Below are 72089 nucleotides of genomic sequence, written 5' to 3'. Positions count from 1 at the left end.
GGCACAGCCTCAAAATATGGAGGAGCCAATTAAAAATCGAGTTGAGAAGGAATTTCACTCGCAGAGGGTTGTGAATCTGTGGAATTTTCTGCTCAAGGAAGCAGTTGAGGCTAGCTCGTTGAATATATTCAAATCACAGATCGGGAGATTTTTTAACTAATAAGGGAATTAAGAGTTATGTTGAACGGGCGGGTATGTGGAGCTGAGTCCACGGCGAGATCAGCCGTGATCTTGTTGGCTGTCGGAGCAGGCTGGAGGGGCAAGATGGCCTACTCCTGTTCTTAATGCTGATGTTCTTATGTTCTTTTGCATGTTGGGGAAGTCCAGAATCAGGGGTCACAGTCTCAGGATAAGGGGTAAGCCATTTAGAACCGAGATGAGGTGAAACTTCTTCACCCAGAGAGTGGTGAACCTGTGGAATTCTCTACCACAGAAGTTGTTGAGGCCAATTCACTAAATACATTCAAAGAAGAGTTAGTTGTAGTCCTTACTACTCGCGGGATCAAGGCATATGGCGAGAAACGAGGAATGGGGTACTGAAGTTACATGTTCAGCTATGAACTCATTGAATGGCGGTGCAGGGTCGAAGGGCCGAATGTCCTAATCCTGCACTTGTTTTCTATGTTTCGATGTTTCTATATCTTTCTCTTCCTGACTCTGTCACTCTCTCTCTCTATCTTTCCTTCTCTCTCTGTCTCTCTCTTTTTCTCTCTCTGTCTCTCTCTATGTGTCTCTCTCTCCCTCTCTATACATATCTATCTCACTCTATATCTCTCTATCTATCTCTATCTCTCTGTATCTCTCTTTATCTCTCTATTTCTTAGTCGTCCACCGTCTCACTCTCTCTCTGTCTCTCTCTCTTTCTATATCTGTATCTGTCTCTCTTTCTCACTCTCTGTTTTTCTGTCTTTGCCTCTCTCCATCTCTCACTCTCTCTGACTCTTTCTGTCTCTCTCCTTCTCTCTCTGTCTCTCCCTCTGTCTCTCCCTCTGTCTGTCTGACTGTTTCTATTTCTGTCTCTCAATCACTCTGGCTCTCTCTCTCTCGATCTCTGTCTCTATCTCTCTCTATTCCTCTCTCTTACTCTGTCTCTCTCTGTCTCCGTCTCTGTCTGTCTCTCGCGCTCTCTGTCTCAATCTCTCTCGCTCTCTGTCTCTGTCTCTCTGGTTGTCTGTCTCCCTCTCTGTGTTTCTCTCTCTCTGTCTCTCACGTTCTGTTTCTCTATATCTCTGTTTTCTCTCTCTCTCTGTCTGTCTCTCTCTCTCTCTCTGTGTCTGTTTCTCTCTCTCTCGGTCTCTGCAATATGAATCCTGGTATAAAATGGCCAACACACATCTCATGTAAAATGGCTGCTCAATCTCACCCAAACTAAGCCCACTGCCCCGCTCTCTCCCCATAGCCCTGTATCAATGCCAAACTAATCCCACTGTCCTGCTCTCTCCCGATAACCCTGTATCAATCCCAAACTAATTCCACTGACCCACCCTCTCTCCGTAGACCTCTATCAATCCCCAAACTAATCCCACAGCCCCGCTCTCTCCCCTTCGCCCTGTATCAATCCCCAAACTAATCCCACTGCCCCGCTCTCTCCCCTTAGCGCTTTATTAATCCGCAAACTCATCCCAATGCTCAGCTTGCTCCCCACAGCCCTGTATCAATCGCAAACTAATCCCACTGTCCTACTCTCTCCTCATAGCCCTATTTCAATCCTCAAACTAATCCCACTACCCTGATTTCTCCCCATAGCCCTGTATTCATCCTCAAACTAATACCACTACCCCGCTCTCTCCACATGCCCTCGTATCAATCTCAATTTAATCACACTGCCGCCCCACACTCTCCCAATAGCCCTGTCTCAATCCCCCAAAAATCCCACTGCTCCGCTCTCCCCGTAGCATTGTGTCAATACCATAAACTACGTAGAAAGAGAAACCGAAGAGAGAGACTCAAACAAATACACTCTCTCTCCCTCTCTGTCTCTAACTTTCTGTCTTTCTCTCTCTCTCGCTCTCTGTCTGTCTCCCTCTCTCAGTCTCTCCCTCTCACGATCAGTCTCACTTTATCACTCTGTCTCTCTCTATCTCGCTCTCTCTCTGTCTCTCACTCTCTCTCTCTCTCTTTCTCTCTCTCTCTCTCTCTCTCTGTCTCTCTCTCTCTCACTCTCTCTGTGTCACTCTGCCTGTCTGTCTCCCTCTCTGTCTCTCTATATCTCTCTCTCTCTCTGTTCTCACTCGCTCGCTCTCTGTCTCGCTCTCTCTCTATCTCTCTATCTGTCTTTCTCTCTGTCTCACTGTTTCTCTTTCTGTCTCTGTCTCTCTCTCACTGTCAATCTCTATCCATCTCTCTGTCTTCTCCATCTGTGTATCTCTCTCTCTCTATCTCCCCTTGTCTACCTACCTCTGACTCTCTCTCTCCATCTCACATTCTCTCTTTCTCGCTCTCTGTCTCATTCTCTCTGTCTCTTACTCTGTGTGTCTCTCTCTCTATCTCGCTACCTCTCTCTCTGTCTCTCTCCCTCTCTGTCTCTCACTCTCTATCGCTCTCTCTGTCTCTCTCTCTCTCTGACTCACTCTCTGTTTCCCTCTCTCTCTCTATCTATCTCTCTGTTTCTCTCTATCTCTCTGTCTCACTAGCTCTCTGACTTTCTCTCTTTCTGTCTCTTACTCATTCTATCTCTCTGTCTGTCTGTCGCTCTATTTCTTTCCCTTTCTCTTTCTACCTGTCTCTCTCTCTCTCACTCTCTCTCTTTTTCTCTCACTCTGTCCGTCTGTCTGTCTCCCTCTGTCTCTCTCTCTGTCTCTCAATCTATCTCTATCTCCATCTATCTCTATCTCTCTGTCTCTCTCTCTCTATCTCTCTCTCTCTCTCTATCTGTGTCTCTCTGTCCCTCTGTCTCTGTCTCTTTCGATCTCTCACTCTCTGCCTATCTAGCGCTTATGTCTTTCTCTTTCTCTCTCTATCTCTGTCTCTCTCCCTCTCTATCTCTGACAGTCTCTCTCTCTTCTCTCTCTCTCGCTATGTCTGTCTGTCTCTGTGTGTGCGTGTGTGTCTTTGTTGTCTGTCTCCATCTCTGTCTCTCTATGTCTCTCTCCCTCCCTATCTCTCTCTCTCTCTCTCTCTCTCTCTATCTGTGTGTATCTCTCTCTATCTTTGTCTCGTGTCTCTCTGTTTTTCTCTCTCTGACTTTCTCTCTCTGCCTCTCTAACTGTCTTTCCCTCTGTCTCTCTCTCTGTCTCTCTGTCTGTCTCGCTGTCTTTCTCTCTATCTCTGTGTGTCTCTCTCTCTCAGTTTGTTTCTCTCTCTCGCTATGCCTATCTCACTCTCGATGTCTCTCGGTCTCTATCTCTCTCTCTCTCTCTCTCTAACTCTTTCTCTCTCTCTCTCTCTCTCTCTCTCTGTCTCTGTCTCTGTCTCACTCTCATTCCCTCTGTACCTCTCTCACTCTTTCTGATTCTCTCACAGCCAGCCTCTCTCTCTCTCTCTCTCTCTGCCTCTCTCTCTCTCTCTCTTTCTCTGCCTCTCTCCATATCCGTCATTCCCTCATTCTCTCTGTCTCCCGCTGTCTCGGTATCACTCTGTCATTCTCTCTCTGGCTCTCGCTCTCCCTCTCTCTGTCCCTCTATGTCTGTATGTCTCTCCCTCTCGCTCTGCTTGTCAGCCTGTGTCTGTCTCTCTCTATCTGTCTATTGATCTCTCTCTCAGTCTCTCTCTCTTTATCTTTCTCTCTATCTCTCTCTCTGCATTTCTCTCTCGCTGTTTCTCTGTCTTGCTTTCTCTCTCTCGATCTCAGTCTATCTATTTCTCGATCTGTCTCTCATTTTCTCTGTCTCTCTCTCTCGCTTTATATTTTTCTCTGTCGCTCTGTCTCTCTCTATCTCTCGCACTGCCTATCTCTCTCTGTCTCGCTCTCTGTTTCTGCTTCTATCTTTCTCTCTCACTCTCTGTCTCTCACTATCTCTATCTCTCTCTCTCTCTCGCTATCTTACGCTCTGTCGCTCACTCTCTCTCATTCTCTATCTCTCTCTCTCTCTCTCTCTCTCTCTCTCTCTCTCTCTCTCTCTCTCTCTCTTTGTCTGTCTCTCTCACTTTATCTACGTGACTCTGTCTGTCTGTCTCCCTCACTGCCTCTCTCTCTCTGTCTCTCGTGCACTTTCTGTCTTCTCTGTCTCACTCGCTTTGTCTATCTCTCCCTCTGTTTTTTCTCTCTGACTCCCTCTCTGTCTCTCTCTTTGTCTTTTCCTCTCTCTCTCTGTCACTCTCTGTCTCTCGTATGTCTCTCTCGATCTGTGTGTCTCTTTCTCTATCTCTCCCTGTCTGCCTACCTCTGAATCTCTGTCTCCGTCTCTCATTCTCTCTTTCTCGCTCTCTGTCTCGCTCTCTGTCTCTCTCTGTCTCTTTATTTCTCTTTCTGTCTCTCTCTCTGTCTCTCTCTCTCTCTGTTTCTTACTCTGTGTATCTCTCTCTTTCGCTCTCTCTCTCTCTTTCTCTCCCTCTCTGACTCTCACTCGCTATCGCTCTCTCTGTCACTGTCTCTATTTCTCTCTCTCTCTCTGTCACTCTCTCTCTGTCTCTCTCGCTCTCTGTTGCTCTCTCTCTGTCTCTCTTTCAGTCTCTCTCTCTCTCTCTCTGTCCCTCTCTCTCTGTGTCTCTATCTCTATCTCTCGCTATCTGCCTATCTCTGAATCTCTTTCGCTCTGTCTCTCTCTCTGTCTCTCTCTCTCACTCTCCTGTCTCTCTCTCTCTCTCTTTTTCACTCTCTCTGTCTGTCTCTCTCTCGCTCTGTCTCTCTCTCACTGTTTTTCACTCTCACTCTATCTCCATCTGTCTCTATCACTCAGTCTCTCTCTCTCTACCTGTCTCTCGCTCTCTATCTGTATCAATCGATCTCTATCTCTCTCCATCGCTCTGTCTCTGTCTCGCTCTACCTCTCTCGCTCTCTGTCTATCTGTCGCTCTATCTCATTCTCTTTCTCTCCAACTGTGTCTGTCTCCCTCTCTATCTCTGTCTCTCTCTCCTGCAGCCTTCTGATTGGAGTCAGACACGCTACCGTTGTATCACGAAGTCTACAATGCTGGCAGCGGATATTTGTTCACATGAAGGTTACTCAAACACAGATTTATTTATCCTGCATCGGTGGAATAAAAATAGGTTACAATCTCCGCCCACTCCCACCGGGAATCACACAGCATCAGAAGCAGCGCTCACCTATCAGTCTCCCTCACACGTCCGCTTTCATCACCTGCTTCCAGCAGACTGCAGCAAATCGAGAAAGTTAGAGATGTGGAGAGGTTTAGGGACATAATTCCAGATCTTCTGAACCAGGAAGCTGAAGTCACGTCCATTAATTGTTGAGAAGTTATATTCAGGGAAGCTCAAGAGCGCAGAATATGTGGAGCACAGATATTTCCGGGGCTTGTGAGGCTGAAGCAGTCGACGATTATATTCAAATGAAAGAATGACTATCACATTGAAGTCAATGGGAATCAGGGGCTAGATTTTTCACTGGCTGGAGAGATACTAGCACAGAAGAAGATGGTTGCGGTTGTTGGAAATCAATCATCGCATCCCCAATGCATCGCAGAAAGATTTCCTTCGGCCAGTGTCCTAGCCGGAACCCTCTTGAGCCCCTTCATCAATGATCTTCACTGCCAAAAGAAGTCAGAAGTGGCTATGTTCACTGAAGATTGCACAGAGCTCAGTACCACTCATATCTCCGCTGATAATGAAGCAGCCCATTCCCACATGCAGCATAACCTGAACGATATTTCGGCTTCAGCTGATAAGTGGCATGTTACATTCGCACCATACAGTTGACAGACAATGCCTATCGACAAGAAGCAAGGGTTTGACAACCGCTCCTTGGTATTCAACTGCATTACCATCACCGAATTCCCCACTATCAACATCCGATGGCACACCATTGGACAGAAACATGACTGGACCAGCCACATAATTGTGCGGCAGCAAGAGCAGGTCACAGGCTGGGTATTCTGGGGCGAGTGTCTCACCTCCTGACCATCCAAAGACTTCCCACCAGCAACAAGGCACAAGACAGCATCTTGGCGGAACACTCTCCACTTGCCTGGATGAGTGCAGCTTCAATTCCACTCCAGCAGCTCGACAACACTTAGGGCAAAGCAGCAGCGTGATGGGTACACCACCCACCACCTTAAACTTTCATTCACACTATCACCGACGTAACGTGGCTGCAGTGTTTGCTTTTGACAACTTGCACTGCGACAGCTCATGGAGGTTTGTTCTGATGCAACTCCAAAACCCGCGACCTCTACCCATTAGAAGGACAAGTTCAGCAGGTTCCTGTTAATACCATGAAGTAGAAGGCCCCCCGCCCCCTTCCGCAAGTAACACGCGATCCTGACTTGGAAGTATATCACCATTCCTTCATCATGAATGCCTCATAAATCCTGGAAATCAGTCCCTAACAGCACTGCAGGAGCACATTCACCACACAAACTTCAGCGGTTCAAGCAGGCAGCCAATCACCACCTCCTCAAGGGCAATACGGGATGGGCAATAAATGTTGGATTTGTCAGCGACGCCCACATCCCATCAACTAATATTTAAAAAGCACTGTATTTTATGAGTATAGCTCAAAATGTTTCATCTCTGGTGACACAAAAATCTGGGCAATTTTTACAAATTTAACAGGACAAGTTACTGCTGCCATGCACAGAATTAGAATCAGTAATGAAGACAAAATCCCATGGTCCCCATTTAAAGATTCAACCCAGTAAGATTTTAAATAACGTGGAAAAATATTACTGCCTGGCGTTTTTATTGTCATTTCCAATCCTCTTCTTTGACACCGAAACAAATTGCTCTTAACATTGCAGTGCGAGATTTTTAAAACACACCTATATTGAGTGACACAACCATTCATATCACAACAGCTACCCGAGTTCCATTCCCGGTTTGGCAAGTAACGTTGATGTCACCTTTTTTAATTAGAGTCAATTGATTTTATTAAATTACATGGAAGAAATGTTGCATTTCACAATGGTGTCAAAGGAATTTTTTGCAGAAAGTGTGAAGCAGCATTTAAGCTGCAGCGGGGTAAATTCCTATTCTTCCCAAATTGATATTTTCTTTGCTGCCTCACAATAGGCTTGCTGTAAAGTCTGGCTCATTTTTTCTCCATGGTCTGATTGAACAGAGCCAGATAGACAGGCTGAATGGGGAAAGAGCTGGACATAGACAAGAGATACTGACAAGTAATAAAAGCACTCTGCGATAAGAAAATTGCCTGATTCCTTATGGTTAGTGAAAGGGCTTTTAATGGTTGATTTCCTTGCACACCTTGGAATTCATTCGAAACTGCGTCATGCTCTGAAGAACACGTTACTCCCCTGGGACGGAGCCAAAGGGCGCCTGGTTGTAATCAGGGACATCAACCTGCAGTTTATGCAGGCATGGCTTGCACAGTCGGTAGAACACGCGATTCTTAATTGCAAGGTCTTGTATTCGGAGCCTTCATTGAACGATTAATTTTTGTTGAACATTCTGATGCCTCCGATTCAGATGATTGGGAATGGTCGCGGAATTTGAGAATTTAATGACTTGGAAAAGAACATTTTTGTTTGAAAAAGCTCCAGTCAGAGAAAAGTTTGTCAAAGGAATTTTTTGCAGAAATCGGGAAGCAGCATTTCAGCCGCTCGCTGAACATTTCTCTCTGTTGTTGAGCTATGTTGCATTAGCAATGAACATGTTAAACCCGTCTACTGAAAGACAGACGGTGCAATGTCAGATAATCGATAACATTTCCTCCATGAGTGAAGTTTCAAAAATTTTTAAGGTTCAGTTGTGGAACTTTTGACCGTCCTCAGTGACCATTTTAGCATTTCTTTCATTCTGCTAAGCAACGCTTATAACAGTAGAATTAAGCCATATTTCAAAACCGGAAACAACTCATTCATTATTTGCTCTTTTCCAGTTCCAGAGCACAGAAGGTATTTCTCCATCCCTCGGATGCAAGCTAGCATTTTTCATGGAATCCTCCCCATACACCAAACACCGGCTCAGAAAAACCCCGGGGGCGATGTTATGCGGGTCACTGAGCCTCTAGCAGCATTGCAAAGCTTTTAGACTAAACCGTTCTCGAATAATAAGTTTAGACAGGGGCATTCAATAGTCAAGATGGCCAAGCGATGGCTTTTGTAGCTGTGGATTCAAATCCCGCTTCTGACATCCTTTTTTTCTAACTACGAACTCATTTCTTTTCACACCACTCTGAAGTGCGTTGGGTCATCTATGTCATTTAATTAAAATTACGTCATTTAAATTAAAAACTGTAGTATCACTGAGTGACATTCAAAACTTCCCTATCCCGTAATCGCTGTGGGTGGCAGTATCATTAGAAAGTGTTTTGTTCGTTATTTAAAGGAGCCTTCGAAAAATCTCACACTGCTAATATATAAGCACGTGTATAAAAAGAAGAATTAAAATAACAATACAATCACTGCGCCAAATACGAAGTGAGAGAGAGCCGAACATTCTGATGAAGTTGACGCTGTGACGTAATCACTGAGCTACACCTGACGCTCAGAAACAAGGTCGAAACAACTCAATGTAATGCATGATCTCACAAATATCAAGAGCCGTGCAGTCTGGTCAACGTCCAATCCCGTCCTTGTTATTTAAGAGAGGAAGAAGAGACATGAACGGGATTTGACGCCAAAAGTTAATTAGAACGAAATACAACTTACACATAATTTCCAAAGCATTTCACTAACAATTGTTTAACCTTCTTTCAAATCGTAATGCGTTGAATATGAAAATGAGCATCACGAGATAGTATCGTCAATAATCATTCTATTACTCCTTGCACGGTAGGATTTACCTGTCCAGTTAAATTTGATAAAAGTTTTCCCAGTTTCCTGGTGTCTTCAGCAATGAACATTATCAATCAGACTTCTAAAATGTATTGTATTTTATAAAGTGTGTTAAAAATTACAAGCCTGATGGCTCCGTGCCTCAATGCGAGAGTATTCGTAATAATGTGGATTAATTAACTTCACAAGCAGCAATTGATGAATATGACATGAATGGCATCACGGAGACATGGCTCCAGGGTGACCAAGGCTTGGAACTCAACATTGAGGCGTATTCCACATTCAGGAAGGATGGACAGAAAGGAAAAGGAGGTGGGGTAGCGTTTCTGGTTAAAGAGGAAACGAACGCAATAGTAAGGAAGGAGATTAGCTTGGATGATGTGGAATCTGTGTGGGTGGAGCTGCGGAATACGAAAGTGCAGAAAACACTAGAGGGATCTGTGTACAGACAACCAAACTGTATTAGTGCGGTTGGGGACAGCATCAAAAATGAAATTAGGGATGCGTGCAATAAAGTTAGATCAGTTATCATGGGCGAACTTAATCTACATGTAGATTGGGCTAACCAAACTGGTAGCAATATGATGGAGGAAGATTTCCTGGAGTGTTCTAGGGATGGTTTTCGGGACCAATATGTCGTGGAAACAATTAGAGGGCAGGCCATTCTCGACTGGATGATGTGTAATGAGAAAGGACTAATTCGCAGTCATGCTCTGGGAGGCCCCTTGGGGAAGAGTGACAATAATATGATAGAATTTCTTTTTAAGGTGGAGAGATACACAGTTCATTCAGAGACTAGGATCCTGAACGTAAGGAAAGGTAACTTCGATGTTATGAGACGTGAATTGGCTAGAATAGACTGGGAAATCTTACTTAGAGTATTGATGGTGAATAGATAATTGCAAACATTTAAAGAAATCATGGATGAACTTCAACAATTTTACATCCCTCTCTGAAGAGAAGGGCTAACCAGCCATGGATAACAAAGTAAATAAAGGAGAGTATCAAATTAAAAACCAATGCGTATAAGGTGGCTAAGTTTAGTAGGAAACTAGAAGATTGGGAAAATTTTAAACAACAGCAAAGATTGATTAAGCAAGCAATAAATAAAGGAAAGATAGATTATGAAAGTAAAGTTGCGCAAAACATGAAATCAGATAGCCCTGCTAGCCTGCACCGCCATTCAATGAGTTCATGGCTGAACATGCAAATTCAGTACCCCCTTCCTGCTTTCTCGCCATACCCCTTGATCCCCCTTGTAGTAACGACTTCTGCTAACTCCCTTTTGAATATATTTAGTGAATTGGCCTCAACTACTTTCTGTGTTAGAGAATTCCACACGTTCACCACTCTTTGGGTGAAGAAGTTTCTCCTCATCTCAGTCCTAAATGGCTTCCCCTTAGCCTTAGTTTGTGACCCCTGGTTCTGGACTTCCCCAACATTGGGAACATTCTTCCTGCATCCGACCTGTCTAAACCCGTCAGAATTTTAAACGTTTCTATGAGCTCCCCTCTCATTCTTCTGAACTCCAGTGAATACAAGCCCAGTTGATCCAGTCTTTACTGATAGTAAAAGGTAGATAGTAAAAGCTTTTACCGATATATAAAACGGAAAAGCGTGAGTAAAGTAATATGGGTCCCTAAGAAGATGAGAAGGGGGATTTAATAATATGAAATATGGAAATGGCTGAGAAATTAAACAATTATTTTCCTTCGGTCTTCAATGTGGATGACACAAAAACCATGCCAAAAATTGCTGGTCACGGGAATGTGGGAAGGGAGGACTTGGAGACAATGACTATGACTAGGGGGTAGTGCTGGACAGGCTAATGAGACTCAAGGTAGACAAGTCCTCTGGTCCTGATGAAATGCATCCCAGGGTATTAAAAGAGATGGCGGAAGTTATTGCAGATGCATTCGTTATAAACTACCAACATTCTCTGGACACTGGGGAGGTACGAGCGGATTGGAAAGCAGCTAATGTAACGCCTCTGTTTAAAAAAGTGGGCAGACAAAAGGCAGGTAACTTTCGGCCGGTTAGTTTAACATCTGTAGTGGGGAAATTGCTTGAAGCTGTCATTAAGGAAGAAATAGCAGGGCATTTAGATAGGAATAGTGCAACCAAGCAGATGCGACATGGATTCATGAAGGGGAAATCATGTTTAACTAATTTACTGGAATTCTTTGAGGACATAACGAGCATGGTGGATAGAGGCGTACAGATGGATGTGGTGTATTTAGATTTCCAAAAGGCATTCGGTAAGGTGCCACACAAAAGGTTACTGCAGACGATAAAGTTACGTGGAGTCAGAGGAAATGTATTAGCATGGATAGAGAATTGGCTGGCGAACAGAAAGCAGAGAATTGGGATAAATGGATCCTTTTCGGTTTGGACATCGGTGGTTAGTGGTGTGCCACAGAGATCGGTGCTGGGACCACAACTGCTTACAATATAGATAGATGACCTGGAAGAGGGGACAGAGTGTAGTTTAACAGAATTTGCAGATGAAACAAAGATTAGTGGGACAGCGGGTTGTGTAGAGGATACAGAGAGGCTTCAAAGAGATTTAGATAGGTTAAGCAAATGGGCTAAGTTTTGGCAGATGGAATACAATGTCGGAAAAAGTGAGTTCATCCACCTTGGAAAAAAAACAGAAAAAGGAAATATTATTTGAATGGGCAGAAATTACAACATGCTGCGGTGCAGAGGGACCTGGGTTTCCTTATGCATGAATCCCAAAAAGTTAGTTTGCAAGTGCAGCAGGTAATCAGGAAGGCAAATGGAATGTTGGACTTCATTGCGAGAGGGAAGGAATACAAAAGCAGGGAGGTCTTGTGCAACTGTGCAGGGTATTGGCGAGGCCGCACCTAGAGTACTGCATGAAGTTTGCGTCACCTTACTTAAGGAAGGATATAATAGCTTTGGATGGGGGTACAGAGACGATTCACTAAGCTGATTCCGGAGATAATGAAGATAGATTGAGTAGACTTGGTCTTTACTCGTTGGAGTTCAGAAGGATGAGGGGTGATCTTTTTGAAACATTTAAAATAATGAAAGGGATAGACAAGATCCAGGCAGAGAGGCTGTTTCCACTGGTCGGGGAGACTAGAACTGGGCGGCACAGCCTCAAAATACGTGGGAGCCAATTTAAAACCGAGTTGAGAAGGAATTTCTTCTCCCTATGTTTGGTATGCTGGTTTGTGGTCGAACTTTCTCGCTCTCCATGTGAATTTGAAATTCAACCCTGCTCTGATCACTCATCCCAAGGGGATCCTTTACTTTGAAATTCTTCATTAATCCTGTCTGATTTCACACGACCTGATCTAAGATAGCATTTAGAGGCATCTCATTCAGAAGATTTTGAGCAGTCGCAGAAATTGGTGACTTTATTGACATGTAAAAGATCATTGTTGTTATTTACAGTCAGAGAAATGTTTGTCAAAGGATTTTTTGCAGAAAATGGATTCAGCATTTGAGCTGCTCGCTGAACACTTCTCTCTGTGTGCTGATCAAATTTACATGAGCAATGAACATTTGAAACAAGTCACCTGAAAACAGACTGTTTATAAAATCAAATCGGGGATAAAATGTTCTCAATGATTACTTTTTCAAGAATTATTAAAGTTCAGTTGTTGAAGTTTTGTCTGTCTCTCAGTGACCATGTTAAAAGGTCTTTCATTCATCTAAACAAAGCTATCGGCTAAAATCAGCAGTTCAGCGCCACATTTCAAGCCTTGAAGCAACTGATTAATAATTCATTCTTCCCGAGTTCCAGAGCTCAGAGGGTGATTCTCCATCCCTCGGAGACAAGATACCACGGACCCTGTTCAAACCTCCCCATACACAGAGCAGAGGCTCAGGAGAAGCCGGGCGGAGATGATATATCTGTCACTGGGCCTTCCAGCAGCATTGAACAAGCGCCTGGTGTGAACCTTTCTGAAGTAATAACTTGCAACTGCATATTCCCCCGTCAGTAATGCTGAGCGTTCTAAAGTGCCGTAGTCAGGTCGCTGTCTCCTCCAGAGGATTTGGTTTGAATCGCACTTCCAAAATTTATTATTTTTAATTAAGAACTCAGTTTTATTGACAACATTGTGAAAAGCTATGTTTCTTCCATGTAATTTAATAAAATTAATTTACTCTAATTAAAAAGGGTGATATCAAAGTTACTTCCCAAACGGGGAATGGAACCCAGTTGCTGTTGTGATATGAATGGTTGTGTGATTCACGATAGGTGTGCTTTAAAAATCTCGCACTGCTACGTTAAGCACAATTGTTTCGGTGTCAAAGAAGGGGATTGGAAATGACAATAAAAACGTCAGGCAGCGCACGCAGTGCGACAGATTCGAACTTCTGAAGAACTTGGTGTTGCAAAGGAACCGCTGAGCTAAAGCTGGCGCTGATCACAAGGCGAGAAACAACTCAATATAAGCAATGAGCTCAGAAATATCAGGAGCAGTGCAGTGCAGTCAATGTCAAAACCCTCCTTTGTCATTCAACAGAGGAAGAAGAGACATGGACGGGAGTCAGACACCACAAATTTAATTAAAGGCACAAATACAAGGCACACTTATTCTCGAAACCGTTTCACTGTAACATTTTTTCACGTTATTTAAAATCTTATTGCTTTGAAACTGAAAATGAGGACCATGGCATTTTGTCTTCATTACTGATTCTAATTTTTGTGCATGGCAGCAGTAACTTGGCCTGTTAAATTTGAAAAAATTGCCCAGATTTCTGTCTCACCATAAATGAACATTTTGAGCCATTCTCTGAAAAGACAGTGTTTTTTAAATATTAGTTCATGCATGTGGGAGTCGCAGGCTGAGCCAGCATTTATTGCCCATGCCTTATTGCCCTTGAGAAGGTAATGGTGGGCCGACTGCTTGAACCGCTGAAATTTGTGTGGTGAACGTGCTCCTGCAGTGCTGTTAGGGAGGGATTTCCAGGATTTATTACCGATGCAGGATGAAGGAATGTTGATATACTTCCAAGTCAGGATCGCATTTTACTTGCGGGAGGGGGCCCGGGGCTTTCTACATCATGGTGTTAAATTGAACCTGCTGCCCTTTTCCAGCTAAGGGGTACAGCTCGCGGGTTTGGGAGGTGCATCCGAACAAACCTTCGTGAATAGCCGCAGTGCATCTTGTAGATGGCAAACACTGCAGGCACGTTACGTCGGTGATAGAGTAAGCGAAAGTTTAAGGTGGTGGGTGGTGTACCAATCACGCTGTTGCTTTGCCCTAAATGTTGTCGAGCTTCTGGAGTGTAATTGAAGCTGCACTCATTGAGGCAAGTGGAGGGTATTCCGCCAAGATGCTGACTTGTGCATTGTAGCTGGTGGGAAGACTTTGGAGAGTCAGGAGATGAGACATTCGCCGAAGAATACCCAGCCTCCGACCTGCTTTTGCTGCCACACTATTTATGTGGCTGGTCCAGTCAAGTTTCTGGTCAACGATGACCCACAGGATGTAGATTGTGGGGGATTCTTTGATGGTAATGCAGTTGAATGCCACGGAGCATTCGGCAAAACCCTTGCTTCTCGTAGATAGGCATTGCCAAGCAACTGCATGGCGCGAATGTTACATGCCATTTATCAGCTGAAGCCTAAATGTCGTTCAGGTTTTGTTGCATGTGGGAAGGGGCTGCTTCATTATTAGCGGAGCTATGAGTGGTACTGAGCTCTGTGCAATCTTCAGTGAACATAGCCACTTCTGACTTCATGTAGCAGGGACGATCATTGATGAAGGAGCTGAAGAGGTTTCCGCATAGGACACTGCCCAAAGGAACTCTTTCAGCAATGTATTGGGGCTGGGATGGTTGATTTCCAACAACCACAACCATCGTCTTCTCTGCTTGGTATCACTCCAACCAGTGGAAAGTCTCCCCCGTGATTCCCATTGGCATCAATGTGATAGCCATTCTTTCTTTTGAATAGACTCGTCGACTGCTTCAACCTCACAAGCCCCCGAGTTGTCTGCACTCCTCAAATTCTGCGCTCTTGAGCTTCACCAATTATAACTTCTCAACAATTAATGGGCGTGCCTTCAGCTGCCTGGGCCAGAAGATCTGGAATTACCTCCCTAAACCTCTCTGCCTCTCTAACTTTCTCGATTTGCTGAAGTCCGCTGGAAGCTGGTGATGAAAGCGGGCGTGAGAGGGAGACTGATAGGTGAGCGCTGCTTCTGATGGTGTGTGGTTCCCGGTGGATGTGGGCGGGGATTGTCACATATTTTTATTCCACATATGCAGCATAAATAAATCTGTGTTTGAGGAGCCTTCATGTGCACAAACATCCGCTGCCGGCATCTTCGACCTCGTGATGCAACGGCAGCGTGTCTGACTCCAGATGAGAAGGCTGCAGATTTAAATCACGTCGGGTTCACGTTTCGTTTCGATATTGTGCTTCCAGTATTTATATTTTCTTTGCTGTATCACATTAACCTAACCCTTGCGCTAATGTCCGTCTTCCTGTTTCCAAAATGGCAAGTACACGTTAAAATGAACATTCTGAATCAGACGCCTCAAGTAAAGTGAAATTATTTTGAAATGACTTTGAAATTATTTGATTTTTAAAATAACATAAGAACGTAGGATTTAAGCCCCTCGAGCCTGATCCGCCATTCAATAAGATCATGATTGATCAGGTATTGGCCTCAGCTCCACTTTCCTGCCGGCTCCCCATAATCCTTACATTTGAAACATCTGATTATCTCCACCATAAATATAAACAATTACCCAGCCTCCACAGCTGTCTGGGGTGCAGCATTCCAAAGGTTCACTACCCTCTGAGATCACAAATTCCTGCTCATTTCCGTTTTGAATGGGCGACCCCTTAGTCTGAAACTATGCCCCCTAGTTCTAGAACCCCCCCCCCCCGCGATCGGAAACTTCCTGTTTGCATCTACCCTCTCAAGCCCACTCAGAGACTTAGGAGATTCCAAAAGTACACCTCTCATTCTTTTAATCGCCAATAAATTTAGGCACAATCTGCTGAACCTTTCTTCATAAGATAACCTCATGTACCTTATCTGACATGCCTCTAATGCAAGTATATCCCTCCTTCATAAGGAGACCAAAACTGTGTGCAGTATTCCAGGTGTGCTCATCGAGTCATAGAAATTTGCAGCACAGATGGAGGCCTATTGTCCCATCGTGTCCGCACCAGCCAACCAAGAGCTATTCAGCCGAATCCCACTTTCCAGCTGTTGGTCCGTAGTCTTTTCGGTTCTTTCATTTTAATTGCACGTCCAAGTAGTTTTAAATGTGGTGAGGCTTTCTGCCTGCACCAACATTTCAGACAGTGAGCTCTAGATATCCGCCACCCACTAGGTGATGATATTTAACTTCATATCTCAACTAAACCGCGCCCAATTACTTTAAATCTATGTCCCTGGTTGTTGGTCACGTGGCAAATGGAAACTGGTCCTTCCAATCCAATCTATCCAGGATCTTCATAATTTTGTACACCCCAATCAGATCTCCCACGCAGCCATCTCTTTTCCAAAATAATAAAAGAATATGTTGTCAATACTCAGCATTATAGGCAGTTACTATGGAGAAAAAAATGAGCGTTATTGTTTCAGGTCGGTCACCTTTCATCAAAACTGGAAAATGTTAATGATAGAACAGATTTCAATCAGGTGCAGAGGCAGGGAATGTTGGGAGGGGAGGAAAGATCAAAAGGGAAGGTCTGTGCTTTGGTGGAAGGCAGGAGCTGTTAAATCCTGCCTCGACACCTCGTTAAAATCTGTTACATCTCCAACGTCTTCCAGTTCTGACGAAAGGTCACAGACCGATACTCTGTTTTTCTCTCCACAGAAGCTGCCTTATCTGCTGAGTAGTTCCAGCATTTTCGTTTAGGTTTACAGCATTCTCTCTATTTCTCTCTATTTTGAAATTATGAACTAATTTATTTGGGATGTCTTTCCATTGTCCAAACAAGTCCGATTGTAAAATGTAAATTATATTTTGTCTTAAACGTCCAGTAGAATGTTAATAGAAATAAGAATTATGTAAATGTGTATAAACATGGCAGGCGGCAACGTTAGAAGATTCCACAATTGTTTATAGAGAAACACACAAATTACTTTGATTAAACTGATAACATAACAATTTCGATTGGGTGTATATTTTTGAAAAAGGAGATTAAAAACTGAGAGTATAATGAGGTTTATGTCCCACTAATTAATCAGGAGTACCTCATTCATTCAGCGAAAAACATGAGAAGAGAAATTCGTAAATTAATATCTTTACTACATCTTGTTAAAAGAATTTCGATGTTATTATGATTGGTTTCCCAACACAGGAAGAAAGATGAATCGTTATATTCGTTAACTCATAGCTTTCCCTGCATTTTGTTTTTAATTCGGTGAAGCACATTGTGTATGTTTTGATCTGCACTTGTGAATAAGTGATTCATTTATGACATGTTACATGTGGTGGTACTGGTACAAGAAAAACACGTTTATTAATGGAGGTGATTGCAGTTGGAAATTCGGGTCAGTTTTGTTCATTTCTCTTTAATAGCCTGAACTAATGAGCCACGGCATTTTTATTTGCGGGTTGGTTGTTTGCATTATGAATAATATTCTACTCACTGACATGGACGTTCTGGATTTCAGCACCATACGAATGGCAATATCCCTGCTGCTTGTGCAGATATTGATACGGTGAATGAGGGATAGGGTTAATACATTGACAACTTTAAAATTAATACAATTTGCAAGCATACATATGCCCCTTTCAGATCTCCTTGGGCTTTTGGCTAGGTTGTCGATGCATAACCATGTAACTGAGTGACGGTTCTGTAGTATTACCGCATATTTTGCAGTTCGTATCGTTCCCACACATTTTTTGATTAGTTATATTTTTAAACAGATTTATCTACATGACGAACTAAAAGCTAATAATTAATTATACTGCAACCAAACATGCATAATGGGCTTGTAAATAACAAAAGATTTTCTTAATAGATAAGAGTGCGCTGGTACCTCTTGGAAGGAGGGCTAAAAACCCTACCTAACTCTTGAAAATAAGAGCATAGATATGATGGAAGTGCAAAGGGACCTTAGGGGTACACATACAAAAGTCACTTTGCAGCAATGGAGGATAACAAAGCCATACACATGCAAATGTAGCACTGTAGTTCCTTTGGAGAGGATTAGAATTAAAAGGAGAGAGGTTATCTAAAACCTGTATCGAATCTTGTGTGATTGCCTGATGAGGTGAAATTGTGGTGTGCCGATATGTCATAACGCTATATAAGATTTCAAGTGGTTGCCGGTGCTGTCGTTGTGGAAAATCTGTTCTAAATATTGTTGTTGTAAATTATGCCTTCGAGTGAAAAGCTCACACTAAAATAAGTTTCTGACCCTCTCATTACAACAAAATATAGAGAGAACATTGGTGGGAAGTAGCTGAGTAGGTATGGACGGGAGGAGCTGAGGATAATAGATTGGGAGGGAAGCAGCTGAGGGTAATATATGCGGTAAGGAGCAGCTGAGAATACTTGTTGGGGTGGGGAGCAGCTGAGGATATTGGGAGTGGTGAGGAGGAGCTGAGGATAATCGGTCGAACGGAGAGGGTCTGAGGACATTGGGTGGAGTGGGGAGGAGCTGAAAATATTGTGCGGGATGGATAACGTCTGAGGATTTTCTGTGGGATGGATCTGAGGATATTGGGTCCGCTGAGTAGGGTCGGAGGAAATTGGGGTGATGGAGAGGAGATACGGATATTTGGTGCATTGTTAGATATGGAATGACACAAAGTGAGGCTGATGTAAATAGGGCGACGGTTCTTGTAGTTGCTATAAATAATAATTCCACCAACGTTCCTGAAAAGCAGCGGTACAAAGTGACATAACATAAGAAATAGGAGAAGGAGTAGCCCAATTGGCTCCTCGAGCCTGCTCCGCTAATTAACCTTACGAATTTCTCGTCAAATTCCCAAACCTCACACAGCTATAGATGTCTGCCTTGACTGAACATTATTGCTTTTTAATCAATAAACAGTTGCTTTTCATCCTATATTGAAGACGGTTTTGTCTAAAGGAGATTCCCAGTAGACGATAGGAGACATGCAGCCTGTGCAGTTGTTGCAAGTGATCTTTATTGTACATGAATGCCAGATAATACACTTTCTTGGTAATCTGGATATATACATGTAGAAACATTCAATTATTGTTGATGATGATACAGATTTTGAAAAGGCGTTTGACAAACTATCACTTTACAGACTAGTTCATAAATTTCTACCCCATTGGATTAAAGGGCCAGGACAGCATGGACATCACAATGGCTGAGAGACAGATGACAGAGAGTATTGGTGACTGTTTATTGTTCAGACTGAAGGGTGCAATACTGCTGTCCACCTCACGGATCGGTGACAGCAGGACTACTTTTTATACATTTATTCATCAACTACATTTGCGTATATATGTATTATTTTATAGTTCATAGATGATACAACATGAAGAAGTGCAGTACACAATTCGGACAATAGTGATATACTGCAGGAGGTAATAGATAGACTGGTGAACATGAGAAAGATGAAGAAGATCATCGGTAAAAGGAACAATTAATTAACACTATACAAATGAGTCTAATTCCTGCCTGTCAATTTATCGCCTCACATTATTAACTGCTATATATTTAGCTTTGGTGGAGCAGCTAAAAACAATGAACGCGCTTGTTTTCATGTCTAGAGGGATAGAATTATAAAAGATTGAGTGGGCAAAGAGACGATTCAGTTGGCTGATTCCGGAGAAGAGGAGGTTACCTTATGATGATAGATTGAGTAGACAGGGTCTTTACTTTGGAGTTCAGAAGGATGAGGGGTGAACATATAGAAACATTTGAAATAATGAAAGGGGCAGATAAGATAGAGGGAGAGAGGTTGTTTACAGTGGTCATGGCGGCAAGACCTAGGGGGCACAGCCTCAAAATACGGGGGAGCCAATTTAAAACCGAGTTGAGAAGGAATTACTTCTCCCAAAGGGTTGTGAATCTGTGGAGTTCTCTGCCCAAGGAAGCAGTTGCGGTTAGCTTACTGAATGAATTCAAATCACAGATAGATAGAATTTTAATCAATAAGGGATTAAGGGTTATGGGGAGTGGGCTGGCAAGTGGAAATGATTCCACGGCCAGATCAAGCATGATCATTTTGAATGGCGGAGTCGGCTCGAGGGGCTAGATGACCTACTCATGTTCCTAATTCTTATGTTCTTATGTTATTATGAATCACTGTTATAAATCTTCAATAAAGTAATCGGGGTGCTCGTGAAAGTGCAAAGTGATTACCTGATATGCGACCAGAACTGAGGGGGTATATCGATCAGGAAATTTCGAAAAGGCCTGGATCTTTTCCTTACCAAAGGGAAGACGGAGGGAAGATCAGATTTTGTTCTTTCTGAATATGAAAGGCTTGGATAGGATAGAGGGAGACAAGATGTTTCAACTTGCGGGAGAGACTAAATCTCAGCGTCGTAGATTTACGACAGCCAAGCTCCAAGTCAGCATCGGTTTGTGAAAGGGAAATGATGCTTGACAAATCTTCTGAAATCTTTTGAGGATGTTTGCAGTAGAGTGTACAAGGCAGAACCAGTTGATATGGTGTATTTGGACTTTCAGAAGGCTTTCGACATGGCCCCACACAAGAGATTACTGTGCAAAGCTAAAGCTCATGGGATTTGCGGTAGTGTGCAGACATGGATTGATAACTGGTTAGCAAACAGGAAGCAAAGGGTAAGAGTAAATGGGTACTTTTCAGAATGGCAGGCAGTCACTCGTGGGGTACCGCAAGGTTCTGTGCTGGGGCCACAGCTGTTTACATTGTACATTATTGATTTAGACGAGGGGATTTAATGTAGTATCTCCAGATTTGCAGATGACGCTACGTTGGGTGGCATTGTGAGCTGTGAGGAGGATGCTATGAGGCTGCAGAGTGACTTGGATATGTTTGGTAAGTGAGCAAATGCATGGCAGATGAAGTATAGTGTGGATAAATGTGAGGTTATCCACTTTGGTGGTAAAAACAGAGAGACAGACTATTATCTGAATGGTGACAGATTTGGAAAAGGGGAGGTGCAACGAGACCTGGGTGTCATGGTACATCAGTCATTGAAGGTTGGCATGCAGGTACAGCAGGCGGTTAAGAAAGCCAATGGCATGTTGACCTTCATAGCGAGTGGATTTGAGTGCAGGGGCAGGGAGATGTTACTACAGTTGTACACCTGAGGCCACACCTCGAGTATTCTGTACAGCTTTTGTCACTCAACATGAGGAACGACATTCTTGCTATTGAGGGAATGCAGATAAATTTCACCAGACTGATTCCCAGGATGGCCGGACTGACATATCAAGAAATACTGGATCAGCTGGGCTTGTATTCACTGGAGTTCAGAAGAATGAGAGGGGATCCCATAAAATGTTTAAAATTCTGACGTGTTTGGACAAGTTAGATGCAGGAAGAATGTTCCCAATCTTGTGGAATTCTAGAACCAGGGGTCACAGTCTAAGAATAATGGGTACGCCATTTAGGACCGAGATGAGGAGAAACTTCTTCACCCAGAGAGTGGTGAACCTGTGAAATTCTATACATCAGAAAGTTGTTGAGGCCAATGCACTAAATATAGTCAAAAAGGTGTTAGTTGTAGTCCGTACTACTAGGGGGATCAAGGGGTATGGCGAGATAGCAGGAATGGGGTACTGAAGTTACATGTTCAGCCATGAACACATTGAATGGCAGTGCAGGCTCGAAGGGCCGAATGGCCTGCTCCTGTACCTATTTTCTTGTTTCTATGTTACTATTAATAAATTCAACAGGGAATACAAGGCATCTTGACACCGACGCACAAAATGAGGTTTTCGGATAGAATCTTGGTCAAATTTTTAATTTTAAGGAGTCTCTTAAAGGAGGAGGAAAGTTAGAAAGGAATGGATGTTTAGGGAGAGCACGCAGAGCTTTTTGGGACCCAGGCAGCTGAAGGAGGAGGTGAGTTCGTGAGGTGGAGAGGTTTAGGAAGGGAATCCCAGAACTTGTAGCCCAGGCAGATGTCGGCGAATAGTTTGCGAGGTGGAAAGTTTTTGGGAGGGAGTCCCAGAGCTTGGGACCCAGGCAGCTGAAGGAGGAGGAGATTTCGCGAGGTGGAGACTTTTAGGGAGGGAATCCCAGAACTTGCAGCCCAGCAAGATGTAGGCGTAGAGTTTGCGATGTGGAGAGGTTTAGGGAGGGAGTCCCGGAGCTTGGGATTCAGGCAGCTGAAGGAATAGGAAATTTCGCGATGTGGAAAGATTTATGGAGGGAATCCCAGAACTTGGGGCCCAGGCAGCTGAAGGAGAAGCAGAGTTCTAGAGGTGGAAAGGTTTAGGGAGGACATCCCAGAGCTTGGGACCCAGGCATCAGAAAGCCCGTCTGCCTTTGGTGGAGCAGCTAAAATCGGAAGTCTGCAGCTAAATATTACATTTCTGGTCTGGAAACACTGGGGGGACCCGCCTCTGGGCTGCGCTCAGTTGTTCTGATTACTGAGTAATTGTATAATTGAGGTAACCAGATATATCACCGCGCCCTTCAACTGCTCTCTGAACTTGGACTTGGTCACCCTGTAAATAAATGGGTTTGTGCAGCAACATAACTTCCACAGCATAATTCCTGCTTGTGCAGAGATATACAAAGGACCATTGGTTTCATAGCCACCTGCTTCTGTAATAATATAATATAAGACATCAACAACATATACCAGCCACAGCAGTATGAAGCTGCCGGATATGGTGAAGAGTAAAATCATAGACGTCCTCCTGCTCTCCATCTCTGGGTCACTGCTATTCTCTCCCTTGCTCTCACCCCTCAGTCCTTTACGGACTCGGCTGGCCACTAAAATGTGCCTTACCATCAGAGCGTTGAGCGACAAAATTAAACCGAATAGGAGCAGTGGGTTTAAAACTGTATCAAATCAAATAAATCCCCACCATCCTGGCTCAGTAGAATAGGTTGGGATTGGGATACATAACCATGGCACATTGTCGATTACCATCGCGGCTGTAAGTGTAAAGTAGTTGGGGACGTTTTTTAAACAGAGTAGAATGCCGTTGTTGCCAGAAACACAGGCGCAGATTTCCCGATGCAATATTTGGTTCTCAGCTTCGTGCAAGAAATGGCCACAAAACAATCAAAGGTGAAAGTGACGGTTAAACAGTCAGAAAATTCTGTCGGCGCATTGGAGAGGACAGCGATCACACTACACACAGGGTTAATATGCAGAAAACAGATTGGGAAATAATACCAATTGAGCTGCCTCAGTGTGACCTCAGTGGTGACAGCCAGTAGATCCGCCGCTGCCATGGCCACCAGGTAGCGAGTGGTGCAGCTGGACAATCCGCACTTTCCCCGGGACAGGATCACAATCGCCACTAAATTCACTGTAATAAAGAGAAGAGAAAATAGACTATATGTTACTGAACAAACATACTCGGTGCCTGAGTGCAGGCGGTAAGGGCTGGATTGTAAAACAGAAAGCTTTGGGTTTGGGTTCGGATCATTCCTACTGAGTCCTGTCTCCGTTTCCTTCGATGGACTGGAAGTCCGAATATCAATCTGTCTGAATTCCAGCGTGTGCTACCCATCAGGGACAAAGGGCGTACACTGAGTACTTCAGTCTTCCCTATATCCAGTCCTCCGTCTATCCTGTCTGAAATTCCACTCCTACCCTTCCTTACACACACCGCCTACAGAACCCACTATGTAAATATTCAGACCCTTGTACATCTTGTCTGATACTATGTTCCTCCCCGTTCCTCATGCCCAGCGCCTACATAAGCCACACTTGTTAATATCCATGCCTCAATATTTGAGCAAATTCAAAATACTGCAATAAATATAACTTAAAAGTAACAATGCTGAAAATAGTCAGCAGATCAGGCAGCATCTTTGGAGAGAAAAACAGAGTTAACTTTTCATATCGATAAGATTTGTTCAGAAATGGAAGATATCGGAGATGAACAGTATTAATGCGATGATAGAGACAGAGAACAGTGGGGTAGGATGATGAGAGGTAAACGGGAAAATCTGTGATTGGCTTTTGGGCAAGATTTATTCAACGACAAATGTGATGAAGGTGCAAAGCTAATGAGGCAATTAAAGGAATAGAAGTTGGCCCCAGAGTTGATGTCACAGTCTCAGGATAAGGGGTAAGTCATTTAGGACCGAGATGAGGAGAATCATCTTCAGCCATAGAGTGGTGAACCTGTGGAATTCTCTACCACAAAAGTTGTTGAGGCCAATTCACTAAATATATTCAAAACGGTGTTAGATGTTGTCCTTACTACTAGCGGGATCAAGGGGTATGGCGAGAAAGCAGGAATGGGGTACTGAAGTTGCATGTTCAGCCATGAACTCATTGAATGGCAGTGCAGGATCGAAGGGCCGAATGGCCTATTCGTACAACTATTTTCTTTGTTTCTATGTTTCTTAATGTTTGCAGCATATCTGCGAGAGAGTGCAGCATAACAAATGTGCAGAGAAATGTGGTTAGACCACACTGTGTGGCCCAGCCGTACATGCATCAGGGATCCCCTCCAGCCCAAGTCCCAGCCCATATCGTGTCCACCCCCAGTTGTGTAGACAAGCCCGCGAGGCCAATGCCAGGAATCCACAGAAGCAGCCCATAACTTCTACAGCCCCAGAGGTTAGAGTGCAGCAGTCCTACATCAGCAGCAATTGAAGTCCGAGAAAGTGGAAGCGGAGGTTATGAACTGCAGTTTTGAAACTCAGTGTTGACTCCGCTACGTATCAGAATGCCGAATCGAAAACATTGGTGCTGTTCCTCATTGTGTTTAATGGAGAAACAAGTTCGGCGACTGAGAATAGAGTAGGAGCTGGAGCATATTGTAGGCAGTTGCGAAAAGTGTATGAAGCTAAAAACCGGTGTCGGAGGGTGAGAAGAGTGAAGAATGCCAAGGACTGAGTAACAGCATAGGGGGCCAGGAACATTGAATATGGCCGAGAACTGACGAGAAGTGGAAGACGCCAAGTACAGATGAACAATGTTGGCAGCAGAGAAGAGAGGAAAAATGTAGGAGGCCGAGTACAGCGGAACAGAGCAGGAGGCCAATTACAGTGAAATCGGCCGAGAACAGACGAACAGTGTTGGAGGCCAATAACAGTGAAGGAGGCCGAGAACAGAGGAACAGAGTAGGAGGCCAATAACAGTGAAGGACGCCGTGAACAGAGGAACAGAGTAGGAGGCCAATAACAGTGAAGGAGGCCAAGAACAGAGGAACAGAGTATGAGGCCAATTACAGTGAAGGTGGCCGAGGACAGAGTCACTATGTCGGAGACCAATTACAGTGAAGGAGGCCGAGGAGAGAGGAACAGTGTAGGAGGCCAATAACAGTGAAGGAGGCCGAGGACAGAGGAACAGTGTAGGAGGCCAATAACAGTGAAGGAGGTCGAGAACAGAGGAACAGAGGAGGAGGCCAATTACAGTGCTGGAGGCCGAGAAATGAGGAACAGAGTAGCAGGCCAATTAAGGTGAAGGAGGCCGAGAACAGAGCTACTGTTTCTGAGGGCAATAACTGAAGGAGGCCGAGAACAGAGTAGGAGGCCAATTAAGTTGAAGGAGGTCGAGAACAGAGGAACAGTGAAGGAGGCCAATTACAGTGAAGGAGGCCGAGAACATCGGGACTATGAAGGATACCACTTACAGTGAACGAGGCCGAGAACAATTGAAGAGTGTAGGAGGCCAAGAACGGTAAGAAGGGCGAGAACATAGGAACAGTGTAGGAAACCAGTACGTTGTATGGCGCCGAGAACTGATGAACAGTGCATGAGGACAGAATGGTGCATGAGGCTGAGAAAAGAGGAACAGTGCATGAGGCCGAGAACCGTGCAGAAGGCTAGGAACAGATTAAAAGCAAAGGACACCTATAACGGAGGAACAGCGTCGGAATGTGAGAACAGATAAACAGTATAGCGGACAGCGAGCAGCAACTCAGTGAAGGAGGCCGAGAACAGAGACACAAACCTGGGAGCGGGATCTAAAATTAAATTAGCAAATGAGCTGAAGCTCAGTGTGACGCTGGTGGAATGAACAGAGGCGTTCAGCAAAGCAATCACGCAATCTGCGTTTAGTCCTCCCCAGTGTAAAGGAAACTGCATCCTGATCAGCCAATACAGGAAACCAAATTGATTGAAGTAAAAGTCTATCACTGTTTCATGTGGAACCAATATTTGGGGCCATGGCTGTTGGGATGGAAAGACGGGAAAGGCACGTATTGCATTTCCTGTGCTTGCAAAGCGAGTTGCTGGGGAAGGGAGTGATGGAATAGTGGACGAGTGTATCGCGGGTGCAAGGGAGCGCAGGGGAAGATAGGTTTGTTACTGGTCTTAGCTGGCTGTGGCGAAAAAGTTAGAGGACAATTGGTTGGATGTGCAGGCGGGTGGAGTGGAAGGTGAGGTCAAGTTGAAAGCATATACGGTTCTTGCTGAAAAGGTGATGGCAGAAATGCAGGATTGACAGCGTCGCGGGCACTGTCCACCACAGAGGAGGTGAGTCCTTGGATTAGAAGAATGAAGTCTTTTCAGATGCATAGAAACATAGAAACATAGAAAATAGGTGTAGGAGGAGGCCATTCGGCCCTTCGAGCCCTGCACCTCGATTCAATGAGTTTATGGCTTAACAAGCAACTTCAGTACCCCATTCCTGCTTTCTCGCCAGACCCCTTGATCCCCCTCGTAGGATCTAACTTATTTTTCAATATATTTATTGAATTGGCCTCAACAACTTTCTGTGGTAGAGAATTCCAAAGGTTCACCACTCTCTGGGTGAAGAAGTTTCTCCTCATCAAGCTCCTAAATGGCTCACATTTATCCTAATACTGTGACCCCTGGCTCTGGACTTCCCCAATATTGGAAATATTCTTCCTGCATCAAACCTGTATAAACTCGTCAGAAATCTAAACATTTCGATGAGATCCCCTCGCATTCTTCTGAACTCCAGTGAATACAAGCCAAGTTGATGCAGTATTTCTTGATATGTCAGCCCCGCCATCCGGGGAATCAGTCTGGTGAACCTTCGCTGCACTCCCTCAATAACAAGAATGTCCTTCCGACAGTTAGGAGAACAAAACTGTGCACAATACTCCAGGTGTGGCCTCACCAAGGCCCGGTACAACTCGAGTAATTCCGCCCAGCCCCTGTACTCAAATCCGCTCGCTATGAAGGCCAACATGCCATTTGCTTTCTTGAGCGTCTGCTGTACCTGCATGCCAACCTTCAATGATTGATGTGCCATGACACCCAGGTCTCTTTGCACCTCCACTTTCCCGAATCTGTCACTGTTCAGATAATAGTCTGTGTCTTGTTTTTCCCACCAAAGTGGATAACCTCACATTTATCACATTATACTTCATCTGCCATGCATTTGGCCACTCACATAACCCACCCAAGTCACTCTGCAGCCCCATAGCATCCTCCTCGCAGCTCACACTGGCACCCAACTTAGTGTCATCCGCAAGTTTGATACTACCTTTAAACCCTGGGCTAAATCATTAATGTACAATGTAAACAGCTGTGACCCCAGCGCAGAACATAGCGGTACCCCACTAGTCACTGCCTGCCATTCTGAAAAGCATCCATTTACTCCTATTCTTTGCTTCCTGTCTGCAAACCAGTCCTCAATCCATTCATCACAGTACCCACAATCCCATGTGCTTTAACTTTTACATCTTTAAAATTGAATGCAGAACAACTTGGAAGAACTACAGATCAGTTCACATAATGGCGGTGCTGTGAAAGATAATGGAATACTTCACAAATAATATAAAAACAACGAGAAACACAAAGATAATCACAAAATCATAGAATCATTGAAGGTTACAGCACGGAAGAAGGTCATGTATGCCCATCGTAACGAGCCGGCCAACAAAAGGTTATCCAGCCTAATCCTACATTCCAGCTCTGCTTAAGGCAGTTCAAGTGCACATCCAAATATTTTTCAATCAGTTTTGTGTTTCTTCCTCTCCCTTCCTTTTAGGCAGCGTGTTACAGTCGCCCACAACCGTCTGCAGTGAAGAAGTTTGCCCTTAAATCCCCACTACTCTTTCTTCAAAATACTTTGAATGTATATCCACCTGGTTGCTCACCCCTCTGTTAAGGGAAAGAAGCCTATATCTAGGCCCCTCATTGAGCTTCCCCTTTTGTTTTAATGAAAATGAACCCAGCCTATCCTATATGTCCTCATAGCTAAGATTCTCTACTCCCAGAAACATCCTCGTAAATCTCCACTGTGCCCTCTCCAGTGCAATCACGTCCTTCCATTAATGTGGTGACCATAACTGCACACAGATCTCCAGCAGTGTTATACAGTTCAAGAATAACCCATCTGCTATTATATTCTATGCCTCAGCTAATAAAGGCTCGCATTCCGTGTTCCTTCTAAATCACCTGATCCAATTTGTCTGCTACCTTCAGGGATCTGTGGACATCCACTTCCAGGTCCCTTTTTTCCTCTACACTTCTCAATGTGCTACCATTTAATGTGTATTCCCTTTTTTGTTAGTTCTCCCCAAATGCATTAACTCACACTTCTCCGGATTAAATTTCATTTGCCACTACTCTGCCCACCCGACCAGTTGATTGGTATCTTCCTGTCGTCCGCATATATTCGAAAAGCAAAGGTCATGCTTGACCAGTCTTCTTGAAATCTTTCAATATGGATCAGAAACAGTAGATGAGGGTAAGGCACTGGAGGCAATATGGATTGATTCATAAATATTCCTTCGATAAGATACCACATTGCAGAGTCATGACTAATCACTTCGCAAGTGGAGTAAGACGACAACAACAGAATGGTTAGTGAGCTGGCTACACAAATAAAAAAGGGAGTTAGGGAAAAAGGCATTTACTCAGATTAGCATAACGCGAGAAGTGTTGTTTCACAAGGAGAGGAGCTGATAACTGAGTTGCTCAAAATTTACATAAACGATATTGAATCGAGCAGGAAAAACACAAATTCAAAATTTGCAGGTTTATACAGAGGAAGAATGCAGTTTGAGGCGCTGCATTTCGGTAGGAAGAAATATTGCTTGCTAAATTAGAGCCTGGAAGGGGTAGAGGGGCAAAGATTTTCAGAGGCATAATTTCAAAAATCATTTCCTGCAGCAAAGCACGTGAACACGGACATCGAAATGCAAACAAAGCTCTGGGATTCGTTGCTAGAGGAATTTAATCAAAAACAAAGAGATTATTATACAATTGCATATCACCATGACTATATCATAATTAGCGCAATGTATTCAACTCTGGCCTCCATATTTCCAATCCGTTATAGAGACTCTGGTGAGTGTGCAAATCGTGTAAAAACATGATAACACAACTCAGATTATCATCATCATTCAAGGTTGCACAGGCTGGGCTGTTTTATTTATAAAGGAGAAGGCTGAGGGCTGGCCTGAAAGAGGCGTTTAACATTATGAAATGCGAACATAAGGTAAATATTTGCACTGATGACTTCAGCCCAACCATGTCGACTATCGATGTAAAATGTTCAAGAACAAATCAGTTAAGTAATTGATGAGAAATGTATTGACTTTGGGAAGGGTGAGAATGTGGAACTTACGACAACTTGGAGTACTTAAAGTGATGAGCAGGTAACGGGGAGTGATACCAGTACACAGGGCCATTTAAGGCTCTGTGAGACCTGCGGCTAACAGGAGCGAAGGCCCTATATTAATCCTATATATTGCATACAATTCATAAAATCATCAAACAAATATAATTGACTATTTATCCAAATTTAACAACTGACACAAATTAACGTTATGTACATTAAAAAATCAGCATACAATTCAAACAGAGAATAGTTTCTTCCTCGATTTAAACAGTGATATAAACGGTAATAGGCAGAAAGACTGGTAAGATCCTGGTCTTGACTGTGGAAAACCAAGTGCAAACATCAAAGCCATGTACATTAAAAATAACAGCACAAACAGTATACAGTTGAAGCAGAGATTGCATTCTTCCTTGCTTCAACTGCGATATCAAACAGCAAATTCTCTGAATACGTCTCTTAAACCAAAGACTGGTTTCCTCCTGTACATTTGTCCTATGAACAGCATACGTAACTCTCCAGGTAATTTTTGGGAGGGATTTTTAACTCATTCTGATTCTCACTTAATTTTACATACACAAAGAGCAGTAACGACATTATATTTTGTACATCTGAAGTTAGAACTTGCATTTATATATGACATTGCTTAACCAACCTTGTGTCAAAGATTTACAGTTACTTATATAAAAATTAGGGCCGCACATCGATGGCCTAAAGAATATGAGGGACGAAGGCCTCATTGGCCTTTGCAAGTACATAGGGTAGAATGCAATAGAGTTTTATGCTGATAGGGTTACATGAAGAGTGGTGGGAAGAGGCAAATATGCAGCATAAACGCCGGCATTAATTAATTAGAAAAATGGCCTGTTTTGCACCGAACTTTCGATGGACTTATTCGTATTTACGTACAAACTAACAACAGTCATCAATTATATCACAGCATTGCAGATATTCAAATGGTTTATTTAATGAACCATTGCACTATTTATTTCATTATTATCAATTTAATAATGTTATTATTTACTGGCCCCGGACGGACCATGTATTATGAAAACCAAATGTGTGTGTTTTTCAGTTATACGTAACTGTCCTCTCTTTGCTTAGGGCATCATTATCTGGGCGGAGAATTGAATCATAATTAGTAAGCGGTTCGTCAAACTTTAAACTGTTACAGCAGTGGAATAGTCAATCACATCAGCCCAATATTCATTCTGTGCAATAGCAGGATCACTAAATTCAGCACACATGACCCACAGATTCTCAGGACCGTGTGGGGGGGTAGAACATTAATCAGCACCAAAAATGTAAAGTGTTGGCACTAACTATACTTAAATGAAGAATAATTCAACATACATTGTAGTTGAATAATGTAACGTTGCTGTGATGCACTGTAAATGTCAGTAGATAGTTAACATGTGCTTCTATTGGTTGAGTTCAATAGGAAAGAGAGCAACACCAATGCACGTATTCTCAACCATCTTCAACATTCTCATTTGACATCGACAACATTCATAAAATACACATACCGCTCTTTTGCATGCAGAGATCAGTCACCTAAAGCAATAACTGAAAAGTAGAAGCAAATTACTTCACACCAGAAAGTGAGCCACACTCAGTACATCCAGCAGAGAAAGATGAGAGGGGATCGCATAGAAACATAAAATTATGAAGCGATTGGACAGGTTAGATGTGAGAAGAATGTTCCCGATGTTGCGGAAGTCCAGAAAAAGTGGAGACAGTCTTAGGATTAGGGGAGGGCATTTAGGACTGAGCTGAGGAGAAAACTCTTCAATCGGAGAGTTGTTAACTTGTGCAATTCGCTACCACAAAGAGTGGTTGATGTCAGTTCGTTGGATATATTCAAGAGGGAGTTAGATATGGCCCTTACGTCTAAAGGGATCAAGGGATATGGAGAGCACGCAGGAAAGGGGTACCGAGGGAATGATCCGCCATGAACTTATCGAATGGTGGTACAGGCTCGAAGGGCCGAATGGCCTACACCTGCATCTATTTTCTATTTTGCTGTACTCACAGTAATACATGATCACTGGGCTATGATGTTCAACACAGGTTAGTAATCAGCACTCAGTTCATCCCACAATGACAGACTCTCCCATAAATATATGGTCACTGGGATACGGCGTTTCACACCAGTTGGCGACGCACACTCAGTAAATTCCACATTGAACTACACTCCTTTAAATACATGGTCACGGTATGTTTTACAGACGGGCTTGAGACCCTCACACAGTACAGCTGTGTAGGGACAGACACGGCCATTCCTACCTTCTATCAGAGAGATGGGTATACTGAGGACTGATTCAAAAGTACACGATATTCCACTAAGGGCAACAACTTGATAGTTAAACAAGGCTGTAGTTACAAACATGAATTTATATTCAGCTGAGTCAATGGAATCAAATCGCAGAGGATATTGAGAATGCTTGACGCAACAGAATGAATTCACGGAGCTCGTGTCTTTAAAATCGTGACCACTACACCAGCGTGTAACATTACTAGTCATAGATCGAAATCAGAGACCAGCTCAGACACAGATTTACACAACTTCAATGGTTATATTCACTTCCCATAAACACCAATAACGGCAACGATTACATAGTATATTTTCTTCGCACTGTAAAATGTTTGATGCATTTTTTGTGTGAAGCGATGTGACCCTTTGTGCTGCAGGCAATCTCCAGGAATTATATTCTGATATGATACATTCCCAGCGCCTTAAATTTATACCCTGCGGTATCTCCATGGTGACACGGAGGTTGCAATATCGCTCAACCTAGTTATTTTAACAATTTGATCAAACAGATTACGACAAACAGATAGGTCTCTGTTGTCATGGAATATATTCAGTGCAGAGCTTGAAATTTAAAACCCCAAAGACTGCACAATTCTGATCCAATTAATTAAACGTTGAAAATCGTCATCTGCATTCTGCCAGCAATGTGGTTGTTGTATAAATCACAATCAGGCCCATCTTTACATCGTATATTTTTTCAGTAAAGTATTTCAATCTGCTGTGGCCGTTCAGTAATTCCAATCCCAATGTTAGAGTGGCCGGTCAGGCCTGTTGTATTCGACTCTGGGATGCAGCTGCCCTCCTTAACTCTGGCCGTTCAGACAAACAATTAAAGTGATTAATTTATGTCAATCGTCCTCAAACGAGTAAAGACACTCAAATAATAGAGCCCCTCAACGTAATACATCCCCTCCAACTAATACACACTAATGCAACGCCTCGAAACAATACCGCCACCCAAACTCGTACAGCACCTCACACTAACACAGCCCATCATGCTCATATATTGCCTCTTACTCATAGAGTAATCTAAAACTGATCCAGCACCTGAAACTCACACAGCATGTTCTACTCATACGGTACATCAAACTGATATTTCCAGTTGTCAAACAGTAGCAATTGGAGTGCCGGAGTGATTGGTGCTGGGACCTCATATACTTACAATGATTTGGATTCAAGGACCGACTGTAACGTATCCAAGTTTGTTGATCTTCCAAAAATGGTTGCGACAGCAAAGAAATCTTGAAACGGATAGAGAGAGGCTAAGTGATTGGGAAAACATTGGCACATAGAGAATAATGTGGGAAAACGTGGAGATTTTCCACTTTGGCAGAAAAAATAGAAAAGCAAATTATAATTTAATTGGAGAAAAAGTGCAGAGTGCTGCACTACAGAGAGACCTGTGAGCCGCTGTGCATGAAGCACAGAAAGTTAATATGCAGGGTGAGCAAGTAAGCAGGAAGGCAAATGGAATGTTGGCCTTTACTGCAAGGGGGATGGACTAAACAGCAGCGAGGTCCTTTTACAACTGTACAGGGCATTGTACAGGCCACACTAATGTACTGAGTACTGTTTTGGTCTCTGTTGGTGGGAAGAATATAATTGCATTGGAGGCTATTTCGAGACGGTTGATTCCGGAGATGGGGGGGATTGATTTATCAAGTTAAGTTGAGTAGGTTGGGCATATGCTCACTGGAGCACTGAATAATGAATGTTGATCTTATCGAAACATGTGAATTAATGAGGCACTCGACAGAGTGGATGCAGAGAGGATATTTCAACTCATAGCGGAAAGAAATAGTTGGGTACATCGTCTCAGAATAACGTCGATTGATTAAAACTGAGATGAGGACGAATTCATTCACTCCAAGGGTTGCATAGCTGTGGAATACTCTGCCTCAGAGAGCTGTGGATGCTGGACCATTGATTATATTTAACGCGGAGATAGACAGATTTTTCATGCGATATGTGAATGAGGAGTTATGGGTTAGCGGAAAGGTAAGTGCAGCTCACTCCTTTTTCAGAACTGCCACGATCTTATTAATTGGCGGAGCAGACTCGAGAGGCCAAGTGGCCCAGTCATGATTCTATCTCTTTTGTTGTTATGTTCTTGAATCTAATACAGCCATTCAACTAATAAAGAACCTTAAATTAATACAGTCCCGATACACTAGCATATACACTCAAACTAAAACTGAACCTCAAACTGATAGAGAAGGTCAAACTAGTACAGATCGTCAAACTAACAGACATGCAAAAACTAATACAGATCCTCAAACTAATACAGAAAGATAAACTAATAGAGAACCTGAAGTTAATACAAATCCTCAAACCAATAGTGAACCAGAAAGTGATGGAGAACCTCAAAATAACACAGACCCACAAACTAATGGAGAACATAGAAGCATAGAATCATTCAGAATTTTAGACAGCAGAAGGAGGGCATTTCGGCTCATCGTGTCCGCGCTGACGTCAATTATAAGAAGTTACGAAATAGTTGTCAGAGTAGGCCATACTGGCCCTCGAGCCTGCTCCGTCATTTAATAGGATTATGGCTGGAGACCAGGCACAGTCACAATTATACACACTCACACACACTCACGCACACTCACACTAACTCACACATATACTCACACACTCAAACACACACAGACACACACACACTCAAGCTCACATCTATTACACACACCTTCACAGACACACTCACAGTCTCGCGCAGTCTTGCACACGCTCTCACACACTCTCACACACACATGCATATTCCCGCTCACACAAACATTCACACAAACAGTTACACTCACACACACACTCACACACGCTCTCTCACACACACTCACACTTCCACAGACTCACATGCACACAGTCACACACACACAGGCACGTACACTCACGCAATCACACTCACACACACACGCATACATTCACACACACAAACATTCACACACACACAGTCACACTCACACACACACTCACACACGATCTTCCACACACTCTCACGCAACCTCACACACGCACAATTTCACACACTCTCACACACACTCACAGAAAAACTCTCACTCTGACAGACACTATGACAGACACAATCACACATACTCTCACACACCCTCACACACACAGATTCTCACACACTCTCACACACATTCATACACACATTCTCACACACTCTCACACACTCACATACACTCAGTCACACACACACATGCACGCACACTCACGCAATCACACTCACACACGCACGCATACATTCTGACACACAAACACTCACACACACACAGTCACACTCACACAGTCACACTCACATAAGCTCTCTCACACACTCACACACTCACACACACACTGATATTCGCACAATGACACTCACACACGGACACACGCACAAACACACACACACAGAAACACACACACACTGACACTCACACACACAGACACTCACACACACTCACATTCACAGATACACTGATGCATCCACTGACACAGACATACTCAGAACTACACTAACACACTTATACTCACATATAAACACTCTCTCATGGGCATTCATTTTTGAAAGAGTTGCAGCCCGGTTGTGTTACTTTTGACGGCGTCACTTACTGGCAGTGGCTTCCATGCGTAATGAGGTTTCCTCTGGAGTGGACTGAACGAGACCCTCTCCCCAGCGGACCGACCGAGATCCTCTCCCCAGGGGATCGACCAAGAACTTCCCAAGGGAACTAATCGAGACCCTCTACCCAGGGGACTGAATGAGACCCTCTCCAGAGTGGATTGTCCGAGTCCCCATCCCCAGGGGACATACCAAGTCCCCCTGCCCAGGGGACCGACTGGAAACCTCTCCAAATGAGACTGACACAGACCACTGACCAGGGGACTGAATGAGACCTCGTCGCCAGAGGACTGACCGGGACCCATCCCCAGCGGACAGACGGAGACCCGAACCAGAATTTGGACGCAAGGGGTTCACTTGAATTTTCTGTGTTTATTACCTGGCGTTTAATTCTGTCTCTGGGCCCTTGTTTTGTTATCTCGGGTTAACATGTTGCAGATTGGATAGTCTGGATTTTCTTCTCATTGGAACAGAGGAGTTTGAGAGGAGACCTCATTGAAACATCGACACATAGAAATTACGTGCAGGAGCAGATCATTCGGCCCTTCAAACCTGCACCGCCATTCAATAAGGTCATAACTGATCATTCAACTTCAGAACCCCTTTCCTCCTTCTCTCCATACCCATTAATGCAGTTAACTGTAAGGGCCATATCTAAGTCCCTTTTTAATATATCTAACGAATTGGCCTCAGCAACATTCTGCGATCGTGAATTCCACACGTTAGACACTCTCTGAGTGAAGAAGTTTCTCCTCATCTTGGTCCTAAATTGCTTAATCCTTATTCTTCAACTGTGACCCCTGGTTCTGGAACTCGCCAGCAACGGGAACATTCTTCCTGCCTTTATCCTGTGCAATACCGTCAGAATTGTCTATGTTTCTATGAGACCCCCTCTCATTCTTTTAAACAAAGTGGATACAAGCCCAGTTGATCCAGTCAGTCCAGCAATCCCAGGAACCGCCTTGTGAAGCTTCGCTTTACTACCTCAATAGCAAGAACGTCCTTCCTCAGATTAGCAGACCAGAGCTGAACACAATATTCCAGCCGTGGCCTCACCAATGGTCCGTACAACTGCAGTAAACCTCCCTGCTTTATGCTGAAATCCTCTAGCTGTGAATGCCAACATGCCATTTGCTTTCTTCACTGCCTGCTCTATCTGTATGCAAAACTATGTGTACAGGTGTACAAAATATTGAGCGGCCTGTACATAGTGGAGAATAAGGGCCAATTTCCATTGGTGGAGTGACTAGTAAGCTGGAGCATATTTTAAAGGTGGTTGTTGAAAAGTTTAGAGGGGCTTTACGAGGTGTTTCTTTATGATCAGTATTGCGCGTATCTAGAACTCACGGTCTGAAAGAGCGATGGATGCAGAAAGCCTCACCGTATTTAAGACATGGTTGGATGGGAAATTAAAGTGCCGTAACCTGCAGGTTTACCGACGTGGAGCTGGTTCGTGCGATTAGACTGGAAATCCTCTTGTTGGCCCGTTAAGGTACGATGGTAAGTACTGCAGATAATGGAATACGGCCACGGCCATCTTCTGGATTGTTTCGATCGCCTGCATTGGTTCGAGACGAATTTTCCTAGACTTCTTTCCACTAAATTGTCCTGGAGGTTTAAATCTGATTATTCCTCTACCAGTCGATCACATGACTCGAGTTGGTGTGGAGAGCAGAATGTTTCAGTGTGAGGGTGTAAGGCGTGTCGCAGTTGTGTGGGCGGACTGGTTGGGCAGTGTGCTCCATGCCTTTCCGCCATTCTTCATTCTTCACAGCTGTATAGATAACATTTAGGGCCACTGACCGAGGGCCGAGTAGATATTTGACGGGCAACGCAGATACGACGGGCCGAACTGGCCTGCCTTTGCACTGTAAATTTCCAGGTATCTAAGTTTCTATTCGATTGCGGCCCTTGTGTTTTAAAGAGGTTAACGCCGGGCGTTAAATTGCTCGGCTGGCAATGTAAAAACACATGTTAACTCGCTGTCTGCTGAACAGGACCTGAGAGGAGAGTATGGATGGAAAGGTGAACGCATGGATGAAGAGTACAATGTAATGCACCTGTTTGGGAGTGAGGCGACAATCTGGAGGGGACATGGTGGCAACTTGAGGGGGTTTGATTGAGTAATTCGCGAGATAATATATCAAGTGGTAGGATGGTGGGTAACCAAATGAAACAGGTTTCCAACAATTGGCAAAGCAAACTGAGCAGAGATGAGGAGGATTTGTTTTATGCGTTGTGTTGTTCTGCTCTGTACACTTGTTAAGAAATAGTTTGCAGGGCTACAGGGAGAGCGAGGCACTGATTGGTCCCTCAACCAAGCAGAGAGTGGATGGACCGAATGGCCTATATGATTCTCTGAATTGTTGCAGGTTTATGGGGCTATTTCCCGGTAATCTGTGGGATGGTATTTTTAGAGTCGCAGCTCTGCTCTTCTGTTCCCACTCAGTCTCACCATCGTGTGTAAATTGCTTTTCCATCCTTCGAGTAGGGCCCACAGGCGGACAGTTCATGTCGATAGGTCATTTGGAGAAGGAACCTTTATTTAATATATTCAAACTATGAAGCCATTTGTGATAAAAATAACAAGCAGATCAGCCTCGAGCTGCAGTATGAGGTAGAGTTTTATTAAAACAACACCGGGGCAAGAACTACTTGCATTTATATAGCGGCTTTATTGTATTGAAACGTTCCAAGTTAAACCTGACACTGAGCCACGTGAAAAGATGTTCGGACAGATTATCATAAGTTCAGTGAAAGTGGGTGGTTTTAGTCGCGTTTGAACGAGCAGGAGCTAGGTGGAGTAACGAAGAGGTTTCAGTCGGAAATTCAGAGTTCAGGACCTTGGCAGCTGAAGTCATGGGCGCCAATGTGATCAACATTGAGAGCGCCCAACAGCTTACAGCAGTGAAGAGATCGCGGACGGTTATCGGGACACTTCTTGCAGAGTCTGACTCTTCACTGGGAGTGACACACACTGTAGACAGGGACACTTGTTACACAGTCTGAATCCTCACTGGGAGAGACACACACTATAGACAGAGACACTTGTTGCACAGTCTGAACTCGACGTTGCATTATTTTGGCATGCATAACGCCCACTTATCGTCATTTTTTGAAATGACGTGTAACGCACATATGTCGTCCATTTTGCCCCAAAATATAAAGTAACGACCATTTTTTGGAAATATACGACCGAGCGTTAATATTCGCATGTGTGTCTTCCTTCGTGAAGACAGAACCAAAGTATTTGTTCAATTGGTCTGCCATTTCTATGTTTCCCATTATAAATTCACACGATTCTGACTGCAAGGGACTTAGGTTTGTCTTCACTAATCTTTTTCTCTTCACATATCTATAGAAAATTTTGCAGTCAGTTTTTATGTTCCCAGCAAGCTTCCTCTCACACTCTATTTTCCCCCTACTAATTAAATCCTTTGTCCCCCTCTGCTGAATTCTAAACTTCTCCGAGTCCTGAGGTTTGCTGCGTTTTCTGGCCAATTTATATGCCTTTTCGTTGCATTTAACCCTATCTCTAATTTCCCTTGTTAGCCACTGTTGAGACACCTTCCCCGTGTTATTTTTCCTGCAGACAGGGATGAACAATTGTTGAAGTGCATTCATGTGATCTTCAAATTTTTCCCATTGCCTATCCACCGTCAACCCTTTAAGTATCATTCGCCAGTAAATTCCTACTAATTCACGTCTGATACCATCGAAATTACCTTTCGTTAAGTTCAGAACCCTAGTCTCTGAATTAACTGTGTCACGCTCCATCTTAGTAAAGAATACTACCATATTATGTTCACTCTTTCCCAAGGGGCCTCGCACAACATGATTGCTAATTAGACCTTTCTCATTACACATCACCCAGTCGAGTTTGGCCAACACTCAAGTTGGTTCCTCGACATGTTGGTCGAGAAAACCATCACGCACATGTGATCACCCAGGCTACAAGAACCGTCCAGGAGTTCGCACATGGCACAGTATTTGCACTCTATGGGATTGAGCTTCCACACCATGCTTCTATTTATTTGGCTATGAACTAAACTAGGAGCTTCAACAATTTGACTGTGATATAAACATAAAACTAGTAGACAAAAACACTCCCGCGCTACTCAACAATCAGCTGTTTTCCTTGAGCTGACGTCATTATGACAACACGCTTTAGAGTTTTGTATTCGATCGAATGTGAATGGTTCATGTTGGCTAGTTGTCTGCATAAGAGATGGTGAGTTTGCGCACTTTGGCTGTTTAATGCAGAAAGTGCGACGCTTCCAAACTAAAAGAGCTTGTTTTATCTTCAGTTCATGTATTAAATTTATCATAAAACTGTTATGACGACATTAAGTTCATGACATACAAATAAGTCAACGATACAATTCTTTATAAGAGTTTGGAAAAACATTTCGGTGTTTTGTCATAGAATCATCGAACCATAGAAGTTTTGAGCATGGACGGAGAACATTTCGGCCCATCGTGTCCATGCCGGCCACCAAGACGCTATCCAGCCTAATCCCACTTTCCAGCTCTAGGTCCATATCCCTGCAGGTTATGGGAGTTCAAGTGCACATCCACGTATTTTGATATCTTGTGAGGAGTTCTGCCTTTAGCATGCTTTCAGCCAGTGTGCTGCAGGCACCAACAACACTCTGCGTAAAAGAGTTTCCCCTCAAATTCCCTCTGAACCTTCTACCAAATATATTAAATTTATCCCTTGGTAGTTGACGCCTTATCGGTGAGAAATATGACGTTTCTATCCATTAAATCTAGGCCCATCATAATGTTATACACCTCAATGATGTCTCCCTTAATCTCGTCTGTTCCAATGAACATAAATCCAGCCCATCCAATCTGTCCTGATTACTTACATTCTTCATTTCCGCCAATATCATCGTAAAGCTCCGCTGTGCCCTCTCAGGGCACTTATGTATTTCTTGTAATGTAGTTACTTCAATTGCACACAGTAATCCAGCTGTGGCCAAACCAGTGTTTTATCCCATTGAAGCATAATCCCCCTGCTCTTGTATTCTGTGCCTCGGGCAACATCGGCAAACATTCCGGATGCCTTCTTAACCACCGTATCTAACTGGCGTGTTACTTTCAGGCATCTGTGGACATGCCCTCCAGCTCCATTTCCTCCTCTGCACTTCCCAGTATCCTACCATTTCATGTGTATTCGAATTCCTTATTAGCCCTCGCGAAATGCAATGCCTCACACATCTCAGGAAAAATTCCATTTGTCACTATGCTGCTAAACATGCTCTCAACTGAATAATGTACGTCGAGAGGCACCGCTAAGTTTGTGGTGGTGGCCCTCGAAATCGTGGTCGAGGATCCACGATGCCGATGCGGGCCCATTGCTCTGAAAAATGTCTTGGTTGTCATGTATGTTTATTCAAAATGGATTGAAAGTGGAATATTTTCTGTAAGCAAGTCCACCGCCACCATCGAAAGCCGATGAACCATCTTTGCAACACACGGCCTACCTGATGTATTAGTCAGCGACGATGGGCCATGTTTCACCAGTGCTGAATTCAACGAATTCATGAGGCTCAATGGTATCAAGCACGTCTGATCTGCCTCATTCAAGCCCTCATCCAAAGGCCAGAGAGAATAGGAAGTTCAGACCGTCAAGCAAAGCTTGAAACGCGTGTCGCAAGGCTCCCTGAAGACCGGACCATCCCGAGTTCTGTGCAGCTACCGCACCAGAACCCTGTCGCTCACCTGGGTTCCCCCAGCAGATCTGCTCCCGAAAAGGGCGCTCAAAACTAGGTCCTCCCTTGTGTACCCTGATGCCTGATCTCCATGATGAAGTAGAGGGCCGGTGGGACCAAAAAAAGTATGTATCATGATCGCGCAAATTTGTCACGCGATATTGGAGTCAATGATCCTGTGTTTGTAGTCAATTATGGACATGGTCCAAACGGCTCGCTGTCACGGTCACAGCCAAAGAAGGGAGTCTGGTTTTTCAGATCAAATTAGCCATTGGACTAACGTGCAGAAAACATTTGGACCAAATCGAATTTCGGTTCGCTAATAGGTCCGAGCAACCCGAAGAGGACACCACATACATTGACACGCCAAACTAAACGCAAAAGCTTCTATAGATATGTTAAGAGAAAAAGATTAGTGAAGCCAAACGTAGGTCCATGTCGTCAGAATCAGATGAATTTAAGATGGGGAACAAAGAAATGGCAGACCAATTGAACAAATACTTTGGTTCTGTTTTCAGGAAGGAAGACACAAATAACCTTCCGGAAATATTGGGGACAGAGATTCGAGTGAGAAGGAGGAACTGAATGAAATCCATATTAGTCAGGACATTGTATTGGGGAAATTGACGGGATTGAAGGCCAATAATGCCCTGCGGCCTGATAGTTTTTGTCCCAGAGTATTTAATGAAGTGGCCCGAGAAATAGAGGATGGATTGGAGATCATTTTCCAACAGGCTCTCGACTCTGGATCACATCGTATGGACAGGAGGGTAACTAATGTAACACCACTTTTTTTTTTTTAAGTAGATAGAGAGAAAACGGGGAATTACAGACCCGTTAGCCTGACATCAGTCGTGGGGAAAATTTTGCCATCAGTTACTAAAGTTGAAATAGCAGCGTTTATGGACAGCAGTGACAGATCTGTCCAAGTCAGCATGGATTTATGAAAGGGAAATCATGCATAATAAATCTTCTGGAATTTTTTGAGGATGTAACTATTTGAGCAGACAAGGGGAGAACCAGTGGATGTGGTCTTTTTGGAATTTCCAAAGGCTTTTGACAAGGTACCATACAAGAGATTTGTGTGCAAAATTCAAGCACATTATATTGGGAGTATTGCTGTGGATAGATAACTGGTTAGTAGACGGGAAGCAAAGAGTTCGGATTAACGGATCATTTTTAGAATGGCAGGGAGTGACTAGTGGCGTGCAGCAGGGCTCAGTGCTGGGACACGAGCAATTGCAATATACATCAATGATGCAGATGAAGGAATTGAGAGTAATATCTCCAAATTTGCAGATGACACAAAGCTGAGTGACGGTGTGAGCTTTAAGGAGGATGGTAAGAGGCTACTTGGTGATTTGGACAGGTACGGTGAGTGGGCAAATGCACGGCAGATGCAGAGTAATGTGGAAAAATATGAGGTTATCCACTTTGGTGGCAAAAACATGAAGGCAGACTTTTAGCTGAATGGCGGCAGATTAGGCAAATAGAAAGTGCACCGATAGCTACTTACCATGCGACATCAGTCATTGAAGGATGGCATGCAGGTGCAGCAAGAGGTGAAGCAGGCAAATGGCATGTTGGCTATTCATTGCCAGGATATTTGAGTAAAGGAGCAGGGATGTCTTACTCCAGTTATACAGGGTCACGGTAAGGCCTCACTTGGAATATTGTGTTCAGTTTTGGTGGCCTAATCTGAGGAAGGAAGGAATTGATATTTAGAAAGTGCAGCGACGGTTCACCACACTGATTCCCGGGATGGCAGTTCTGACATATTCGGAGAGACTGGATCGACTGGTCCTTTATTCACTTGAGCTGAGAAGAGTGAGAGAGGATCTCATAGAAACATACAAAATTATTACGGGATTGGACTGATTAGATGCAGGAAGAATGAACCCGATGTTGGGGGAGTCCAGAACCAGAGGTCACAGTCTGAGGATAATTTGTAAGCCAGTTAGGACCGAGATGAGGAGAAACTTATTACTTCAGAGAGTTGTTAACCTTTGGAGTTCACCACCGCAGAGATTTATTGAGGGCAGTCCGTTAGATATATTCAAGAATGAATTAGATTTGGCCCTTATGGGAAAAGGGATCAAGAGGTATGGAGAGAAAGCAGGAAAGGGGTACTAAGTGAAAATTTAGCCATGAACTTATTGAATGGTGGTGCAGGCACGAAGGGCCGAATAGCCCCACTCCTGCACTTATTTTCTATGTTTGTATCCATCTATAAATCCACGTCTTTCTTTTATAAAATCTATGGAGCACTAGCTCCAAGCCAAATATATCCTTCCAAAGACAAGGAAAGGCGAAATCTGATTCATGGGATAGTTCTTACTATTTAAGATGATGATTTCCAGCATGCGTTTGAAAGGTTCCACACAATGGGATGTTGGAAAAAAAACAACACTGAGGCAATGTGTGAACATGGGCAGGGAATTGAGAGGAGGGATACTGGCGATGTTCCCCAATTGGCAGACTGTGAATGGTCGTGTCCAGCAGTGATCTGTATGAGTGCCTCAGATTTTCATTGTAAATAAAATGACTTAGAAGAAGGAATAGTGAATCATATTACCATGGTTACACTAAGTTGGTGGCAAACAAAGTAATGAGAAAGGAAGCAGATGATTTCAAATGAACAATGATTTTGTGGGCAAAACTAAACGCGTCTGATTCACAAGTTTGGGAGTGGATATGGAAAATCGGGAGTTTAATGACATATTGAAAACTTTTTCAATTAAATATATGTTTTGGTCAGAGAAACGTATGTGAAAGACATGCTTTGCAGCAAGTGGGATGGAGCATTTCAGCTTGCCGCTGAACACTTCTCTGTGGGCGCTGACGTAAGCAAAGGTTTCTGTCGTGTAACGGTTATCACTTTAGCATCACACGCAAAAGATGCCCGGTTCAAGCAAGGGCAGAAATATTAATTTAAACAATATATTTGCTGTGAATTCCAATATAACATAAGTGAACCCTGGTTCCTTGTCGAATGAGCAATGACCATTAATAACAGTCTCCTCAAATACAGAGTGTGTATCAGATAGGGGATAAAAATTAATCAATAATTTAATTTTCCCAAATTATTAAAGTGTTGTTATTGATGTATCCCCTGTCCCTCAGTAACTATGTTAGCATCTATTTGCTAAACAAAGCTATTGGCAAATCAATAGTGATTAATCTCACCGCCCCCCCCCCACCCAGCCCACACCCCACACACTCACAGTATAATTTATTGCATGTCATTATTATAAAAGATTGTGAATTTAGTGTGTTGCTTTCCGAATCCTGGCTCCCTCTGTGTACGCCGAACAACCAAATGACCAGGAAACAAATTAAAGAGTTTATCAAAATTTACGACATTTCTTACGTTTTTTCTTGTCGTTTTTGAGCTCTTTGTTCTTTTTAGCTCATCATTCCGCATATTATCGTGATGAAAAATCAACAAAATACAATGTCTCCCAGCCGCACCTCGGCTAATACCGGCAGATCGAAGCATCTCTTCCCCAGTTCCAGAGCTCAGAGGGTTAAATTCCATCCCTGGGATGCACGTTAGCGGATCCGGTCCCGACATACGCATACACCGTGCTCAGGCTCCGGAAAGTCCTGGGGGGAGAAAATCCCGCTCACGGGGCCGTCCAGCAGCACGGAATAACCGCCCAGACTGAAAGGTTCTAGATGTGCAAGTGATACGTTGCAATTATCGCCCTTTTCAGATAAGATGGCCGAGCGGTCGAAGGCGCTGCGTTTTAATCACAGTCTTCTCTGGAGGCGTGTGGACGATTCCACTTTTGACATTCATTAGATTTAATTGGATGCAGCCGTTTCTCTTCTTGGTTCTCCATTGTGAGATCACCACTTGCTGATTGGTTCCCTTGGAGGAAATACCACACCTTGAAATGTCTCTTGAATTTCAAAATGCCAATGCTCAGCTGAACTTTGTACATTGTGAGATGCTTCATTGGCCTTCTGAAGTCAGAATGAATACATAGCTCAGACAACCGAAGTCCCTCCTTACCCAGCGCAAGTGCCTCCCTCCCGCAGTCGTCGAGGTCCCTTACCGAAGTGCAAATTCATTCTTCCTCAGCCTAAGTCTCTGGGCCAAGCGCAAGTGCATGTTAAGCACCCCACCACCACCACAAACGACCCCCAACCCCGCCCCACACACCCTCACGCCGATAGATATGCGCAGTTTTATTTGTACCAAGTGTTGTGACCTTTGGATTACTTCCACTCCAACTATGTTGGGTTAGGTATAAAGGGGGTTGGAAGAACATGGTTTTCATTCCCCGGGTTTCCAGTCTCCCCACTCCCAAACCATGCTCTCTGGCCACAAAATACTCTCGCTCTCTCTCCCCGCAAAATGTCTCTCAATCTCTCTCCCCCTGTTCCGCCAACAACCCGGCTCTATCGAACCCCCCTACGTGAAGCTCGCTCTTCAACCGACCCCCAACAACCAGGCTCTCTCTCCACCCCCCGACCCCCCAACAAACATCATCGTCATCATAGGCAGTCTCTTCAAATTGAGCAAGACTTGCTTGCACTCAAAAGTGAGTTCTTAGGTGACTGGACAGTCTAATACGAGAATAATAGTGTCTGTCTCAGGTGCGATAGGATGCGTGTGGAATCTGGTTTGCAAAGCGTTCCTTCCACTGCTTTTGTTTGTTTATTGCATGCTCTCGATGACGTGACTCGATATACACTGCGCCCTCCCGAATGCTCTTCCTCCACTTCGGGGAGTCCTTGGCCAGGGATTCGCATCTGCCTGTGGCGATGATGCATTTTATCAAGGAGGCTTTGAGGGTATCTTTGAACGTTTCCTCACCCCACCAGGGGCACCTTTGCCTTGTTGTTGATCAGAATAGAGCGCATGCTTTGGGAGTCTTGTGTCAGATGTGCGAACAACGTTGCCCACCCAATTGAGCTGGTCAAGAATGGTCAGTGCGTCGATGCTGGTGATGTTGGCCTAAACGAGGACACTAATGTTGGTACGTCTGTCCTTCCAGGTGAATTGCACAATCTCGCGGAGATAACGCTGGTCTTATTTCTGCAGTGATTTGAGGTGTCTGCGATATATGACCCACGCTGCTGAGCCAGACAGGAGGGCGGATAACACTAAAGATCTGTAGACCATATGCTTATTGCCAGAGTTGAGTACCTGATCTTCGAACACTGCATTGACGCACTGGAGTTGGTGTTGACCCTCATCGTCGATGTCTGCCCTTGATGATAATAGGCTCCCGAGGTATGGAAAGTGGTCCAATTTGTGCAAGGCCATGCCGTGAATTTTGATGACTGTGCGATAGTACTGTGCTGCGGGGGTGATTTTGGTGGTTGACACTTGTCTTACGGTAGTATAGTGCAAGGCCCAAGCTTTCATATGTCTCGTTGAAGATGTAGACTATGTCATTGAGTTCAGACACTTAATGTGCGAAGACACAAGCTTGGTGCACTGACTGTAACTCGCCAACAGAGAATGGGACAGTCTTGAATCTGGCCTGCAAGCGACGAATGTTGAACAGGTTCCCACTGGTGAAATAGGTTACATCAATTCCAGAAGGTAGCTTGTTGAGTGTGAGGTGGAGCACTGCAGCGATTAAGATCAAGAAAAGGGTTGGCGCGATGACGCAGCCCTGCTTGACCCCGGTCCGGATATGGATTGTGGCTGTGATGGATCCGTTGTTCAGTATCACGGCATGTATGTCGTCGTGGAGGGAGCAGAGGATGGTGACAAACATTTGGGGGCAGTCGAAACGGAAGAGGACGATCCAAAGTCCATTGTGGTTAAGAGTGTGAACTGCCTTTGTAAAGTAAAAAAAAAAACACATGTACAATGGTTGGTGCTGATCACTGAATTTCTCTTGCAATTGTCATGCTGCAAATATCTTGTTTGTTTTACCCAGCAGTGGATGGAATCTGCTCCGGGAGGAGCTCCACAGCCAGAGGGAGAAGGCGGTTGAGGAGGACTTTAGCGAAGATCTTGCCAGTGGCTGATAACAGGGAGATTTCTCTGTATTTGCCGCTGCCCACTTGTCCCCCTTTTTCTCTCCCCACCCAACAACCAGGATCTCTCTCTCCCCCACTATTCCCCAACAACCAGACTCGTTCTCCCTCATCCTCCCATCAAAGAGGCTCTCCCCCATCAACAACCAGCCTCTCACCACTCATTCAACAACGATGCTCTCTCTCTCATCCACCAGAAAAGAGTTTCACTTTCTCATCCCCCCAACAGGGCTCCATCTCGTTAATTGCCCCACCTCCACGACAAGAAGGTTCTGTCACATGAGAACATCAAGGCTCAATGTGCTCCGCATCCCCCCCAAATACAGGCTCTCTCTCACACCCCCACCAACCAGGCCCTCTCTCCATCCCGCTCAACAACAAGGCTCTCTCTCCACACTCACTCCCCCACAAGAATCAGACTCTCTCATCCTCCTGTCCGAACAACCAGGCCCTTCCCACGCAACATCCAGGTTCTCACTAATTTCCCCCCGCCACTTTCATCTAGCCTCTCTCACACACACCCGACAGCCAGGCTTTCTCTCCATCCATCCCGCCAAGCAACTAGTGTCTATCTCCGCCCACCGCCCCCGCAACAACAAACAGGCTCCCACCCACGAACAGGGTTCCACCCTTAAACAAAAACCAGGCTCTCGACCACGACCCTGCTACAACCAAGCTATGTCTCCCCCGGACTCCAACAACCAGGCGCTATCTTCCTACCCCGCCTCCAACAACCAGGCTCGCTCCACACACACCCGCAAAAACCAACCAGGCTAATCCCGCGATGCCCCAAAAATTAGACTTCTCTATCTCCATTCTCCAACCAATCCTGCAGTTCTGTTCGCCTCATCGCAGGAAGAATGTGATTGCACTCGTGAGCGTGCAGCGGAGATTTACTCGGATGCTGCCTGGAATGGAGAAATTTAGTTTTGAGGACATATTGGATGGGCTCGGTTTGTTCTCATTGGAACAGAGAAGTTTGACGGGATACCTCATTGATGTTTACACAATATAGAGGGACGTGGATATAGTGGATAATAATGCCAATTTACATTGGTGGAGAGGTCTATTACGAAGTGGCATAGATTTAATGTGGTGATGGAAGGTTTAGAGGGGATTTTAGTGGGGATTCTTTCCGCAAAGGCTTGAACATATCTGAAAATCACTGCCTCGAAGAGTGGTGGTGCAGAATGCCTCACCACTTTTAAGAGATGGTTCGATGCACACTGAACATGCCGTAACATGCAGGGTTAGGGACCGAGAGTTGGTAATTGGGTTAAGAACATAAGAAGATAATAATTGGGAACAGGTGTAGGCCATCTAACCCCTCGAGCTTGCTCCGCCATTCAACAAGATATTGGCTGATCTTGCCTTGGACTCAGTTTCACTTACCCGCCTGCTCCCCGTAACACTTAATTCCCTTATTGGTTAAAAATCTATCTATCTGTGATTTGAATACATTCAATGAGCTTGCCTCAACTGCTTCCTTGTGCAGAGAATTACACAGATTCACAACCCGCTGTAAGAAGAAATTCCTTCTCAACTCGGTTTTAAATTGGCTCCCCCGTATTTTGAGGCTGTGGTCCCTCGTTCTCGTCTCCCCGACCAGTGGGTACAACCTCTATCTTGTCTATCTGTTTCATTACTTTAAATGTTTCTGCAAGATCACCACTCATCCTTCTGAACTCCAACGAGTAAAGACCCAGTCTACTCAATCTATCATCATAAGGTAACCCCCTCATCTCCGGAATCAGCCTAGTGAATCGGCTCTGTACCCATTCCAAAGCTAGTGTATCCTTCCAAAAGTAAGGTGACCAAAACTGCACGCAGTACTTCAGGTGCGGCCTCACCAATAGCCTGTACAGTTGCAGCAGCACCTCCCTGCTTTTATACTCCATCTCTCTCGCAATGACGGCCAACATTCCATTCGCCTTCCTGATTACCTGCTGCACCTGCAAACTAGCTTTTTGGGATACATGCACAAGGACCCCCAGGTCCCTCTGCACGGCAGTATGTTGTAATTTCTCCCCATTCAAATAATATTACATTTTGCTGGGTTTTTTTCAAGGTGGATCACCTCACATTTTCTGACATTGTATTCCATCTGCCAAACCTCAGCCCATTCGCTTAACCTATCTAAATCTCTTTGCAGCCTCTCCGTGTCCTCTGCACAACACGCTTTCCCACTAATGTTTGTGCCATCTGCAAATTTTGTTACACTACACGCTATCTCCTCTTCCACTTCATCTATGTATATTGTGAACATTTGTGGTCACACCACCGATCCCTGTGGCATACCACTAACCACCGATTTCCAACCCGAAAATAACCATTTTTCCCGACTCTCTGCTTTCTGTCAGCCAGCCAATTCTTTATCCATGCTAATACATTTCCTGTGACTCCGCCTAACTTTATCTTCTGCAGTAACCTTTTGTGTGGCACCTTATCGAGTGCCTTTTTGAAATCTAAATTAAACCAATCCATCGGTTACGCCTCTATCCACCATGCTCGTTATATACTCAAAGATTTACAGTAAATTAGTTAAACATGATTTCCCCTTCATTAATCCATGTTGCGTCTGCTGATTGCACTATTCCAATCTAGATGTCCCGCTATTTCTTCGTGAATGATAACTTCAAGCATTTTCCCCACTACAGATGTTAAATTAACTGGCATATAGTTATCTGCCTTTTGTCTGCCCCCATTTTCAACAGAGGCGTTACTTTTGCTGCTTTCCAATCCACTGGTACCTTCTCAGATTCCAGAGAATGTTGGTAGATTATAACGAATGCATCTGCTATAACTTCCACCATCTCTTTTAATTCCCTGAGTTTCATTTCATCAGGACCAATGGACTTGTCTACGTTGAGTCCCATTAGCTTATCCAGCACTACCCCCCTAGTGATCGTGATTATATCAATGTCTTCCCTTCCCACATTCCCGTGACCAGCAATTTTTGGCATGGTTTTTGAGTCTTCCACTTTGAAAACCGAAGCAAAATAACTTTTTAAGTTCTCAGCCATTTCCACATTTCCCATAATTAAATCCCCCTTCTCATCTTCGAAGGGACCAACATTTACTTTAGTCACGCTTTTCTGTTTTATTTATCGGTAAAAGCTTTTACTATCTGTTTTTATGTTTTGCGCAAGTTACTTTCGTAATCTATCTTTCTTTTCTTTATTGCTTTCTTCGTCATTCGTTGCTGTTGTTTAAAATGTTCCCAATCTTCTAGTTTTCCAAGAACCTTGGCCACCTTATTGGTTTTAAATTTGATACTCTCCTATAATCCTTGGTTATCCACGGCTGGATGTCCCTTCTCTTACCACCCTTCTTTTTCACTGGAATATATTTTTGTTGAGCACTATGAAAGAGATCCTTAAAAGTCCTCCAGAGTTCCTCCATTGTGCCACCGTTTAGTCTGAGTTTCCAGTCGACTTTAGCCAACTCTGCCCTCATCCCACTGTAATCCCCCTTTCTTAAGCATAGTACACTCGTTTGAGACACTAATTCCTCACCCTCAATCTGTATTACAAATTCAACCATACGGTGATCACTTATTCCGAGAGAATCATTTTCTCAGAGATCGTTTATTATTCCTGTCTCATTACACAGGAAAAGATATAAGATCGCTTGCTACCATGTAGGTTCTGTAACATACGGTTCTAAGAAACAATCCCGGATGCATTCTATGGATTCCTCCTCAAGGCTACCCCGTGAGATTTGATTTGACCAATCGATATGTAGGTAAAAATCCCCCATGATTACTGCCGTTCCTTTTTCACATTCCTCCATTATTCCCTTGATTACCGCCCGCCATATCGTGAAGTTATTATTTGGGGGCCTACAAACAACGCCCACCATTGACTTTTTCCTCTTACTATCTCTAATCTCCACAGACAATGATTTAACATTTTGTTCATTAGAGCCAATATCATCTCTCACAACGGCCCTGATATCATCCTTTATTAACAGAGCTACCTCACCTCCTTTTCTTTCTTGGCCATCTTTCCTAATTGTCAGATACCCCTCTATGTTTAATTCCCAGTCTTGGCCTCCCTGCAACCACGTTTCTGTAATGGCCACCAAATCATACACATTTGTAAAGATTTGTGCCGTCAACTCATTTACTTTATTTCGAATGCTGCATTGCGTTTAGGTAGAGTGAATTAATAATAGTTTTTAAAACATGATTTTTCGTTTTGAGCCCTCTTGAAGCCCCTTTATATTCATACATATTGTCCCTTTCTATCACCTTATGGTTTGCACTTTCCCCAGTGCTACTCTGCTCTGTCGCCTCCTCCCTTTTGCATTCTATCGTGGGCTCCTATTCATCTAAGCGCTCACCCGATCTAACTAGCTCAGAGCCCTCTTCTGTTTTCCGAATACTCCTGTACTGAGGCACCGAGCTTTCATGCTTGCCTTTTTATTACACTTTGACCCTTTAGAATTATGTTGTACAATGGTCCTTTCTTTTTTTTTGCCTTGAGTTTCTCCGCCCTCTACTTTTACTCATCTTCTTTCTGTCCTTTGCTTCTGTCTCCATTTTGTTTCCCTCTGTCTTCCTGCATTGGATCCCATCCCCCTACCTTATTAGTTTAACTCCTCCCCAGCAGCACGAGCAAACACCAGGACATTGGTTCTTGTCCTGCCCAGGTGCAGACCGTCCGATTTGTACTGGTCTCACCTCTCCCAGAACCAGTTCCAATGCCCCAGGAATTTGAAACCCTCCCTGCTGCACCACTGCTCAAGCCATGTATTCATCTGAGCCATCCTGCGAATCCTACTCTGACGAGCACTTGGGACTTGTAGCAATCCCGATATTTCTACTTTTGAGTTCCTACGTTTTAAATTCAGCTCCTAGCTCCTTTAATTGATCTTGTAGGACCTCATCCCTTTTTTCACCTTTCTCGTTGGTACCAATGTGCACCACGACAACTGGCTGTTCACCCTCCCTTTTCAGAAATCCCTGCACCCACTCCAGGTCATCCTTGACCCTTGCACCAGGGAGGCAACCTATCAGCCTGGAGTCTCGTTTGCGCCCGTAGAAATGCCTTTATTCCCCTTACAATCGAATCACCTATCACTATCGCTCTCTCACTCTATTTCCTGTCCTCCTGTGCAGCAGGTCCAGCAACGGTGCGATGAACTTGGCTGCCCTCCTCTGACGAGGCATCCCCCTCAACAGTACTCAGAGCGGTGTATCTGTTTTGCAGGGGGTTGACCGCAGGGGACCCATGCACTACCTTCCTTGCACTGCTCTTCCTGATGCTCTCCATTCCCTCTCTAGCTGTGGATCCTTCACCTGCGGTAAGACCAACTCGCTACACGTACTTCTCGCGTCATTCTCAGCATCGTGGATGATCCAGAGTAAATCCACCCTAAGCTACAATTCCACGACGCGGACCGTCAGGAGCTGGAGGCGGATACACTTTCCGCACAAGTAGTCGTCAGGGACACCGGAAGTGTCCCTGAGTGCCCACATGGTACAGGAGGAGCATATCACGTGACCGAGCTCTCCTTCCTTGACTTCACTCTTAGATACACTTAAATTGGCGACAACAATGCTAAAGTTTTCTCACTGTTAACGAAGCGAAATAAGAAATGCTTCTTACCAATCACCAGCCAATCACTTACCCCCTTGGCTGTGACGTCAGCTTTCTATTCTTTCTACTTCTTTGTCGCCTCCTCCTCGACGCTGACCGAACTCCTGAACTCGCTGCCTTTTTTATAGGCCTCCGACCCCGGACTGTCGCCTCCTCCTCGACACTGCCCGAACTCCTGAACTCGCGGCCTTTTTAGAGGCCTCCGACCCCGGACTGTCGCCTCCTCCTCGACGCTGCCCGAACTCCTGAACTCGCGGCCTCGATAACCTCTTGTAACCCGGCTGCTATAATGGTAAGTACTGCAGGGAAGTGAATAAGACCAGGATGATCTCCTGGATTGTTTCGATCACCTGGATATGTCGGTGAGTAAGTTTCCCGGAAATGGCCTGGTTTCTAACTTGTGTTTGCATCTTCCAGGGATCCCATTTCTCCGGTTAGGGTGGAGTGTAGAATGTTTCAGCTGAAGAGGTTTTGCAATTGTGAGGGATGGACTGGTTGTACTGGTGCTCTTTGCATTTCCGCCATTGCTCATACGTTTATAGAGAACTTTGAGGGCAGCTGACTGAGGGCCGCGTGGCTTTTACTTGGACAGCATGTTGACGCTGGGTCAAAACGGCCTCCTTCTGCGCTTTAAATTTCTATGTTTGTATGTTTCTACAACCAGGCTCGCTCTCTGCCCCCATCTCCAACTACCAGGCACTCTCGCCCTGCAAGAACCATGCTCCCATTTCCTGCACCCCAGAGAGAAGCAGGATCTCTCTTACCGCTCTCCCCCAACAACTAGGCTCTCTCTCCCCGCCTCCCAATAACCAGGCTCTCTCTCCCCAAACAACAACAATCTGGCTCTCTTTCCCCCCTGCCCAGCTTTAAGGTTCTCGCTCCACGCCCTCCCTCTAAACAACCAGTCTCTCTTTCGCTCCTCCCCCCCTCACCAACAACCACGTTCTAGCTGTTGAATCAGTACGGAGTGGTTTGAAGTCTTCAGCGAGAAACGGCACAGCGCCATATTCTCAAGGGCAATTGGGGATGGATAACAAGTGCCCAGATTCCATGCACATAGAAACATAGAAACATAGAAAATAGGTGCAGGAGTAGTCCATTCGACCCTTCGAGCCTGCCCACCAGTCAATAAGGGCATGACGGAGCATTCACCTTAGTACCCCTTTCCTGCTTTCTCTCCATATGCCTTGATCCCTTTAGCCGCAAGGGTCATATCTAACTCCCTCTTGAATATATCCAACGAACTGGCATCAACAATTCTCTGCGTTTGGTAATAAACAACTATCTTTATGAAGCAGTTTCTCCTCCTCTCAGTCCTAAATGGCTTTATCCTTATCCTTTGATTGTCTCCCATGTTTCTGGACTTCACCAACATCGGGAACATTCTTCCTGTATCTAACCTGTCCTGTCCCGTCAGAATTGTATATGTTTTTTACGAGATGCCTTCTCATCCTTCTAAACTCCAGTGAATGAATGCCAAGCCGAACAATCTCTCCTCATATGTCAGTCCAGCCATCCTGGCAATCAGTCTGGTGAAACTTCGCTGCACTCGCACAATAGCAAGCATGTTTTTCCTCATATTAGGAAACCAAAACTGAACACAATATTCCAGGTGAGGCCTCACCAAGGCCCTGTACAACTGCAGAAATACCTCCCTACTTCTATACTCAAATCCCTAGCTATGAAGACCAACATAGCATTTGCCTTCTTCTCCTCCTGCTGTACCTGCATGCCAGCTTTCAATGAGTGATGTACAATGACACCCAGGTCTCGTTGCACCACCCCTTTTCCTCAGCTGCCGCCATTCTGATAATATTTTGCCTTCGTGCTTTTGCCCCCAAATTGGATAGCCTCACTTTTATGCACATTATCCTGCATCTGCCATGCATTAGCCCACTCAGCTTACCTGTCCAAGTCACTCTGCAGCCGCTTAGCTTCTTCCTCGCAGCTCATACCGCCACCCAGTTTAGTGTCATCTGCAAACTTTGAAATATTACATTCAATTTCAGCTTCTAAATCATTAGTATATATTGCAAAATCTGGGGTCCCAGCACTTTGCCTTGCAGCACCCCACGAAACACCAACTGCCATTCTGAAAATGACCCGTTTAACCTGAGTTTCTGCTTCCTGTCTGCCAACCAGTTCTCTCTGCACGTCAGTGCATTATCCCCAATAGAATGTGCTTTAATTTTGCACAACAATTTCTCGTGTGGGACCTGGTGTCAAAAACCTTTTGAAATTCCAAATGCACCACATCCACTGGTTTTCCCTTGCCCATTCTACAAGTTACATCCTCATAAAATGCGGGAAGATTTGTCTTGCAAGATTTCCCTTTCATAAATCTGTGTTGACTTGGACCAATCCTGTCACTTCTTTCCAAATACGCTGTATTTCATCGTCAATAATTGATTCCAACATTTTCCCCACAACTGATGTCAGTCTTACCAGTCCATTCGTATTCGTTTTCTCTCTCTCTCTCCTTTTTTAAAAAGTGGTTTTACATTAGCTACCATCCAGTCCATAGGAATTGATCCAGAATCGATAGATCGTTGGAAAATGATCAGCAGTGCATCCACTGTTTCTATGGCCACGTCCTTATGTTCTCTGCGATGCAGATTATCAGACCCCGAGGATTTATTGGCCTTCGATCCTTCAATTTCCCGAAAACAATTTGCCGCCAATAAAGATATCATTCAGTTCATTCTTCTCACTAGACCCTCGGTCCCCTAATCCGAAAGATTATTTGTGTCTTCCTTCGTGAAAACAATACGAAAATATTTCGTCAACTGGTTTGCCAATTCTTTGTGCGCCATTATAAATCAGAGTGATGTGAAAAGAAATGATTTCGTAGTTTAAAAAAAAGGATGTCAGAACCGGGATTGGAATCCACTCGTACAAAGGAGATCGCTTGACCAACCTGACTATCGAATTACTCTGTTTAAACTTATTGTTTCAGAACGGCTTAGTCCAGACGCTTTTCAATGCTGCTGGAAGGCTGTGTGACCAACATAACATTTCCCCGGGGTTTTCCTGCGCCTGTGTTTGGTGTATGGGGAGGTTGCCATGAAACTTGGTATCTTGCATCCCACGGATGGAGAATAACCCTCTGAGCTCTTGAAATGGAAAAAAGCAAAAAATTAATGAGTTTTTTCCCGTTTTGAAATGTGGCTTAATTCTACTGTTATAAGCGTTACTTAGCAGAATGAAGGAAATGCTAAAATATCACTGGGTACGGTCAAATATTCAACAACTGAACCTAAATAGTTTGTGAAACTGCACTCATGGAGGAAGTTTTGTCGTCTATCTGATTTTACACAGTCTGTATTTCATGAGACGGGTTTAACATGTTAATTGCTAATGCAACATAGCTCAACAGCAAAGAAACATTTTCAGCGAGCAGCTGAAATGCTGCTTCCCACTTCTGCAAAAAATTGCTTTGACAAACATTTCTCTGACTGGAGCTGCACAGAAAAAAATGTTCCTTTCCAAGTCATTAAACTCACAATTTCCGCGAACATTCCCAATCATCTTAATCGGAGGCCTCAGAATGTTCAACAAAAAATAATCGCACAATGGAAGCTCCAAAACCACGACCTTGAAATTAAGAATCGCATGTTCTACCGACAGAGCTAGCCAGGCTTGCGTAAACTGAACCTTGATGTCCCTGATTACAACTAGGCGCCCTTTGGCTCCGCCCCAGGGGATGAACTTGTACTTCAGAGCATGACCCAGTTTCAACTGAATTCCAAGGTGTGCAAGGAAATCAACCATTAAAAGCCCTTTCACTAACCATAAGAAATCAGGCAATTTCCTTATCGCAGAGTGATTTTATTCATTTTCAGTACCTCATGTCTATTTCCAGCTCTTTCCCCATTCAGCCTATCCATCTGGCTCTGTTCAATTAGACCATGGAGAAAAAATGAGCCAGACTTTCAAGCAAGCCTGTGGTTATTGTGAAGCAGCAAACAAAATATCAATTCTGGAAGTATACGAATTTACCCCGATGCAATTTGAACACGGAGCCTTTTGATTTGAAGCCAGATGCGCGACTGATGCGCCACGAGGTCGCGTAAATTCGCATGCAAGGAGGTTTCTCAACCGCATTTCATTTATCCTGCATTGGTGCAATAAACTGGCATTAAAATCCCCGCCTACTTCTACCGGGTTTCAGAAAGCATCAGAAGCAGCATTCACCTGTCAGTTACAGTCTGACGGCCGCTTTCATCAGACGTTTCCAGCAGACTGCAGAAAATCCATTTAATCGCTGGGAAGGTCGAATAATTATTGCGTTGTTTCCAGCTTTGAAATGCGGCTTAGATCTGCTGGGATTAGTCGATAGCTTTGTTTTGCAGACTAAAACAAATGCTGACATTGTCTCTAGCAGAAGGTCGAAACTTCGATAACTTAATTTAATAATTTGGGATTCTTTAATCATAGATGAAGTACTATCCCCTAACGGACTGTACACAGTCTGTATTTTAGGAGACTGTTATGTAATGTTTATTCCCTATGCGACAATCTAGCATGTATTGCTTTTGTTTAGTTACAATGCACAAAAGATTTTTTTAAATATAATGTTTCCGCCCGGGAGACTTTTCGCATGCGCAGCGTTAGTGATAACTGCTGCACTAAATAAACCCCTGCTTAACTAAACACCCAATGAGAAGTGTTACACGAAAACCTGAAATGCTGAAACCCTTTCTGGAAAAAAATTCCGATCACAAATATTCCTCTCATCGAAACTGCACAAAGCGAAAATGTTTCATTAAAAGTCATTAAACTTCCAAATTTCCGCGTCTGCAATTTTCTGGACATGGCCAAGAACTGATAGCGATTTACGATCAGAAATTTGCCATAATCCCTGTGGTTAATGAAATTGCTTTTGATGGTTGATTTCCTTCCAACCCATGGAATTCAGGAGAACCTCGTTCAAGATTTGAAGTTCAAGGTAACCCCATTGGTGCAGCCAACATGCGCCTGGCTGAAATCAACGACAAAAACATTCACCTTAAGCAAGCCCAGATAGCTCAGTGAAAATGAGACATTTTATTACAAAATAATGGTTTTGAACCTCACGTTAGCGAATTATTTTCTTTAATCTTCTAAATCTGTTTGTGGAGGCAGAAGACGTGGGTACGATTCTTAATGGATACTTGGACTCTTTTACCAAAAAAGAGAGGGACAATGCAGGCTTTGCAATGAGGGAGAAGAATTTTCAAATATTTGACGAGATATACATAGGGATAGAGCAAATATTAAGGAGTTGAACAGTTTTGAAAGTGGACACATCTTCAGGCCCGGATGAAGTGCATACCAGGCAATTAAGAGACACGAAAGACAAAAAGCAGTGGCTCTTTACTTATTTCGTTAACCACAGATGGCTATGTTTGCTTTTGCAACCTTTCCTCCTCATTGGAATATATTTTTCTTGAGAGTTATAAAATATATCCTTAAAAGTATACCACTGTTCATCAACCGTCCGACAATGTAATCTAGTTTAACAATCCACTTTAGCAACGTCTGAATTACCTTTGCAATCTCCTTTATGTAAGTTTGGTGTGCTGGTTTGACAACGAACTTCATCGCTCTCAATCTGAATTTGAAATAAACCCTGCTCTGATCACTCTTCCCAAGGGGATCCTTTACTATGAGATTCTTCATTAATCCTGTCGGACCTGATCTACGATATATTTAGAGGCATCTCATTCAGAAGATTTTGAGCAGTCGCAGAAATTGGTCAGCATATTGACATGGAAAAAATCATTGTTGTTATGTACAGTCAGAGAAATGTTTGTCAAATGAATTTTTTGCAGAAAATGGATTCAGCATTTGAGCTACTCCCGGATCACTTCTCTAAGTGTGCTGATGAAATTTGCATGAGCAATGAACATTTTAAACCAGTTTCGTGAAATCAGACTGTTTATAAAATCAAATAGGTGAAAAAAGTTCTCAATGAATACATTTCCAGAATTATTAAAGTTCCGTTGTTGAACTTTTGTATGTCTCTCAGTGACCATGTTAGCATGTCTTTCATTCTGCTAAACAAAGCTATCGGCTAATATCAGCAGATCAACGCCACATTTCAAACAGTGAAGCAACTGATTAATAATTCATTCTTCCCGAGTTCCAGAGCTCAGAGGGTGAGTGTCCATCCCAAGGAGGCAAGATACCACGGACCAGGGTCAAACCTCCCCATACACCGTGCAAAGGCTCAGGAGACACCGGGCTGAAATGATATATTGGTCACTGGGCCTTCCAGCAGCATCGAACAAGCGCCTGGAGTGAACATTTCTGAAGTAATAACTTCCAACTGCATATTCCACCGTCAGTATTGCTGAGAGTTCTAAAGTGCCGAATTCAGGTCGCTCTCTCCTCCAGATGCATTGGTTCGAATCGCAATTATGAAATGTATTATTTTTAATTAAGAACCCATTTTTTGACAACATTGTGAAATGCTAGGTTTCTTTCATGTAACTTAATATAATCAATTGACTCTAATTAAAAAAGGTGATATCAAAGTTACTTCCCAAAGCGAGAATGGAACCCGGGTATCTGTTGTGATATGAATGGGATATGTGACTCAATATAGGTGCGATTTTAAAATCTCGCACTGCTATGTTAAGGACAATGTGTTTCGGTGTCAAAGAAGGGGATTGGAAATGAAAACCAGAACGCCAGGCAGCGCCCGCAGTGAGACAGATTCGAACTTCTGAATAAGTTGGTGCTGCGAAGTAACCGCTGAGCTAAAGCTGGCGCTGATCACAAGGTGAGAAACAACTCAATATAAGCAATGAGCTCAGAAATATCAGGAGCAGTCAATGTCAAAACCCTCCTTTCTCATTCAACAGAGGAAGAAGAGATATGAACGGGCGTCAGACACCACAAAGTTTAATTAAAGGCACAAATACAAGTCACAATGAATTTCGAAACTGTTTCACTGCAACATTTTTCCACGTTAATTAAAATCTTACTTTTTTAAATCTGAAAATGAGGACCACGGGATTTTCTCTTCATTACTGCTTCTAATTACTGTGCATGGCAACAGTAACTTGTCCTGTTAAATTTGAAAAAGTTGCCCTGATTTTTCTGTCACCAGAAATGAACATTTTGAGCCATACTCATAAAATACAGTGTTTTTTAAATATTAGTTCATGGGATGTGGGCTCGCTGGCAGAGCCAGCATTGATTGCCCATCCCTTATTGCCCTTGAGAAGGTGGTGGTGGGCCGCCTGTTTGAACTGCTGAAGTTTGTGTGGTGAATGTGATCCTGCAGTGCAGTTAAGGAGAGATTTCCAGGTTTTATGTGCCATTCACGATGAAGGATGGTGATATTCTTCCAAGTCACGATCGCATGTTACTTGCGAGAGGGGGCGGGGTACCTTCTACATCATGCTGTTCCCATGAACCTGTTGTCCTTGTCCTTCTAAGGGGTAGAGATCGCGGGTTTGGGAGGTGCATCCGAACAAACCTTCGAGAGTTGCCGCAGTGCATCTTTAGAAGGCAAACACTGCAGCCACATTCCGTCGGTGGTAGAGGGAGTGAAAGTTTAAGGTGGTGGCTGGTGCAGCAATCACGCTGCTGCGTTACGCTAAATGTTGTTGAGCTTCTGGAGTGTAATGGAAGCTGCACTCATCCAGGCAAGTGGAGAGTGCTCCGCCAAGATGCTGACTTGTCGTTGGTGGGAAGTCTTTGGAGAGTCAGGAGGTGAGATACTCGCCGCAGAATTCCCAGCCTCTGACCTGCACTTGCAGCCACACTATTTATGTGGCTGATCCAGTCACGTTCGTTTCTGATCAATGATAACCCATAGGATGTTGATAGTGGGGCATTCGGTGATGGAGTTGAATGCCAAGGAGCGGTCGTCAAACCCTTGTTTCTTGTAGATATGCATTGCCTGGCAACTGTATGGCGCGAATGTTACATGCCACTTATCAGCTGAAGCCGAAATGTCGATCAGGTTTTCCTGCATGTGGGAATGGGCTGCTTCATCATCAGCGGAGCAATGAGTGGTACTGAGCTCTGTGCAATCTTTAGTGAACATAGCCACTTCTGACTTCATGTGGCAGAGAAGATCATGATGAAGGGGCTGAAGATGGTTCCGCCCAGGACATTGCCATTGGGAACTCTTTCAGCGATGTATTGGGGCTGGGAGGATTGACTTCCAACAGCCATAACCATCTTCTGCTGTGCTAGGTTTCACTCCAGCCAGTGGAAATTCTCCCCTCTGATTTCCCATTGACTTCAAAGTGATAGTCATTCTTTCTTTTGAAAATACTCGTCGACTGCTTCAACCTCACAAGCCCCAGAGATATCTGCGCTCCTCAAATTCTGCGCTCTTGAACTTTCCTAATTATAACGTCTCAACCATTAATGGACGTGCATTCAGCTGCCTGGGACAGAAGATCTGGAATTACCTCCCTAAACCTCTCCGCCTCTCTAACTTTCTCGATTTGCTGCAGTCCGCTGGGAGCAAGTGACGAAAGCGGGCGTGAGATGGAGACTAAATGGTGAGGGCTGCTTCTGATGCTGTGTGATTCCCGGTGGGAGTGGGCGGGGATTGTAACATCTATTTATTACACCAATGCAGGATAAATAAATCTGTGTTTGAGTAAGCTTCATGTGGACAAACATCCGCTGCCTGCATTGTAGACCTCGTGATACACGGTAGCGTGTCTGACTCCAGATCAGAAGGCTGCAGGTTTAAATCACGTCGGGTTCACATTTCGTTTCGATATTGTGCTTCCAGAATTTATATTTTCTTTGCTGTTTCACATAAACCTAACTCTTGCTCTAATGTCCATCTTTCTGTTTCCAAAATGGCATTTACGCGTTAAAATGAACATTCTGAATCAGACGCCTCAAGTAAAGTGAAATGATTTTGAAATGACTTTCAAATTATGTGACAGTCAACATAACAGAAGAAGTTCGGATTTAAGAGCAGGAGTCTGCCATTTTGGCCCACGAGCCTGCTCCGCCATTCAATAAGATCATGATTTATCAGATATTGGCCTCAGCTCCACTTTCCTGCCTGCTCCTCATAATCCTTATCGTTGCAAATACTGTTTATCTCCACCTTAAATATGTACAATGACCCAGCATCCACAGCTCTCTGGGGTGGAGAATTCCAAAAGTTCACGACCCTCTGAGATCAGAAATTCCTCCTCAAATCAGTTTTGAATGGACGACCCCTTATTCTGAATCTATGCACACGAGTTCTGGACGCCCCCACGAGAGGAAACTTCCTGTTTGTATCTACCGTGTCAAGCCACATCATAGCCTTAGGAGATTCCAAAAGTACACCTCTCATTCTTCTAATCTCCAATAACTGTAGGCACAATCTGCTCAACCTTTCTTCATAGATAACCTCATGTATCTTATATGACCTGCCTCCAATGCAAGTATATCACTCCTTACATAAGGAGACCAAAACTGTACGCAGTATTCCAGGTGTGGTCATAGAATCATAGAGATTTGCAGCTCCGATAGAGGCCGTTTTGTCCATCGTGTCCGCACCAACCAACCAAGAGGTATTCAGCCGAATCCCACTTTCCAGCTCTTGGTCCGCAACCTTGTAGATTACCCCTGTTTGCTGGTCCCGTGGCAAATGGAAACTGGTCCTTCCAATCCAATCTATCCAGGATCGCCATAATTTTATACACCTCAATCAGATCTCTACTCAGGCATCTCTTTTTTAAATAATAAAAGAAAATGATGTAAATACTCAACATTACAGGCAGTGACTATGGAGAAAAAAATAGTTATTGTTTCAGGTCTGTCACCTGTCATCAAAACTGGAAAATGTTAACTATAGAACAGATTTCAATCGAGTGCAGAGGCAGAGAAAGTTGGGAGGGGAGGAAAGATCAAAAGGGAAGGTCTGTGTTATGGTGTTTCGCAGAGCAGTTAAATCCTGCCTCGACACCTGGTTAAAATCTGTTACATCTCTAACGTCTTCCAGTTCGGACGAACGCTCACAGATCTAAAACGTTAACTCTGTTTCTCTCGCCCCAGAAGCTGCCTTATCTGCTCATTAGTTCTCTCAATTTCTGTCTTCATTTAGGATTACAGCATTCTCTCTATTTCTCTCTATTTTGCAATTGTGAACTATTTTATTTGGTCTGTCTTTCCATCGTCCAAACAAGTCCGAGTGTTAATGTAATTAGATTTCCTCTTAAAGGTCCAGTGCAATGCTAATAGAAATAAAAATTATGTAAATATAAATAAACATGGCAGGTGGCTACGTTAGAAGATTCCACAACTGTTTATAGAGAAACACACAAATTACTTTATTTAAATTGATAACATAACAATTTCGATTTGGTGTATATTTTTGAAAGAGGAGATAAAAAACTGAGAGTATAATGAGGTTTATTTCCCATCAATTAATCGGGAGTACCTCATTCATTCACCGAAAGCATGAGAAGAGAAATTCGTAAATTAGTAACTTTACGACACTATGTTAAAATAATTTCGATGTTATTGTGATTGATTCCCCTGTACAGGAAGAAAGTTGAGTCGTTATTTTCGTTAACTCATAGCGTTCCCTTATTTGTGTTTCTAATTCGGTGAAGCACATTGTATATGTTTTTATCTGCACTTGTGAATAAATGCTTCATTTCTGACATGTTGCATGGTATGGTATTGGTACATGACGAACACGTTTATTAATGGAGGTGATTGCAGTTGGAAATTCGGGTTGGTTTTGTTCAATTCTCTGTCACAGCCTGAATTAAAGAGCCACGTCATTATTATTTGCGAGTTGGTTGTTTGCATTATAAATAATATTCCACTTACTTACGTGGACGTTCAGGATTTCAGCACCATACGAATGGCAATGTTCCTGCTGCTTGTGCAGATTATGATATGGTGAATGAGGGTTAGGGTTAATAGATTGACAACTTTAAAATTAATACAATTTGCAAGAACTCATATGCCCCTTTCAGATCTCCTTCGGCTTTTGGCTTGTTTGTCGATGCATAACTATGTACCTGAGTGACGTTTCTGAAGTGTTACCGAATATTTTGCAGTTCCTAGAAATCACACACATTTCTGAGTTGTTATATTTTTGAACAGATTTATCTACATGACGAACTAAAAGCTATTAATTAATTCTACTGCAACCAAACATGCATAATGGGCTTCTTAAATAAGAAGCTATTTTCTTAATAGATAAAAGTGCGTTGGTACCTTTTGCAAGGAGGGCTAAAGACCCTACGTAACCCTTGGAAAATAAGAGCATAGATATGTTAGAAGTGCAAAGGGATCTTAGTGGTACAGATACAAAAGTCAGTTTGCAGCAATGGAATTTAACAAAACCATACACGTGCAAATGTAGCACTGTAGTTCATTTGGAGAGGATTAAAATTCAAAGGGGAGAAGTTATCTAAAACCTGTATCGAACCTTCCTTGTGTGATTGCCTAATGAGGTGATATTGTGGTGTGCCGTTATGTCATAACGCTATATATGATTTCAAGTGGTTGCTGGTGCAGTCGTTGTTGTAAAAGCTGTTTTAAATATGGTTGTTGCAAAATATGCCTTCGGGTGAAAAGCTCACACTAAAATGAGTTTATGACCCGCTCAAAATAGAGAGAACATTGCTGGGAAGTATCTGAGGATATTAGATTTGGAGGGGAGGAGCTGAGCATAATAGATTGGGAGGGAAGAAGCTGAGGGTAATATGTGCGGTGAGGAGCAGCTGAGGATATTGGGTGGGGTGCAGAGGGTCTGAGCATATTGGGTAGAGTGTGGAGGAGCTGAGGATATTGCGTGGGGTGTTGAGGAGCTGAGGATATTGGGTGGGGTGGGGAGGAGCTGATGATATTGTGCGGATGGATAGCGTCTGAATGTTTTCTGTGGAATGGATCTCAGGATACTGGGTGTGGTGAGTAGGGTCAGAGGAAAGTCGGGTGATGGAGAGGAGCTAAGGATATTTGGTGCATTGTTAGATATGGAGTAACACAAAGTGAGGCTGATATAAACAGGGCGACGGTTCGTGCAGTTGATATAAATAGTATCTTCACCACGTTCCTGAAAAGCAGCGGTAATAAGTGACATAACGTAAGAAATAGGAGCTGGAGTAGGTAATTAGCTCCTGGAGCCTGCTCCGTGATTTAACCCGACGAATTTCTGATCAAATTCCCAAACCTAACAAAGCTGTAGATGGCTGCGTTTACTCATCATTATTGCTTTTTAATCAATAAACAGATGCTTTTCACCCTCTATTGAAGAGGCGTTTCTCTAAAGGAGATTCACAGCAGACAATACGAGACATGCAGCCTGTGCAGTTGTTGCAAGTGATCTTTAATGTCGATGAATGCCAGATGATAAACTTTCTTGGGAATCGAGATACATAAATGTAGATATATCCAGTTAATGTTGATGACGATACCGATTTTGAAAAGTCGTTTGACAAAATATCACGTTACAGACTAGTTCATAAATTTCTACCCCATTGGATTAAAGGGCCAGGACAGCATGGACATCACAATGGCTGAGAGACAGATAACAGAGAGTATTGGTGACTGTTTTTTGTTCAGACTGAAGGGTGCAATACTGCTGTCCACCTCAGGGGTCGGTGACAGCAGGACAATTTGTATACATTTATTCATCAACTATATTTGCGTATATACTGTATCATTTTATAGTTCATAGATGATACGACATGAAGAATTGCAGTACACAATGAGGACAATAATGATATACTGTCGGAGGTAATTGACTGACTGGTGAACATGAGAAAGTTTAAGAAGATCATCGGCAAATGGAACAATGATTTAACGCTTTACAACTGATTCTGATTCCTGCCTTTCAATTTATCGCCTCACATTATTAACTGCTATATATTTAGCTTTGGTGGAGCAGCGAAAAACAAAGAACGCGCTTGTGTTCATGTCTAGTGGGATAGAATTATAAAAGATTGAGGGGGTACAGAGACGATTCACCAGGCTGATTCCGGAGATGAGGGTGTTACCTTATGATGATATATTGAGTAGACTGGGTCTTTACTCGTTGGAGTTCAGAAGGATGAGGGGTGATCTTAGAGAAACATTTAAAATCATGAAAGGGATAGAAAAGAGAGAGGTAGAGAGGTTGTTTTCAGTTGTCTGGGAGGCTAGAACTAGGGGGCACAGTCTCAAAATACGGGCGAGCTAATTTAAAAGCGAGTTGAGAAGGAATTTCTTATCCCAGAGGGTTAGGAATCTGTGGAATTCTCAGCCTAAGGAAGCAGTTGAGGCAAGCTCATTGAATGTATTCAAATGAAAGATAATTACACTTTTAACCATTAAGGGAATTAAGGCTTATGGGAAGTGGGCGGGTAAGCGGAGCTGAATCCACGGCCAGATCAACCATAATCTTTTTGAATGGCGGAGCAGGCTCGAGGGGCTAGATGGCCTCCTCATGTTCCTAATTCTTATGATCTTATGTTTTTTGGGTGACTGTTATAAATCTTCTAATAAGGACACCGGGTTGCTCGAGAAGGTGCAAAGTGATTACCTGATATTTTACCAGAACTGAGGGGGTATATCGATCAGGAAATTTCGAAAAGGCCTGGATCTTTTCTTTACAAAAGGGAAGACGGAGGGAAGATCAGATTTTGTTCTTTCTAAATATGAAAGGTCTGGATAGGGTAGAGTAAGACAAGATGTTTCCACTTGCGGCATAGACCAAATCTCAATGTCATAGATTTACGACAGCCAATGTCCAAGTCAGCATGGGTTTGTGAAAGGGAAATCATGATTGACAAACCTTCTGGAATCTTTTGATTCCAGGAGAGTGGACAAGGGAGAAACAATTGATGTGGTGCATTTGGACTTTCAGAAGGCTTTCGAACAGATCCCACACAAGAGATTACTGTGGAAAGTTAAAGCACATGGGATTTGGGGTAATGTGCAGACTGGATTGAGAACTGTTTGGCAAAAAGGAAGCAAAAAATAGGAGTAAATTGTTACCTTTCAGAATGGCAGGCACTGATTAGTGGGGTACCACAAGGTTCTGTGCTGGGGCCGCAGCTGTTTACATGGTACATTAATGATTTAGATGAGGGGATTAAATGTAGTGTCTCCAAGTTTGCGGATGGCGCTCCGTTGACTGGCAGTGTGAGCTGTGAGGAGGAAGCTATGAGGCTGCAGAGTGAATTGGATAGGTTTGGTGAGTGAGCAAATGCATGGCAGATGAAGTATAATGTGGATAAATGTGAGGTTAACCAATTTGGTGGTAAAAATAGAGATACAGACTATTATCTGAATGGTGACAGATTAGGAAAAGGGGAGGTGCAACGTGACCTGGGTGTCATGGTACATCAGTCATTGAAGGTCGGCATGCAGGTACAGCAGGCGGTTAAGAAAGCAAATGGCATGTTGGCCTTCATAGCGAGGGAATTTGAGTACAGGAGCAGGGAAATGTAACTACAGGTGTACACGGGAGGCTATACTTCTCGTATTGTGCACAGTTTTGTTCTCCTAACATGAGGAAGGACATTCTTGCTATTGAGGGAATGCAGCGAAGTTTCACCAGACTGATTCGCAGGAAGGCTGGACTGACATATCAAGGATGAATGGAACAACTGGGCTTGTATTCACTGGAGTTTAGAAGAATGAGAGGGGATCTCACAGAAACGTTTAATATTCTGATGGATTTACACAGGTTAGATGCATGAATAATGTGCCCAATGTTGGAAAAGTTCCGAATCAGGGGTCACAGTCTAAGGATAAGGGGTAAACCATTGAGGACATAGAAACATAGACACATAGAAAATAGATGCAGGAGTAGGCCATGTGTTCTTCTAGCCTGCACCGCCATTCAATGAGTTCATGGCTGAGCATGTAACTTCAGTACCTCATTCCTGCTATCGCGCCATAACCCTTGATCCCTCAAGTAGTAAGGACTTCATCCAACCCCTTTTTGAATATATTTAGTGAATTGGCCTCAACAACTTTCTGTGGTAGAGAATTCCACAGGTTCACCACTCTCTGGGTGAAGAAGTTTCTCCTCATCCCGGTCCTAAATGGCTTACCACTTATCCTTAGACTGTGACCCCTGGTTCTGGACTTCCCCAACATTGGGAACATTCTTCCTGCATCTAACCTGTCTAAACCCATCAGAATTTTAAACGTTTCTATGAGGTCCCCGCTCTAACTTCTGAACTCCAGTGAATACAAGCCCAGTTGATCCAGTCTTTTTTGATAGGTCAGTCCTGCCATCCCGGGAATCAGTCTGGTTAACCTTCGCTGCGCTCCCTCAATAGCACGAATGTCCTTCCTCAGCTTTGGAGACCAAAACTGTACACAATTCTCCAGGTGTGGCCTAACCAAGGCCCTGTACAAATGTCGTAACACCTACCTGCCCCTTTACTCAAATCCCCTCGCTATGAAGTCCAACATGCCATTTGCTTTCTTAACCGCCTGCTGTACCTGCATGCCAACCTTCAATGACTGATGTACCATGACACCCAGGTCTAGTTGCACCTCCCCTTTTCCGAATCTGTCACCATTCAGATAATAGTCTGTCTCTCCCTTATTACCACCAAAGTGGATAACCTCACATTTATCCACATTATACTTCATCTGCCATGCATTTGCCCACTCACCTGACCGATTCAAGTCAATCTGCAGCCTCATAGCATCCTCCTCGCAGCTCACACTGCCACCCAACTTAGTGTCATCCGCAAATTTGGAGATACTACATTTAATCCCCTCGTCTAAATCATTAATGTACAGTGTAAACAGTTGGGGCCCCAGCGCAGATTCTTGCAGTACCCCAGTAGTCACTGCGCGCCATTCTGAAATGTACCCAATTACTCCTACACTTTGCTTCCTGTCTGACAACCAGTTCTCAATCCATTTCAGCACACTACCCCCAATATTATGTGCTTTAACTTTGCACATTAATCTATTGTGTGGGACCTTGTCGAAAGCCTTCTGAAAGTCCAAATATACCACATCAACTGGTTCTTCCTCGTCCACTCTACTGGAAACATCCTTAAAAAATTCCAGAGATTTGACAAGCATGATTTCCCTTTCACAAATCCATGCTGACTTGGACCTATCATGTCATCTCTTTACAAATGCGCTATTATGAAATCCTTAATAATTGATTCCATCATTTTACCCACTACTGAGTTCAGGCTGACCGGTCTATTATTCGCTGTTTTCTCTCTCCCTCCTTTTTGGAAATGTGGGACACATTGGCTACCCTCCACTCGATAGGAACAGATCTACATTCAATGGAATGTTGGAAAATGACTGTCAATGCATCCGCTATTTCCAAGGCCTCCTCCTTAAGTACTTTGGGATGCAGTCGATTAGGCCCAGGGGATTTATTGGCCTTCAATTCCATCAATTTGCCCAAAACAATTTCCCGACGAATAAGGATTTCCCTCAGTTCCTCCTCCTTATTACACTCTCTGACCCCTTTTATATCCGGAAGGTTGTTTGAGTCCTCCTTAGTGAATACGGAACCAAAGTTCTTGTTCAATTGGTCTGCCATTTCTTTGTTCCCCGTTATGTCTTCCCCTAATTCTGACTGCAGGGACCGACGTTTCTCTTTACTAACCTTTTTCTATTTACATATCGATAGAAACATTTGCAATCCGTCTTAATGTTCCCTGCAAGCTTCTTCTCGTATTCCATTTTCCCTGCCCTAATCAAACCCTTTGTCCTCCTCTGCTGAGTTCTAAATTACTCCCAGTCCCCGGGTTCGCTGCTATTTCTGTACAATTTGTATGCCACTTCTTTGGCTTTAATACTATCCCTGATTTCCATTGATAGCCACGGTTGAGCCACCTTCCCTTTTTTATTTTTATGCCACACAGGAATGTACAATTGTTGTAGTTCATTCATGCGGTCTCTAAATTTCAGCCATTGCGCATTCACAGTCAACCCCTTTAGTATAATTCGCCAATCTATCCGAGCCAATTCATGCCTCATGCCTTCAAAGTTACCCTTCTTTATGTTCTGGACCATAGTTCTGAATTAACTATTTAATTCTCGATCCTAATGCAGAATTCCGCCATATAATGGTCACTCTTCCCCAGGGGGCCTCGCACAACGAGTTTGCTAATTAATCATCTCTCATTACACAACACCCAGTCTAAGATGGCCTCCCTCCTAGTTGGTTCCTCGAAATATTGGTCTAGAAAACCATCCATTATGCACTCCAGGAAATCCTCCTCCACCGTATTGCTTCCAGTTTGGTTAGCCCAATGTATGTTCATATTAAAGTCACCCATTATAACTGCTGCAACTTTATTGCATGCAACCATAATTTCCTGTTTGATGCCCTCGCCAACATCACTAATACTGTTTAGAGGTCTGTACACAACGCCCACAAACGTTTTTTGTCCTTTGGTGTTCTGCAGCTCTACCCATTTAGATTCCACATCTTCCAAGCTAATGTCCTTTCTAACTATTGCATTAATCTCCTCTTTAACCAGCAATGCTACCCCACTTCCTTTTCCTTTTGTTCTATCGTTCCTCAGTGTTGAACCCCTGGATGTTGAGTTGCCAGCCCAGTTCATCCTGGAGCCACGTCTGTGTAATCCAAATCACATCATATTTGTTAACATCTATTTGCACAGTTAATTCATCCACCTTATTACGGATACTACTTGCATTAACCGAGATGAGGAGAAACTTCGTCACCCAGAGAGTCGTGAACCTGTGCAATTCTCGACCACAGAAAGTTGTTGAGTCTAATTCAGTAAATATAGTCACAAAGGTGTTAGATGCAGTCCTTACTACTAGGGGGATCAAGGGGTATGGCAAAAAAGCTGGAAGGGGTACTGAAGTTGCAAGTTCAGCCATGAACACATTGAATGGCGGTGCAGACTCGAAGGGCCGAATGGCCTAATCCTGCACTTATTTTCCTTTTTCTAAGTTTGTATTAATAGATCCAACAGGGAATACAGGGCATCTTTACACCGACGCACAAAAGGAGGTTTTGGGAAAGAAACTAGGTCAAATATCTTGTTTTAAGAAGCTTCTGAAATGAGGAGGAGAGTTAGAAAGGAATAGATATTTAGGGAGAGTATCGCAGAGTTTTTTGGGGCCCAGGCAGCTGAAGGAGGAGCAGAGTTCGTGAGGTGGATAGGTTTAGGGAGGGAATCCCAGAGCTTGTAGCCTAGCCAGATGTAGCCGGAGAGTTCGCAAGGTGGAGAGGTTTAGGGAGGGAGTACCGGAGCTTGCGACCCAGGCAGCAGAAAGCCCGTCTGCCTTTGATGGAGCAGCTAAAATCTGAAGTCTGCTGCTAAATATTACATTCCTGGACTGGAAACACTGGAACCCGCCTCTGGGCTGCGCTCAGTTGTCCTGATTATTGAGTATTTGTATAATTGAGGTAACTGGATTTATCACCGCGCTCTTCAACTACTCTCTGAACTTGGACTGGGTCACCCCGTTAATAATTGTGTTTGTGCAGCAACATAAATTCTGCAGCATAATTCCTGCTTGTGCAGAAATATACAAAGAACCATTGGTATCATAGCCATCTTCCCCCGGTAATAATATAATATAAGACATCTACACCATATACCAGCCACAGCAGTATGAAGCTGCCGGTTATGGAGAAGAGTAAAATAATAGACTTCCTCCTGCTCTCCAGCTCTGGGTCACTGCCATTCTCTCCCTTGCTCTCACCCCTCAGTCCTTTTAAGGACTCGGCTGACGACTAAAATGTGCATTACTGTCAGAGCGTTGAGCGACAAAATTAATCCGAAGTGGAGCAGTGGGTTTAAAACTGTATCAAACAAAATAAAGCCCCCCCATCCTCGATCAGTAGAATAGGCTGGGATTGGGATACATAACCATGGCATATTGTCGATTATCATCGCGGTTGTAAGTGTAAAGTAGTTGGGAACGGTTTTTAAACAGAGTAGAATGCCGGTTGTTGCCAGAACCACAGCCGCAGATTTCCCGGTGCAATATTTGATTCTCAGCTTCGGGCAAGAAATGGCAACAAATCGATCAAAGTTGAAAGTGACGGTGAACCAGACAGAAAAGTCTGTAGCCGCACTGCAGAGGACAGCGATCACACTCCACACAGGTGTAATATGCAGAAAACAGATTGGGAAAGAATACTAATTGACCTGCCTCAGTATGACCTCAGCGGTGACAACCAGTAGATCTGCCGCTGCCAAGGCCACCAGGTAGAGAGTGCTGCAGCTGGACATTCCGCACTTTCCCGGTACAGGATCACAATCGCCACTAAATTCACTGTAACAAAGAGAAGAGAAATTAGACTATAAGTTACTGACGAAACATACTCGGTGCCTGAGTGCAGGCAGTAAGGGATGTATTTTAAAACAGAAAGCTTTGGGTTTGGGTTCGGATCAGTCCTTCTGAGTCCTGTCTCCGTTTCCTACGACGGACTGGAAGTCCGAATGTTAATCTGGCTGAACTCC

The sequence above is a fragment of the Pristiophorus japonicus genome, unplaced genomic scaffold (assembly GCF_044704955.1).
Source record: "Pristiophorus japonicus isolate sPriJap1 unplaced genomic scaffold, sPriJap1.hap1 HAP1_SCAFFOLD_33, whole genome shotgun sequence".
Lineage (NCBI taxonomy): Eukaryota > Metazoa > Chordata > Chondrichthyes > Pristiophoridae > Pristiophorus > Pristiophorus japonicus.
The sequence above is the reverse complement of the archived record's forward strand: the minus strand, read 5'-3'. Positions refer to the sequence as shown.